At 43.1% G+C, this 60,948-nt stretch overlaps 2 protein-coding genes across 2 annotated transcripts; one reads left to right on the top strand and one right to left on the bottom strand.

Moving 5' to 3' along the window:
• Positions 1-4,062: 4,062 nt before the first annotated feature.
• Positions 4,063-6,693, bottom strand: LOC147894722 (putative receptor protein kinase ZmPK1). The gene has a single exon (XM_087385360.1). The coding sequence runs from the start codon at positions 6,691-6,693 to the stop codon at positions 4,063-4,065; it is 2,631 nt and encodes an 876-aa protein (XP_087241486.1).
• Positions 6,694-44,518: 37,825 nt separating this feature from the next.
• On the top strand, positions 44,519-60,379 carry LOC147894723 (uncharacterized). The gene is made up of 4 exons (XM_087385426.1): positions 44,519-44,710; positions 44,792-44,954; positions 45,287-45,597; positions 60,316-60,379. Exons 1-4 carry the CDS (start codon positions 44,580-44,582, stop codon positions 60,353-60,355), a joined length of 645 nt encoding a protein of 214 aa, XP_087241552.1. The 5' UTR covers positions 44,519-44,579; the 3' UTR covers positions 60,356-60,379.
• The last annotated feature ends 569 nt before the right edge of the window (positions 60,380-60,948 follow it).

Raw genomic sequence — 60,948 nt, forward strand, 5'->3', positions numbered from 1 at the left:
GCGGAGCTTGCCAGGCTTGAGGGAGGTCAACCGCCAAGGGGCCCGCCCCACACCGCTCACAAGCATGAGTGGAAGAAAGCAATGAAGTCAGCGAGGGAGGACCCCAGTGTGCAACATGTGGAGGCACGAAGTATCCAGATGGAGGAATATGGAAGCACACATTTTGGAGCAGGGAGTGTTGAATCATGGGAGTCCCAATTTGTAAGTATCGATCTCAAATTATATTGCTTATGTAGTTTATTAGGAGGTTGTTTCTTTGTACTAATCCCTCCACAAAGTGTGTCGTCTTGCAGCTTGAGATCATGGGCAGATACCCTACTCCTGTGGAGACAGCCTACCACTGCCACCATCGCAGAGGAGATACATGGAGGCACTTCTATGATGACGGGTTGATTACTGAGGAGCAGTATACCCGGGTTACTGGAGCGGCCCCCGAGGTATTTGAAAGTAATTAAATAATGCCAAAATTATAAGTAAAGATTTGATTTTTCATACATTGATATATGTTGTCCCTTGTTTACAGGCCCGTGCACAAGACGACGAGGAAGACGAGGAAGGAGGCGCAGAAGGGAGTGCAGAAGGGAGCACAGAAGGGAGCGTGGAAGGCAGCGAGGATTAGTCGTAGAAGTAGTGCTAGCTACTCTTTTTTGTACTTAAAGCCACTGGCTTGGCTTCGTGCCTCTTATATATACACTCCTCTTATTTTTTGTACTTGAAGCCACATGACATGGCTTAGCTTCCTTATTTTTTGTACTTGAAGCCACATGACGTGGCTTAGCTTCATGCTATATGTATATACAAGCACTTTTTGAGCTTTCAATTTTATTGTGTTTTGGAGTTGTAATGTTTTATTTGGAATTGTAATTAAAATGCGATTGGCTATAAGAATTGAATTACAAAATGTGGATATGGGATTCTTGTAACTATATAGCATACACAACATACACAGCATTCTGTAATTTTTTTTTTTTTTTTTTTAAGGGCGTCTATATACGCGTATGTCTGTTCGACAAGCGTCTATTTTTGCATCTATAAACACATTTATAAGCGCGTCTATTTAGGCATCTACATGCGCATCTATACGCGCGTGTGTCTGATATATAGACGCGCTGGTAGATGCGGGTCTCCAGATGCAAAAATAGACACGCTCGTAAGTTTTTTATTTAGTTCAGTAAACGCGTCTGTGTGCGCGTCTATGGGTGCTTTGTCTTGTTGTGAGTCAAGTGCCATGTGGCAGCTAAGTTCATCTTACACAGTCAACCCTAATTGCCATGTCATTAGCCATGTGGTAGAATGCCAAGTCAGCAAAGTGCCACCTAAGCACATAACCCCTTGTTCAACACAGTTTGAATTTTGCATGTGAATCCTTGTGCCACATCATGAAGAGCCATTTCTCGATCAAAACTTTGACAAGCCATAGCTTCCAATACATGAAGAATTTGCACACACTCCGAAAAGGAAAAGTGACCGCCTTTTTGAGCTCTACGCTCCTGTTAGATTAGAATCATTTGTATGCAATTAGACACTGCCAATATTGAAAGAAATCAATTGGTAAGACCTTTGCAATAAATGACAAATCAAAGCATGAATGTACACATCATTGTCATAAGCATGCCAAAAGCAAAATGCATGAGATGACCATAGCACAGAACATGGCATCCACACATAAAGCATTAAGACACATGGAAGAACAAAGCATCATGCATCAAGCTACATCAAGGAAAGAAGAGAACGCCATCGACATCAAGTATTGAGAAGCAAAAACCTTGCCACCTTTAGCCCACATGTTTGTAAATCAAGCCTGGCGACCTAGCCATGCAAGCACCCAGGGGAGGATTTGATCTTGTAATACCTAGTGATGGAATGTAAACTCACATCTGACCACCTTGCGGTAGCCAATGGATCATGGCACCAAGGGGAGGTGCTGAGATATGCTGCCATGAGCACATATTAGAGGCTAAGGTATGGTATAGGAATGTATTAAAGTAGCCACCCTAGGATGTGGACTACAAGATGTGAGGATGTGGATCGAGGACATCCATAAGGAGAGATGTGAATCAAAGGATCCCACAAGTGTTGACTATTCTAAGGGCTCTCTCTATATAAGAAGCCTATCATGTATTATTGATCACATATAGATTGTAATAGATTGAGTGTTTGCTACCCTATGTCTCTCTTGTGGTGCTTTGATCCTCCTTGATCCCTCACTTTTTTCTTTAAAGTGTATAGGACGATGCCATCTTTATTATATTCTTCTACAAGGCGCACAAAGAGGCACTTGTGAGCATTCACAAATGTGAGCTACAAAGGTCAGCAAGTTAACATGCACTTAGAAGACGAGAAGGGAGTACATTAAAAGAAATTTGTAAATGGCCATGCTCACTGCTGCATGATCTTCATTCCTAGGGCCGTCTGCAATGATGAGTTGATCCGCTACCCCTCCATTCATGTCGACTTTGATCACAACAAATGAGATAGTTCCCATTACCTTATTAATTTGCTTGAGGGATCTGCAATTCTTTGTTGCATAAGGCACGTACTTAGCAAGCTTGTGGTCATTGAGTAAACCTCAAATGCCTCACCCTTCAGCAAAGTCGTCATGGCATCAAGGTGAATAGAGTATTGACAAGTACCTCCTTCACCTAGTATATTTCTCTTCAAGACAGCATGCCCTTCTATCCTATAGAAGGAATCTACCTCAAGCTTGTCTTTTAATTCATCAACGTATGAATGAGACACTACAAATGTGATAGTATCACAACTATGCCTATCAATAAAATCAGCCCTTACGACAACATTGTAGTCTGAATCTTTGGCTTTGCATGTCCCATATTTAACCAAGAGTTTCGAGCCTATAGTTAATACAATCCGTGAGCTACCATATGTATAGTACTGGCAGCGACTTAGGGTCATCTAAACCACGGCTTTGTAGAGAAACTATGGCTTGGATGTTTTCTCCATCATTTGCCACATGCATGCTCTTCACAAACCCTTCCTTTGGTAATGAAGACGACTTCACCTCATCTTCATGACTCTTCACTGGTGTAGAAGACACTTTGCTTACTGCAAATAGTCATGAAGTTGCAATAAGTTCATTGGTCTTTCATAAATTTTTGTGGCATTAATTATCATAGAAAATATAAATTTTTGGTTATTGTACAATCTTTAATCCTAAAGTGTTCTTCATGCTATTGTAGAGATATTGTATCTTATAAGTTCTCTTATTCTTTAAAAGGAGTGGCAATGCCATTCATATATTTAAAGTATGTTTCAATGCAAGGCAAATAACAAAAGCAAATAAACAACCAAGTATGCATTGGAGAACTAATTTCAATGAAACAAAATTCCATGGACTAGTTGAAGCATGGCAGATTAAGTTCACAGTTTTCATCTTGCATGAAACAAAACCAGCATAACGAAATGTCAAATTAGGCATACCTCAAAAATAGGGCCTTGGCAATGTTTTGCAAACACAATGCAGTCATATTCTCCACAAAAGTGTTATGCTAATCATAAACGAAGAAATTGCAAGAAACGAAGCAACAATGCTTTCACGTCCTAGAGAGACAGATGAAAATTGTTGTAGATACACAAGTTAAAAAGTTAATGGAAAAAAAGAAAAGTTGCAGGAGCCAAAGCACAAAGTTTCACTTCATAAAATGACAGATAAAAGTCGAAATTAGAGATGCACGACCAAAACAGCAACGAAGACACAAAAATTTGGAACTTGCAAAGAGAAATATCGCCGTTCTTAAAAATTGCAACGCAAACATGCACAAATGCCCAATCATTAGAAATAGAAAATGGACAAACAAACGTGCTTAGATTGTTCAGCTGTCTGAGAACTAAGACGATCGAGAAACTTTACTCCGGATCACCTTGGATTTTCCAATTTCAACGGGATGTTCCGTGGGAGAATTGATTTGTGCTCCTTACGCTCAGAGCAAAGGCGTGCTCCCGACTCTTGTTGCCGGACGCGACCTCTGTGCTCGTCGACGCCTTGCTTGCATCTTGTCCCCGACGCGAGCCACCATCTTCGAGCTTGCGACGCCATGGAGGCTATCAATTCTTTGATTGAAGCGGTCGGAAGGAATTGTAGTACCTAGGGGAGTGGCGGCGGGCGGTGGAAGGCATATGATTTCGGAAGAGGAGAGGGGAGGAAGTCCAGGGAGAGGAGGAAGCAGAGGTGGTGGCTGAGGAGGAGGAAGTGGAGAAGGTGGCGAAGGAGGGCGGGCGAGCTGGCGAGGCGGTGTCGTAGAAGAAAGGTGGCGGAGAAAGCTCTTTAGGAACTTGGATCGTCTTCTCCAGCATTTGCACTACACTCCCCATACTCGGCCTCTTCTCCATCTCCCTTTGTATGCAACATAGCGCCACCCTCACCACCATCTTCGCCTCCTCCTCCTCCATCTCTTCTTCCACCACCCTCCCCTCCTCTCCCATCACCTCCACCTCGTACGCCCTCACCGGCATGCACCACCCTCCCCCTTCCTCCTCCACGTAGTTCTTCCTCCCGCTCACTATCTCCAACACTAGCATCCCATAGCTGAACACATCCGCCTTCTCTGTTATCGGCTGATTCCACACCCACTCCGGCGCTAAATACCCCCTCGTCCCCCTCACCGTCGTCATCTTCACCGCCTCCTCCCTGCTGTATAAATACGCTAGCCCGAAGTCCGCCACCTTCGCTTCCTTGTAGCCCTTGTGGAGGAGTATGTTCTGTGGCTTTATGTCGCAGTGCAGTATGCAGTCGTGGCACTCCTCGTGCAAGTACCTGATCCCTCGAGCTACGCCCTTGCAGATCTCGAATCTCGTCTTCCAGTCGAGCCTGATGGAGTTCGTAGGAGCGTGGAATAAAATGGCATCCAAGGACCCGTTCTCCATGTACTCGTACACCAGCATCCTGTGATCGCCCTCTGCACAAAACCCGCATAAGCGAACCAAATTCATGTGATGCACCTTGCCTATGGTCGCGATCTCTGCACGGAACTGTTTTTCACGCTGAGAGACCCCTTCCAATCGCTTCACTGCAACCACTTGCCCATCTGGAAGCTGCCCTTTGTAAACTGTTCCGAAAGCTCCTGAACCTAGAACTTCGTGAAAGTTGTATGTTGCAGCTTTCAGTTCCTGGTACGAGAACATGACAGGAGCCCCAGAGACACCTTCCAAATCTTCGTGAAGCTTAGTGTAACGCTGTTGGTCAGCTCTTCTGAGGACCAAGATGATGATAACCAGGCCAAAGCACAGGAACTGTCCCCCAACAACGAAGGACAAGGAAAGAATTACAATTCGATTGTTGGTTAAGGTATTTGATCCGAAACCAGTCTCGTTAAAGATCCATGGCTGCAAAACGACGTTGCTAGTCCAGTGTGTTACTGATTCAGATCTTAAAGCCGATTGATCCATTGCTGATATCTTCAAAAAGGAACGGAACTTTTGTGATACCATACTGTAGCCGTTGAACACGTCCGATTTTAGCCAGCAATGTCCGTCTCCAGTTTGCCAGTAGACAGCTGCCTTACACTTGCAATCAGCCGAACACAAATCCTTACAGTGTGCCTCTGATACGCCTGATTCATCATGATAATCATTCCAAGGGAAGTCTGTGGAATCGAGCTTTATGTAGCTGCTGCTGTCGCAAGTAGTCTGAACAGGGGAGTTTGGACGGCAGCCTCCCGACAAATCGGTGGAATCAACAATAGAAAATCCAGGAGGACAGATGCAAGTAGGCTCCGGAGTATACAAACAAATGCCGTACTCGCCACACAATTTTTTTATGCGAGTGCACTGATTATCAAACGCAATCCACACCCTGATCCATGCACTTGAACCTTCGTCCCAGCTATACATTCGTAGATTACCGTCCATGTCAAGTGTGAGCCTGCGTGTGGTTTTCGACAGAAAATCAGCCGCTATGTAGTTGCCAAACATAATATTTTCCGAGGCGTAGAATGTCAGGTTCCCATCAGAATGGAACTCTACAAAGCTTGCGCTGGTATCCATGGAGTCGCTTGTTGTCCCCTTTCCTGATAGCTGCCAATATTCCGAGTCCTCCAAGTCCACAAGCTGGACTGCTTGAGGCGTCTTAAATTTCAGGGCATATCTGCCTGACGCATAAGTATTAGACCTCTTGCGGGACACGAGCTGCGCAGTTCCTTCGAGGCGTTGCCCATCCAGAAGTGTATCAGTGGGGCTGTCGAAGCTCTGCCAAAGAGGGCGACCAGAGCTGTCGACCAAGACCAGATTCCCAGAGTCCAGGAGGTCAGCTCTCACGACGTCCTTATGCTGGATGGTGCGAGAGCTCCAGATCTGAGTTGGGTTGAGGGAAGGGTCAAACAGAAGCAGATTGCCGGTGGCGGTAAGGTTGAGGGAAGCCTTGCGGGAGACCGGTTTGTCTCTGTTGGCGAGCCAAACGATGGTCTGATCGAGATTGGTGAACCAAATGGCAAGGTAGAAGGCATCCTTCGGATGAGCATGAGAAGGGCGCTGATCAGGGAGGGTGCGAAAGCCAAAGGAGAAAGAGGCGCTGGAGGATAGCAAGGGCTGGCTTTGGAGAGGTGCAAGGGAAGCTCCGAGCGAGAGAGAAAATGTTGCATGTGCAGCAGAGGGAAAGAAGATGGAAGCTATGGCTATCGCTGAGCAAATGAGAAGAGCAATTGGCTGCACAGAATTACAGGGACGAAGGGATTGATTCATGTCTCAAAGGGCTTCCTTGTTTTGGAGGCAGAATCTCTTGCTTAGAAGCACAGACTAGGCTTTGGCTATGGCTGAGCAAATGAGCAGACCATCTGGCACAGAATTAGACAGGAAGAAGACGTGGGATTTGAGGTGACTATAGCTTGTCTCAGCTTTCCCAAACTCCTTGCTTATTAGAGCACTTGCTCAAAGCAAAAATTGAAGAGCAGGAGGAAAAGCAGAGTGAGGCTGTGGCTGGAGAGAGATCTGTTGGCTGGATTGACCACGTCTATGCAATTGAGCAAAGAAGTATTTCAATCGTCTATGCATAGATCAGCAAGACTTCTTTAAAGGCCTTTCTCTTTGCCCTTTCCAAGTCGAGGTGAGGTCCCACATGTAAATTCAAAGGCCTTTCTCTTTGCCCTTGCCAGGTCTAGGTGAGGTCCCACATGTAAATTGCACGCTCAGAGTATCTAGCCCTCCTACGAGGGCACCTAACTCACTCACTAAAGTGATCTCTCACTCTAAGGGCCTTATGTCATGGAAGGGAAATAAGTAAGAAAAAACTATAACTATTTCTGTTATGATGTTATGATGTGCAAATGCACTATTTCTATGCATATGCACTATTTCTGTTATGCTGTGCAAATGCACCATGGGAATGTATAACTATTTCTATTATGCTATGCAAATGTTTAATGCACCATGGGAAATAAGTGGGAAATAGGATGGGACCATGGATTTGCACAGTGGGAATGTATAACTATTTCTGTTATGCTATGCAAATGTTTAATGCACCATGGGAAATAGCACTCAGTGCTCTAGACCTCAAAGTGCTATTTCCCACACGCTTGAGAAGCATTGAGGCAACATTTCCTTTAAAGCATGTCTCATTTTCCCTTGGATCCTTATGTCATGCACCAAGGGAAAAACATCCAAAGTATGCTTTTAAAGAATCCAAAATAGCCATCCTTATTTCCCCGTTTTTCTCCTCCATGACATAAGCCCTTAAGTCCCCTAATGTGCAAGGGGGCTTCCCCAAACTTTCAAGAAAGGATTTGAACCTAAAACCTTCTTTTTCCCAAGCTTTAGCCTACAAAGTAATATAATATGCCCATAGCCCAGCTTGGGTGTCTTCTATCAATAAAGTTTGGTACCCCACCCCAGGAAGTGTAGGCACTGGAGGTGCAAAATTCCGAGGCAGTCAATAGAGCGAGCGAGAAAAAGCGAGCAAGCCCAAAAAAGCAAGCAACAATTAGTTGAAGTGATTAGAAAATCAAGCAAGCAAAGAAAGAATCGAAGTTTTTAATAAAATAATTGCTTGAAGTATCTTGAAATTGAGTAGTCTAAAGTTAAGGACTATTATAACATGACCCCATTTGGGTTTGGCAATTATCCTAAGGGGCCACTCATAAACATGTAACATACCACTTTTGTGCATTGAGGGGTATTTTTTAGTGGGGGGACTTACATGTTGTTTGTGTGCATGAGGGATTTATAAAATAGCAACTTAATGTAATTTATATATGTAGATATTTTAAAATGTAAACACATACATGGGTTCAACCATTTACATGACAAAATGTAAATTGCAAGAATAGGGGTAATTTTTAATACATGCTTGCTTGCACATGCTTTATGGGTTTATGAAGAGTGATCCCTAGAGTGCAATTAAAAGGTAGAGGATTTTAAATTTTGGTTTTTTTTTTGCCAAAATAGAGAGTGTCTTCTCGCTCCCCATTATGGGAAACCTTGCTTTAAACTTGGTGCAAAAAATTGGACAGAATTTCACAAAATTTATATTCTAATGCACACAATTTTTTTAGATGGTGCAAAAAGGCATGATCAATATTGATCTAAATCATGCCTTGTCATTTGATTTGATATGTAACATTATGCCATTTATATTTGACAATAAAAAGATGTAGGGATGTTAAAAACTCATCTTTTGGGCCAAAAAAATCATATGTTCACATCTTACAAAAATACAGGGATGTGAAAATGTCCTCTTTTGGGCCAAAACACGGAGCTCGTTAACGTGCTCCCTATTTTGGCCCAAAAGAGGACATTTTCACATCCTTGTATCTTTTGATTTACAAGTCCAAATAGGGTCATGTTACATATCAAATCAAATGGCAAGGCGTACTTTAGATGATTATCATGTCTTTGTGCACGATCTAGTAAAATTTAATGCACCAAAATATGAATTTGTGGTTAATTTGTTGCATTGGTTTAATACAAACAATGAATTGGAAATTGAACATACAAACTATCTCCTGGATGATGTGAAATTAGTGTTAGTGGCTCACAAAGTTATATGCATATTTAACCTTCTAGCATTGAGGAAACATATGGACTTTTGAATAAGTTATTATTTTTTGCTACTGAAATGGGGGATTTATAAATCTTTTATTGTTTTTTATTGCTCGCTTTTTTTGGCTCGCTCGCTTTTTGTCGCTCGCCTTTTGGTAATCCTCCAAAATTCCATAGCCTACTAATATAGATTGGGGCATTGCAGAGGCTACTGACCTGGGCTAGGTGTTGGCTATTGAGGATATGCAAGGGTGTTGGGATCCTATGGCTCCTAAGTCATGTCAATTATTTCTTGCCCTTGGCTAATGGGTGATTTCAACCTATGCTTGCATCGGAGCCGTTCAGCACTATTGGCTACTTTCTTTTGAGTTTCCTATGCGAGCTATTCCAATTCATGTTGTTGCTGGAGGAGGTCTTGGCACTACTTTTGCACTGCATAGACTTCTTCCCTAAGCCATTGTGCCTCTACCTCTTCTTGTAGTTTCTTTGTGGCTTCTTTGTCTTGCTACCTCTTAGCAGTAGCTACTTCCTCTTGGCTCTGCTCCTCCCTTCTGCATTTGGAAGAGGGCTTAGTTGGCATAGATCTTATCGAGGAGGATGTGAGCAAATCGACTTCTCATGCCGCATTACCATACCCTTCCAAAATAGGGTCGTTGAACACGTGATGATGATGGGCATGAGGAACATGGGGTTGCCGAGTTTCTCGCCATGTGTGTAGATGCTAATGATTCCCTGATAGAGAAAGTCTGACGAGATTATTTCTTTGGGTTTGTGGAGGTGGGCGAGGAAGCTGGAAGGCACCACAATATGATGCTCCGTAAGCCAGATATGTGCAAGAAGAGTGATAGCCTGAGCTGCTTTCACACCCTTCAAATGCTCTCAAATCATTCCCACTACTAGTCAAAGGCTGAGTTTGAGGGGCAGCCTTTCAAAACCCAGTGAGCCTCACCCTTTCCTTTGAGTGCAGCACATTCTTGTGTTACTGTACCTTTTTTAGGAACAAGTTCTTGTGTAACGGTAGCATCTACTCGTGTAGCTAATTCCTAAAATGGTCGTGGCCGTATTTGCTTATGAGGTCCCATCAATAGGTTCTTGTGTGTCTACCTGATTTTTAGAGGCAAGTTCTTGTACTACTATATCCTTTATTGTGGACGATGTAGGGGGTTGCATGGCACCAACAGGAGGCGTGCCTACCTTAGGCACCCATATGAGGTTGTGGCCTTGGTAAAATCCCTAGGCCACCAACTCAATATGTAATATGTTACTACCCTCGTCCAAAATCTATGTTGTGGGAGGACAAGGTCCATATACAATATGCATGGATTTCCTTTAAAAATGTCAAATATGCAAGGGAAAAATATGAAAATTTCATGTCCCCCCACCCTCAAAATATAAGGTATGTACCTTGAAAAATATGCAAGATTTTAAGATTTGTACATATTTTTCATAATATGTGAGGCCCAAGGGGGGGGCCTTTTGGATGAGGGGGGGTAGAACAAAAAATACACTAAAATATGAAAACCCATCTCCTTTCAAATTTATGTAACTTTTTCATGTGTTACCCAAATTTTAAGGTGTAAAGACATATTTGAAGCTCTTTTATTGTAGAACACAACCATTTTAATTTCAATAATTTCTACTCATGGCATATTGTTAATTTTATCTCATACTCAAGATTTTGATGGGTTTTATTACTAAAGGGAGTTGGTGCCCTAGGGTAAAATCTTTGAGCCTCTAGCAACAATTGCTTGGAAATCCACTTGTACCAGCTTTTGTTGATTTTTTGTCAGCTTGCATCTTCGAGAATGGACTTCCTTCGGTTGTGCGGTTTTAATCTTAATGGATGTAGGATGGGAGTCGAGCAGCAAAGTTGCATTCTTACCTTGGCTTAACATAGTCTTAGAAGTTAAAACCGGGGTTGTATCCTTCGGGAGCAAGTTGGAATTCTTGCCTTTGTGTGTACTCGGTGTGGTTGGGGTAGGTCAATTGCCCTTTGTAGCATTATGTTTGAATTGAAAATGGTATTAGATGAGGAAGCTTTTGTTGGGGCCTTGGGATCATGGGATCTTTTTGCTGGCCTTCTTTACTACAGGAAATGTTGGACTGGAAGTCACCTCATCGATTTTAATAACAAAGGTGCAACCATCGTGTTGCTTAGAGTTGCTATGCATTCCCGTAAATCAATTTGGCAGTTAACTTCATGTCCTTCCAAGGATAACCTGTTCATCCATAGCACCTGATGGTATAACATAGAATTTACTGGCCACACTGACTGACACAAAAATTTCAATGCAACCTATAGCGAGCAAGATTTTTACATTTACTACATGTACCATGATAGGCATAGGTTCAAGTGTTGGCTTGAATGTCAGGAGTCGGGTATACATCTCATATGAAATCAAGTTGTGGATGGCACCACCATCGATGAAGGCATTGGTTGAACATATAGTTTCCCTCCATAATTGATAATCTACTTGCACCCTTGCGAGGGAAATGTAATATCTTCCATGGGGTTAACCCTTCTAAGGATGCTTTACAAATTGCTATAAGCCCTATTGGCTTGATGTAGCCTAGCTTCTTCTATCGCTTGCCACTTCATTCGAGCGAATTCCTTTTTAAGTTCTTTTCCTCAATGGATAGCCTGTAACATTTGAAGTGTTAGTGGGCCGTAGTAGCGCTGAAACTTGCTATGATTAATGTAACCATCCATTTCAATACCATCAAGGCTCACAATTCTGCAAGACCATTGAGGTATGATTTCTACAACGCGATACGGACCCATTCCTCAATATTTTAGCTTATGTTTGGTGCTTCTTATGCTATATAGCAGCATGAGATCACCTTCTTTCAAGTCCTTGTTTTGAAGGTTATAGTCGAACCATCTTTTGCATTGTAGCTTCTCAAGTTTTATGCCGTAGGTTGCCCTCAATCTCATTTTGTCAAGCTTTTCAAGCTCAATTAACCTTTCAGGGATTTCCTTGTCAGATATTCGATCCCTAACTACAACTCTGAGTCTTGGAACAATAAACTCCATGAATATACTGCCTTACCCCAAACGCTAGGCTAAATGGTGTGTACTTTGTGGCAACCTTGCAGGCCGTTCGATATGCCCATAGTGCTACAGTGACTTTGTGCTCCCAGTCATGCGATTGGCCTCAATCATACATGCCATAATGTAGCACAAGAACTGATTTGAGCTATTGGCTTAACCATTTTCTCGGGGGTAATAGGGTGTGCATTTTCAATGCATAATGAGAAACTCACTCATTAATATATGAATTGTGTCATTTACGAAGTGTGTCTCTCTATCACTCACAATTTCAAGGGGAAGGCTGTAGTGGAATATTACATTCTCATGTGGGAACCTAGTGGTTGCTACTCTCGCATCCACTTTCCTTGTGGCCCTGGCCTCTACCCACTTTGTGAAGTAGTCCATGGCCACTATAATGTAATGGGCCTAGGTTGCTTTTGCAGCTAGGCTAATTGGACCTACAAAGTCTATCCACCACTTTTCAAAGGGCTGGTCCATGAGAACTCTAATCAAAAGCATATACCCTACCTGTGAGGCATGGAACTCATATCACTTAACAAATTCGGATGCATCTACGAAGAGTGTCGGTCACCATAATCTTGCTTGTAATACCTTATGGGCCATAAGCTCTCCCACCAAGAGACCACCTACAATGCATGAATGAGCTTCATCCAAAATTTCCACAATTAATCCTCTCAGTCACGATGCATAATGTCATCTTTCCCCATCCCGATAAAGTTGTCCAGCTACTATTAATTGATATGGGGCTGCATCGTTGATTAATTTTCAGGCCCATCACTGTTGTTGAGGGAACCCATTAGCTAAATAAGTGTCTGATCTCCTTCACCCATTCTAGAACCAAGTCAATCAAAAATAATAGGGCATCTAGAAGATCATCTTCCACTCTTTTGCAGGTTCTCCATTGAGAATTTGGGACATATGATCATCCATGAAATGTGTACATCCCTTCCTGATAGCCACAGTGAAATCAAACTCTAAGAGGAATACAATCCATCACATGATGCAACCAGTCATGCATGGTTTATTAACCAAATCAGGAGAGCCTAGTGATCCATGAAGAAGATGAACTTGTTTGCTAACAAGTAATGCTAAACTTTTTGACAACATACACCATGGCAAGTCTTTCACATTCAGTTGCAGTGTAATTCATTTTGACATCATTTAGTTAGCAAGGCTAGCAAGGTATATTGGTTAGTCCAAGATAAACTCACCTACCTATGCCAATACATACCCTATCATGAATTTTACAGCATCAATATGGACATGGAAGATTAAGTCCCAATTGGGTGCTTGCAGAATCAAGGCTAATGACAAGACTAGCTTAAGGGTCTCATAAGATAGTTGGCATTCCTTTGTCCAATGAAATATGGTCAGCAATGAAATCTGATCACAATTTGTACAAGGGGCGGTCTCAGCATAATTGTAAATAAACATGTGGTGGTAATAGACCCTTTGCATTAGTGGGTGGGGGTAATTCCATGATAAGTTTAATGTTTTTATAGTCCATGGAAATTTCATTCTTGGACACTACGTGCCCAAGTATAACCCCATGTTTCACCCAAAATTGGCACTTGAAGGGGTTGAGGGAGATTTCATAGAGACATCATCTCTCGAATACGAGTCTCAAATACTTGAGATGATCATGCCATTTGGAATGAACACACATGTCAACCAGAAAAACCTCCAAAAAATCTTTTAGGTATTCCATGCCATGATCATCAGCCTTTAGAATATCATGGGAGCATTAGTAAGTCCAAAGATATTACTTTTGAGGCATAAACTCCCCATTCCATGGTGAATGCAGTTTTATGTTGATCCTGTGGTGCTATAGACACCTGCTTGTATCTTGAGAACCCATCTAAAAAGATGTAAGCCTCTTTTCCTATGACTCTTTCCAAATTGAAGGGTAGCGGATAGTGGTCTTTACAAGTCGCGGCGTTTACTTCTTAAGATCAGTGCATACTCTAGCCTTGCCATTCTTTTTCAACACTATGACAATGGGGAATACCTAGTCTGTATGCTCAATCTCGTAAATGAACCTTGCATCAATCTACTTCTGTATCTCTTCTCAGACAATTATCTCATACTTTGGGCTCATCGAATAAGGCCATTGCCGCATCGGCCTGATAGCATCCATCATAGGGATGATATGCTATACCACTTTAGGTAGCACACCCTTCATGTCCTTATATTTCTAGAAAAAACACTCATGCAGCAAGGCAAGCAAGGCATGTTCTTGCTTAGGGGTTAGATCATCAACTATGTAGACCATTTAGGATCTTCGCCTTCATTAGCAAGGTCCACCTCCTTGACCTTAGTAGGGCCATCATACCCATATTGGTCTACTTTCTCATATGACCTTTTGGCTTACTTTAGGAATTTCTTGTGGTCCTATACCATGTAAGCTTTGAAATGCTTTGGGACTTGTTGCAGATCTGTTTCTTCCTCCTCCCCATCTTCTATGACTTCTGGGATGGGATTTTTTTCCTTGGAGGAAGCCTTAGTATCCTTGGTTCTCAAGGCCTTGTTCTTTCAGGGTGATTTCTCTTCTGTGGAAGGATTAACCTCGGTAAGAGGAGTTGCCTCTGCCTTAAGAGACCCAAGGGGGGCCTTAATTTTATCCAACCTAGCTCCCCAATTGAATGAGAACTCATAGTGTGCAACAATAGCACCCACATACCTCAGCCAGTGAAGAATTGTCATCACCTTCCACACTCCCTGATCATCAACTAGTGCCCTCAAGACATTTATCATATTTAGGAGAACTATCATTCCTAGCACCTTGGGATCATAAGCTACCATTTTCATTCCTATCTTCTTGACCACATCTTGTTCGGATAACTATAGTCAAGGGCTTGCTCTATGGTGCATGTGTGCATCTAGGGGAGTCACATGTGTGTGTGTGTGTGTGTGTGTGTGTGTGTGTGTGTGTGTGTGTGTGTGTGTGTGTGTGTGTGTGTGTGTGTGTGTGTGTGTGTGTGTGTGTGTGTGTGTGTGTGTGTGTGTGTGTGTGTGTGTGTGTGTGTGTGTGTGTTGTAGAGGCACATCTAGTGCTATGATGTGTCTAGTGTGTGATGTAAGTGATGATGTAAGCCAAAGGCCCCCACATGGGAGGTTCCTTTGATTTAGGCCAGTCCCACTGATGTAGGGGTTGATTGCCACTGATATAGGGGAGGTGCCTACACCATCCTCTCTTTTTATAAAATGGAGGTCATTCCTTCATTCTAATACATGGATTTTGCCTCACTTGTGCTCTCACTCTTTGTGCCATAATGCATCTCTTCTATCCCACATTCTTCTACATTTGGTATCAGAGCTGGTAGGCTTTGTAGAACTCATTTTGGTAGTGCCACCTCATCATCTTCTCCAACCCCTCTTTTTGAGCTTTCTTCCTCCTTCCTTCTTAGAATTTGCTTAGCTCTGTTCTCCCTATTCCTTGCAACTTTTGCCAAGCCCTTCTAGCTGGAGTTTCTACACTATGGGGTGCTTCCTTGGCCTGGAGCATTCTCCCAGAGATGGTGTATTCCACCCGCACTGATCCAAGCAAGCTGAAATGTCAAAATGTGCAATTTCACCTTTCTGCTCAACCATTTCCTGAGTCCTTCCAGCACAAGTTGGTCCATGCCTAGAGACTTTTGTTGATGAATTTTGAAGGCCAATTCTTGCTGGAGCAAGGAGAAATCATAGAAAAGACAGTCAAAGAAGGCACAACTCTCCCAGACAAAAAGACACACTATTTCAGCAATGCTTTGTGGTGAACTTACTTTGATATCCAAGCTTTAGTTTTGCACAAAAAGCCCTCTCAAACTCTTCTTCAGTTGTGTGAATTGTGCCCTCCAAGTTGAGCTAGTCTACTGCAATGCATTTTTGATAGTTTTGGACATTTGATGCTAGAGTAAATGCTAGAGTGATGCTTGAGAATTGAAGTAATGCCAAAGTACAGATCAGAGAATGTTTTTTTCAGTTTGAAATTTAGTTGGGACTGATCTCTTGTCAAAATGCCAAGCTCTGAAGGTTCTTCTAATGCTAATCACTTGAAAAAGACTACAAGAAGGACAAAATTCAAAGTGAAGAAGACCCTAGCTAAGAAACTTTGGGAGGAGCCAACAGGGTATGAATATGCTAAACAATTAGGATTCTCTAAATTTATCTCTAGCAATCTACATTTGTATGGTGAGGGAGATCTCTTTGTTCCACAAAATTAGTCATTTTGTAATAGAGTAGACACTGCCTGACAAAGGTAAGACCCTCTCATGGCTACTTATAAAATTGACAAGTTCAATGGCCAAGGATTCCATACTTTGCAGATGAAGATAAAGTTTATGCTTATGAAGGAAAATCTATGGGACTTAGTCAAGGAAGGAACTCAAATCTCTCAAGAAGGTGAATCAACTACAACAAAAGGTAAAGGAAAAGCCACTGACTCTACTTCTACACCTGTAGATGCAAAGAGAATTGAGAAAGCCTATGCCATTATTGCATTAGGTTTGAGTGATGACTATGTACACCACATTTCAGATTTGGAATCCCCTTTTGAAACATGGCACAAGTTAGACATAGTGTTTGGTGCTAGCTCTCATACTTCCAAATTAAATCTGAAAATTAAGTTTTTTGAACTTAAAATGGAGGGAGATAATGTCGCTGCCCATGTCAACACTATGAGAAGTATTATGACACAACTAGCTTCAATTAATTCCCCTATCACTGAGGATGATACTATGGCAGTGTTTTTAAAGAGCATGCCTCCAGAGTTTGACTGTGGTTACTACTTTGAAGAATCTTCCTCAACCCTCATTAGAAGGCATCATTAGTGCCTTACAAGAAGAGGAAAGAAAGAACACTTCAAGAATGGGCAAAATGCATACACAAGCACTTGCAGTGAGGTTTTCAAAGAGCAAGTACAAGGCTTGTAAACATTGTGGGAAATCACCTTGAGAAGGATTGTTATAGAATCAACCCTTGCTCATATTGTGGAAAGAATAATCACTTTGAAAAGTTTTGCAATGAGAAGAAGAGGACTATGTCAAATCTGGTTGAAGAGAGAACTCCATCAACAAAAGAAGCATCCAACTTTGTAGTAGAAGACAAGGACTATGCCTTTTGAGCAACTTGTCTTTGAATTTTTGTTTATCATCACTTGGTCAAATTTTGAGGTTCTCTGCCTAGAGTATGTGTTTGCTCTATCTCAGTTTTGTAAACCTTGACCCTTGGGCACCTTTGCTAGCATGAGATCCTAGACATAGATTTATCCTTGACCACCATGAGACGGCCATGTGTGACCACCATGAGATGGCATGAGAAACTATGAGACTAGATGTATCCTTGACATTGCAAGAGGAAAACCCTTGAGGGGGGGTATGTTGGGATAACTATGGTCAAGGGCTTGCTCTATGGTGCATGTGTGAGTCACATGTGTGTGTGTGTGTGTGTGTGTGTGTGTGTGTGTGTGTGTGTGTGTGTGTGTGTGTGTGTGTGTGTGTGTGTGTGTGTGTGTGTGTGTGTGTGTGTGTGTGTGTGTGTGTGTGTGTGTGTGTGTTGTAGAGGCACATCTAGTGCTATGATGTGTCTAGTGTGAAACCTAAGAGATGATGTAAGCCAAAGGCCCCCACATGTGAGGTTCCTTTAATTTAGGCCAATCCCACTGATGTAGGGCCTGATTGCCACTGATATAGGGGAGGTGCCTACACCATCCTCTCTTTCTATAAAATGGAGGTCATTCCTTCATTCTAATACATGGATTTTGCCTCACTTGTGCTCTCACTCTTTGTGCCATAATGCATCTCTTCTATTCCACATTCTTCTACACATCTATGGTCACTAGGACATGCATCCAATTAAATGAGAGAATTCAAGTTCTAGCAACGGAGCATATCAGTGTTCGTCTCAGTCCTCCCCCATGTATTTCTTGTTATAGGCTTGGAACACATTGATGAATGTGGTCCTTTGAGTAGTGTCTGACATGGCCGTAAATAGATTGCCGGTCATAGGGTGGGCTTTCTAGGTTTGTAGGTCAACCCTCACAATTTTCTCATCCTTGCACAAATAAATTCTATGAAAGGCTAGTCATGAACTAGGCCTGTGGCACACATAAAGGGTCTTCCTAGGATGACATCATAGCCATCTGGATACCCGTGGAAGTCCATCACCACAAACCAAACCCGATAGGTGAGAGAAAAGTCTTGATTGTTATGTCCTTTAGGATTCCTACTACTTTTACAATTAGGTCGGTGCTCTCCATTTTAGGCTTTCCCCATCTCGCCCAGCACTACTTTGTGACAATGTTGACTGGCAAAAGTTTGGAATCACAACATCCGTGTCGTCACTCTCAAAGTATTGACCTAGCTTGTTGCCTGATATTTTTTGGAAATTTGGCTCGGGCTTTGACTACCTCAGTGGCCACTTCTTTTGGGGTGACCATTTATCCATTCATCCATTCATCCAATTAAAGAGGTCTCTCCAAAGGATGGGGCTCCCTCTTAACAAGGTGGCTATGGGCATTTTCACCTCTGTGGACAAGAATGTGGCAAGTCCGTCGGCCACATCCCAAGGTTGGCCCTCGATTGGCCAATCGATTCTTGACCTTCTAACTATGGTTCTTCAAACCCATCAAAGAATTTGGGGTCCTCATCTATAGCCTGATGCCAAGTAGGGTCTTCATCAAACATCTTATTACGTAGGAGAGACTTTCTTGACAATGTGCTATTTGTGACTATCTCATCACCTTATCAAGGGTAGGCAGGGGCTTTAAAGCTCCTTTTGGGGTATGATGGTTGGGATGGATGGTGTCCATGCTCTTGATGGTGGTCCTAAGCCACTACTCAAATATTTCTTGACATTCTCAAACTAGTTGTTATGCCTCTGCAAGGCATTGTTGCTCACTGATAGGATCGAGGTATTCATTTTGTCCCACTAGGCTTACATTCCATCTACATGGCTATACTTTGCTTTCTCTACCCTTCTCCTCAGACCATGGTGCAGTAGGATCTATGGCCAATCGGATAGGTCCTGATGACAATGTCGAGGTGGATACCGTTGCAGTCTCTTCATCCAAGCCTCTTTGGATGATGAATCAATCTGAGCCCTTTCCTACCTTAACTGCTCTTTCCCTATTATCTTGTTTATGGAGCTCCTTACTCATGGCCTTATCTTGGACCCTCATAATCACATTCAATGATACTGAGGACACTTGGCCTCTCTCAATACTCTGCAGGATAATGCTGGCTTTAGGGTCAGGGGCCAATTTGGGAGTCCTCCTCATGGGACAATCCTTGTAAAGACCACACAACTAGAGCATAAGGGGGCATTTGAATTGGTTACAATTGTCCTTGTATGGGCAGTCCTTAAGAAAGTGAGGTCCCTTGCATAAGGGGGTGTTTGCATTGGTTACAATTGTCCCAGGTACAGGTTGGTCATCCTTGTATGGGCAGTCCTTAAGAAAGCGAGGTCCCTTGCATTTGTAACAGGCTATGGTCTGATTGGCAACAACTGGCTTATGCAAACACTCACTTATGCACTATGGATCTTGGCAAGTATAGCATTGGATAGCTGGTCTATGATTCACAGCATTCATGTCCCTAGCTCGTTGTGTTGTGGGAGCTGTCTGATACATCAGAATATATTTCTTATATTGCATGACATAATGAATGCAGTTCATAGCGGGAATTTAGGTGTTTGATCCTAGCAATGCATTCCCATAGGGTTTAGTGGTCCTTTTTCTTAACCTCATACAACTAGCTGATCAGACTCCACTTCAGCCCCGATGGGAAAAAAATCACACTATAAAGTCCTTCCTTAATGTCTCCTAGTTGATCTTTTTCTCATATCCTAAAACCTTGTACCACTTGCTTGCCTTACCATCAAGCGGCTTAACTCGAATTCATTCACTTTATCCAAGTCACCGATGTCTCCAAAGGTAGACCTCACAGATTTGCTTGAACCTTTCAATGTGGGAGAATAGATCTTCTCCTAAAAACTTGGTGATAAGCTTAGAGATAGTGACCAAACGACTCCGTGAAGCATTAGTGTCTCTTTCCCATGACAATTATGGTATGGAAACCCTTCCTAGTGCTTGCACTAGGATCCTCATTACCTCATCGGTGAGTATTGTTTGCAGTACAAGTGGAGGTGCTTGAGGGGTTGGCACGGTTCCATAGTTGGGTGGTCCTTGCAATGGATTATAAAGGTTTTTTGGCCAAATAGGAATTGTTTGCTAGTCTTGGACTTGTGGGACCTGGAGCCACTATGCATGGTGGGCTCAGGTCTACTGTCCTCACTAATATGGGCCTTGGCAAAGGCATGTTCACATTAGGCACATGCCTATAAGATGTGGCCATGGGGAAGGGAGTGCCTTCTAAAGCTCCCCCAAGTTGTGTACAGATTAGGGTGAGGGGCCCTTGGATGTGGTAAGGCATTCTCACCAAAGTCCATTTGATCATTCCTCTGCCCATCGGGACGTGGCCAGAACCTAGGTAACTAGTGCTCAGATGTCCTCATAAAGGATGGTTGGCACCCTCATAGAACTGAACACACAACCTTGTAGGTTCCTCAACTGAGATAGACAAGGGATTGCTTTGAGCATTAACTGATACGGAAGTCGGTGGGGGGTCTTGCTGCTCTTTAATCACTCTAGCTAGCCTGGTGAAGGGATTGACTAAGTCAGGGTCAGACAAGCTGAATCGTCTCATGAAATTGGAAAACGACTCCCTCAAATGTGAGGATGTAATGGAAGGGGTGGTTGATTGGGGACTTATAGAGCTAGGATTGGGAGCCATGGAGGTACCAGGATTCGGGTTCAAGTTAACATCAAAACTCATGGCATCCTCCAAACTTGAGGACTCCGTGTGCACGAGACTATGTACCGAATATGAACTTAAGGTCAAGATCTCGGATGGAACTAATAGTGTGGCTGATGGACTCATTAGGATTTTTTTTGAGGTGCTATCCTCTGGCTCGGGTTCAAAACCTATCACCCTCCCAGACCTCAGGTGCATGTGTGGTGCACCCACTTAGCTTGGCAACCTAGTCAGAATCAGTCTCTATATCATTCTGGCCCTTAAAGCAGCAATCGATGTGTTAGCCTGAAAAAAGCAACTTAGTGATTCATTGTGTTGTCAATCTCGCTGTGTTATCAATATAATAGTAGTGCTACATTAGCAATAAAGCAGCAACTCTTAACACAACAAGTCCTTAGAGCAGCGACTAGGTAACACAACGGGTGATTAAAGAAATGACTGATATAGTAGTGAGACAACTAGTAAACCAACCAAGACTGGTAAATCAGTGACACAAGTGGTAAAGCAATGATGACTGATGTAGCAGTGACTAGCAAAGCAACAAGACTAAACATAGTGGGTCATATATAGCACTGCGACTACTAACGCATTAGGTTCTGAGTTACTGCATTAACTTTTAAGTGGGGGTTGACCTCTAAAGTGATAGTTGTGAGTTCATGAAATGCCACATGGTATTAGGTGAGGTGGGTGGGGATGGGTGGCCAAGTGGCAATCTACATATCAGTCCATTGTGTGATAAAGCAATGATGATTGACTGAGTCAATGCATTATCCTTAATGCAGCGACTCACAATCTGGCTTTATTGCCAACTAGTTTTTTGTGCTCTCGAAGGATTTTTGAGTTTTTGTGCAGGGTTTGTGAGACAAATAGATGCTATACTACCTATTCTACCTGCTCAAACCAAAAAAGCACAAAAAATAACAACTTAAAAGTATCAAATAAGATTTCTGAAGGGGGTGGCTGAGAACTCGCTCCTCCTTCAACTCAATCTGATCCAAACTCATTTTTTAGTGTTTGGGAGTGATATTTGACCCCACACACTCTTTAGCAATCATCCCAACTAGCTATTCGTACAATGTTGTGCAAAAAACACTAAAAAACAAGCTCAAATGCATGAAAAACAATCTAGGGGCAGAAATGATAGTTTCTACTTTTCCTGCTCCAAACTCACACTTTTCTCTTTGAATCCCATCCTATACTCCACTAACAACACTTCTAGCTAAGCTAGAAGCATTGTGCAATGGGATGGTAGTGATAGAGAGCTTGTGCAATACGAAATCGTACCTCAAATCCCCCAGCAACGGCAACCAAAATGTGGTCCCGTGGTGACTCATGTGCCATGGGTATCTTGGAAGAATTCCATTGAATCCTCTACTCGCAAGAGACTCCTTGTGAGAGCTTTGTATGCACAAGCCTCATGCTTGTGTCACCCAAGCATCTACTAGATTGTGTGCAAGTGGTTCCATGAGGAAGGAAGGAAAGAGTAGGGAGAGAATGGGAGAGGAAAGAAGGGAGTGAGGGCAATAGGAAGGAGAGGAAGAGGGAAGGGGATAGTGGCAATCACAAGACAACTTCGCAAGAGGAAACAAGAAGAGGGAGAGGGGAAGAAGAGAGAGAGGGGAGGGAGAAGAGAGAGGGAGAGGGGAGTGGAAGGGAAGAGAGTGACCAGCTAGGAACGGAATGGAAATATGGAGAGCATAATGAAAGGAAAAATGGAAAGGAAAGAAAGTACAAGTGCAAGGCAATAACCAAAATACTCACAATGTATTGATAGCTTAATGTTGACTGATGTGATAGACAATAGACAAGTACAACACTATATAGTGTGCCACTAGACTCTAGAAAGTCACAATGTCTATGGGATATCTCCCAATATGACATGTGGCATGTCTAGGACTCACAAGACTATAAAACCACACCTAGACCACCTAGAACATTCATTTTAGACTCACTTTGGCTTCATATTCCAACACTACCAAAATTTCATCTTGATCAATAAAAATAGGAATCAATTCTATGTGCTTCTGACCTATCCATTTGAAACCCCCATCCATCTCAATTCTGTTAGATCCAGCTTCTATCTACCCCCCATGCATCCTAGAGTATCATTGTTCCATAAGGTTCTTCTTTCCTAGATGGGGAGCATATCAAATCAATTGAGATTGAACATCATCTTCAACTTATTATTTGCTATCCAAGACTAAGACTGTCTATCCCACAGCTCCTCTTCAACCCACTAACCTCATGGCAGTTGTTGTCCCCAACGCTCTGCTTGTGCAACTAGGTGCTCGGAGTGACGAGGCTCATAAGGAGGATCAGGCAGACCTAGAAAGTGAGTATTCCTATTATAAAACTTCTACAAAAATTGATTTGCTTCTTTCCACCAAGGAGGGCGAGGAGGAAGGTACATGCTGGTGAAGGAGTGGGCACATAGCTCCAACCAAAAACAAAGGGAACACCTTTGCCACTTTCTTGCCTGAGCGAGCAGCGAGCAATAGCCTCCACAATGTCTTGAGCCAACTCTTTATACTTTGCATGCCAATCTTCTTCAACAAGTACTAGTTCCTCGACCACACCCTTTCCCTTGTCCGCATCACCGCTCCCACCTACTGAAGTGCTGGAATCCATCGGGCCAGACATCAACTGCACCAAAGAACCACTTTGTGGTATTGACCCCACATCAGCACCCACATCACCATGCACATTTGATCGGCATTAGAGCTGAACAACAGCCCAACACATCCTCTTGCTAGCTTGCAATCTATCAATCCCACTTAGTATGCACTGTCTCCTTGCAAAGCCTCGAGGAGTGAAACCATCTGCTCCATGTTGATGCTAACCGTGCCAAGGAAAGATCGCAAATATTCAGCTAGCGCATCAGACATACATCGCCAGCTCTTCATGAACGCATGCAATGTACTCTGCATGCAACTATTGTGTGGCCTCTCAGTGAGCCTCTGCCACCTACACTTGGGCTTCTAGAACCGCAACCTAGAACTGCAACCCGCTCCTCCAACTGCTGCATCCTTGCACTCTGGCTTTGTAGTGCCTCGCTCTCACTCCGCATCTAAAAAACGTTGGTCTCTAGTGCATATATACGGGAGAGATCGGTCCCCATAGAACTCTGCAACGCCAGACACGCTAAGAGCTGCACACAAAATTGTAGCTATACATGCGTTAATTGTAGCTACAAAGTTATTCTACTTGATGGTGTTGAAGAGACCACCAAAGGCTCAAAAACCGCAGTGACCTCCTTTATTGCTAACACTCACCCCACCTCTGTCATGTCTACCGTCACAGTGGAAGTAGCCACCATTGTGCCTATTGTGCACTAGAGCTATGCCAACCATCTTCGAGTGAGGGAACCACTGCCCAGAGAGTCTCCCGATGAGGTACCCACCACAGTCGTCATCATCACAAGCACCACTGAAATGGTCACCTGCTCGGAAGTCACTGGTGGAGGAATTGGGGCCACCACACTGAGCTGACACAATGATACCCCAACACTTTGCAAATTCACAGGCACCCCTATTGATGTCGCAACTGCATGGGACGGAGTAAGGGGGCAATAGTAGGAGGAACTGTCACTAGCACACCCTATGTGCCACGAGGACCTTGACACCACTATTTCTTATTCTCTTGACTAGATGGGCCTTCATCCATGACCTGTGGAAGACCTTCTAGCTCCAAGGTGAGGATCAGTGCCATCATCCATCAAGGAGCAGTTGAGGTAAGTTGTAAAGGATACAAAATTTCCAAAATTTGGTCGATCTTTGAATTCACAGCCTGCTATTTCTCCACCGCCATTGCCACCCTCTGTGCTTCTGCATGGATCCTATCCTTCAAAATTCATGCCCAAGGCACTAGTCTCTGCTCCACTATTGTGATCATCCCATGAGTCTTGGGAGTAATTTTATACATTTTGGCTTGCAAAAAAACTGAATCAAGTATCCACCGATAGAAATCATGAACTTGAGGATCCCTACAAGCACTCAACTTGTACTCAAGCTAGGTTGCCAAACTCTGCCACCATCTCCGCAACCAAACACAAAGGTTGCGCCCCACTAGCTCCCCATCCATAGGCAGGAATAGCCACTTATGGATCAATTGAGTTGTAAGTAGCTAATGATCACCCAAAAACTCCATAGCCGATCCGACCACCAACTGTTGACATAGTGCAAAGGCCGCCGAGTGGATGTTCACCTTCAACCAGTTGATGCTGCTAAAGCTCCTAATCCTCAACCTTTGCAACCCTGCGTCGATTGATGGAGAATCAATATAGACCAGTGGCTGTAGGAAGGGATGAAACTCTAAGTGCGCCATCACCATAGGAAGTAGTAGAAGCTGTGAACCGAATGCAAGGAGAGCAAGGAAGGTGAGGGACATTGAAGCAACTAATAGAGTGATGAAGAAGATGATGAAGGTTATGAGTGCATGCAAAATAGTGACAAAATACTACATTCTTGATTGACAATACCCCTCCTTGACGACAGGGCATTGCATGGCAGCTAGGACAAGACCTCGTAGCTCTCTTCTGTCATCATGCATCTTATCACGTAGCCACATGTCCTGCAGTGATTGCTCCACTGCCTCCACCTCAATCTAGGGACTCTGTGACTCATTAGATTGTGGAAATGGACATTGAAGACTCTTGTCATGATGATAAGGACACAGTCAAAACCCATTGACTGGATGTGGGATAATGCGCCTCTACAGATTCGCGTGAGATAGAACAAGCTTGACCCCCACTCATGAAAGATCCAAAAAGGTCCTAACCACTCCAACTTCAATTTCCTCGGCATTCGCCCTAAGCGACTGTTGAACAACTCAATTGCCCACACTCAAAAAGCTTCTTTTTCAAAGCCAAATCCACCCTCCACTTTTGCCTTACTTGAACCTCCATGGTAAGATTATAGCTTTCCATCCATATGTCATCTAGCTAATCTAGCATATCCAGGCGAAACACCATAGACTCTACAGAAGAAGCATGTTCTCTACCACAATCCGCAAGCTCATAACCACATGCTCGATCAGTGTGGTAGCCTCCATCTCGAACGCCAGCTTGAAAGGAGTCGGTTCGGTCACCACCTTGAATGACGTGCGGTAGGCGATAGTGCAGCATTGTCACATGTGCTAGAACAAAACTCAAAGGTGCACCTGTAAAGAAAGGCAGCACGGTGCTAAAGTGGCCAGTACAGGAGCAAGTGCGACATCAAGTCCTAGAATGGGTGGTGGAAGAGCCCCCTTTGATGAAGATAGTGGAGCAAGAAATGGCGACTAACATGCCATGCAAGGTGTTGTTTGCAGATCCGATTGCGCACAATCAGAGCCGGAGATTGTCTAGAAAAAGTTCAAGCTTCATCTACCTAGCAATGGTCCAAATGTGGTCAAAGCAACTCCAATTTTAGTGGCAAATCAACCTAAGAGGTGGGCAAATCTCCACTGCAAAAGCCTGACATGGAATCCCTTCTAGAGGCACATTTGGTACCCAAGTCCCATCGACAATTGCAAAAATCCCTCAACAGGGAGTTCGAGTTGGAAGAGGTCCATGTATGCCAAACTAATTCTTCGCCTGTGCCGGCAATCCCTCTCATGGATATGCTAATTCCTATCATTATGGCAAAGGCACAAGGCCGCAAGTTCGAGCAAGTTCTGGTTGACAGGGTTTCCAGAATCAACATCGTCACTCTGAAAACATGCTAGGAGATGGGATGTATGTCGTTGGAACTGGCACCATTCCTAGTTTGCATGGCAGATTAGCACAACAAGTTCGTGCATTAGGGATCTTGCGAGCGGTCATCTTAGAGGTGGCCGAAATCTCGTTCATAGACTCCTTTATGGTGCTAAATATGGAGGCTCTGACCCCGGAATACATTGTGCTATTGGGCAGGCCCTGGCTGTGCCAAGCAAAGGTCAAACAAAATTAGGAGCACAATGCCATTTCTGTGCAATGAGGCAAGAAGAAGGTTTGGGTCGCAATGGGTCTAGCGGCTCCCTTGTCAGATGCAATGCAACTGATGCTAGCAAAAATGGTGAATATGGCAGATGGCCTGGATGGTGATGAAGAAGAGGCATTCCTCAAGGCCAATTTGGACTTGATACCGCTATTTGTGGTCAATGTGGAAGAAATTACGGAGCACTATCTTCACCAAAATCCTTTTGTTGACTCCATCAGCACAGTCCAAGATGAGGTTGCCGAGCCAAAATGGATCTACAGGATCTTTTGGAGCAGGAGTAGGAGGACCGGATGGGTTGAATCACAAGGGTGTAGGAAGATGTGCTCGACATAGTCTTTTTGGGGAAAGATGGCACATCAAAACCAGTGAAGATCAGCACTCTTCTAGCAGCAAAATTCTAGACTGCACTGGTGACGTTGTTGACTGACTTCTCTTATGTGTTCGCACCTAGGACTATGCCGATATGAAGGACTTGGATCCAAAGTTCTACCAACATCGGGTGAACTTGAAGCCGGATTCGTCTTCAACCAAGACAAAGAGGTTTCGAATGAATCTGCATGTGGCTAAACAAGTGCGGGAGGAGTTGGAGTGCCTATTAAGGATGGGATTCATAGCACCAATTGAGAATCCAGAGTGGATCTCACCAATTGTCATTGTGCTCAAGAAGAATAAAAAGATGTGGATCTGTGTGGACTACCGCAAGCTGAATGTTGCAACTGTACTGAATCCCTTCCCTTTACCCTACATGGACTCAATGCTAGATGAAGTGGTGGGGCATGAGGTGTACTCATTTCTGGATGGGTACAGTGGATACAACCAAATCTGGATGGCTCCAGAAGATCAATCAAAGACAATGTTCATAACGCCTTGGGGAGTGTATGTGTGCACAGTGATGTGGTTCGGACTTCAGAATGCTCCATTCACTTTTTAGCAAGCCATGTAGTAAATTTTTGGCCCATATTTGACAGGTTCATGAGGTTCTTTTTGGAGAACCTCAGTGTGTTTGAGACATTCTTGGAGCATTTACGGAAGTGCTTCTAGCATTTCCGGGAAGTGTCTCTCAGTCTGAATCCCATGAAATGTGCATTCGCAATGAGGAGCGGCCGGACTCCTGGGTCATTTCATCTCAGCAAAAGGAATTATGGTTGATTCCAACAAAGTGGCCATGTAAGCACTTGCACCAACGACACCAAAAAAGTGTCTACAGTTCTTGGGTTAGATTCGCTGGCATGGCCGGCATTTGCAGTTCCTGGCTCACATGGCAATACCTCTAAATGCGCTAGCTCATGTGGAGCCGAAGGCGTTTCTGTGGATGGATGAGTGCGACAGGGCATACAGGCAACTCAAGATTCACTTCTCATGCACACTGGTGTTGATGTCCCCCGACTGGGAGAAAAGTTTTCATATGTTTGTCGATGATTAGATGAGACATTAGCATTGTACTGATGTAGGAGGATGTCGATAGATGGTACTACCTGATCTATTATGCGAGCGAACAGCTTTCAGCAGTTGAGAAGAACTATTTCGTCAATGAATGGGAAGGGTTGGGAATGAGATCCCATTCTGTTAAGAAATTTTGGCATTACCTGTTTGGATGACCCTTTGTGTTTCATGTTGACCACTCCACATTGTTGTACCTAGTGAAGCAGCAGAATCTCATGGGTCAACTGGCACCTTGGGTGTTGTTGCAGGAATATGGTTTCGACGTCATCCATCGACCAAGATCCCAACATGCAGTGGTCGATTACGTGTCCTGATTGGAGTACAAGGAGATGCCGACTAGAATGGAAGATGAGTTTCTCGATGCTAAGCTAGCAGCAATCTTCCAAGCGGATCCAATCCAAGTTGAGCCCGAGGTGGTTTCGGGAGGCCTGTGGTCATGGTATGATGAGATATTATCATTCCTAACCATCAGGGTGATGCCTAAGTACCTGAATCAAGATCAAAGGAAGAAATTGGCATTGCAAAGACAATCCTTTGAAGCGGTGCTAGTCAACTCTACAATAGGCATTTGATGGAGGCCCTGCTACAATGCGTTTTGCCTCATGAGCAACATGCGGTTCTGATGGAGGCACATTGTGGTATTTTGGATGGGCATTTTGTCGGTCCGATCACAACAAAGAAGATTCTACAAGCGGTCCTATGGTGGCCAACCATGCAAAAAGATGCCCGATGGTTCACAAAGAGCTGCGATCTCTGTCAGAGGTTGGTTCCAACCCACAGACCGGATGCCCCTACACCCCATTTTGCCACTTTAACCATTTCAAAAATGGGGGATGGACTTCATGGGTCCATTTGGGCCAGCTGCGGCTCGCACGAGGAACTGCTATGTGCTTGTGGCAACTGACTATTGTACCAAGTGGGTGGAGGCATGGGCATTGCAAGATAACACCACAAATTTGATCACAAAATGCCTCTATCAAGATGTGTTTACATGGTTTGGCTATCTGATCGAGCTGGTTAGTGACAGGGGTACTCACTTCATCAACAAGTTCATTAAGCAGATGAATTCCTTTTACATGGTGATTCACAAGAAGTCATCTTCCTATTACCCAAAGGCCAATGGATTGGAGGAATCGACAAATCATACATTCAAGCAGATCATCTCGCTTGCTGGTCAATGAGCACCACACAAATTGGGCTGTAGATATGCTCTCCCCATAAGCTAAAAAGTTAATGGAGAAAAATAAAAGTTGCAGGAGCCAAAGCACAAAGTTTCACTTCATAAAATGGCAGATAAAAGTCAAAATTAGAGATGCACGACCAAAACAGCAATGCAGACATAAAAATTTGGAACTTGCAAAGAGAAATATCGTCGTTCTTAAAAATTACAACGCAAACATGCACAAATGCCCAATCATTAGAAATAGAAAATGGACAAACAAACGTGCTTAGATTGTTCAACTGTCTGAGAACTAAGACAATCGAGAAACTTTACTCCGAATCACTTTGTTTTTATACTGTGCAAAAACAGGAAGGGCATGCGAACAGTAGCACTACAAATGAAACAGATGAATCATAACTACTCATTTCATCCAACTGAAGTAGCGTTGCCACCCAAAATATTCAACTAAATTGACCCCATGGAGAAACCAAAGTGAAACACAAGTCACAAAACAATACACCTTCACACCAGTGTTCACAGAAAAACAGACAAAACAGGGTTAGAAACACGAGAAAGGGAAAACAAAGATATAACAGTAGAACCGCAAGATGTGCTACATTCCATCATAGCAAAAAAAATTCAGATGCCTGTGACGACTGACAATGAGTAGAAATAAGACATCAATACAAAAGAAGAAGACCATACACTCTTTTACCAAAAGCTTATGGAGTCACAAGTTCAAATCACTCTTGACCAGTTATTGAACTTGGTTCCAACCTTCAAACATTAGATTTGCAAGGAATTGCTAACACAAGAGTCAAATACATGCAAAGACTATAAAGCAAGTGATGATGAAGAAGAGACTCTAGACATTTATACATCTACAATTGAAGATGTGGACTATCAAGTGCCACTCATTGATGTCATATACAAAAGGCAAAAAATTCCAGAAGTTTTAGTTGATGGAGGTTCAGGTATGGATATCCTATCAAAGGATATATTTAAAAAAATTTGTTGTAATGAGTTGGTTCCACCACCATTCCAAGTGAGGATGGCTGACCAAAGAAGAATCCAACCTCTTAGAATCTTGAGAGGTCAAGAAATTACAATCATGGATATGACCTTCACAGTTACATTTGTGGTACTCAGAATGGAGGAAAAGGATTATGCTTACAACATGCTCTTGGGTAGACCATGGTTGAGAGCTACCAAAGTTAAGCAGTGCACTCTGAACACACACATACAAAGCAGTGCTAATGCAGTGAGACCCATAAAGCACATGTAGAGTACTTTATGGGTCTTACTGCTTTAGCACTGCTTTGTATATGTGCTTATCAATGCTTAGCTGATTTCCAAGCACACCATCAAATCATCCTGCACAATCTGGACCATGGAGGTGTTGGGCATCTCCCCCATCGCATTTTGCCGCTCCGATCATTGGCGATCCCACTCTTGAGGTTTCGAGCATTCATTCTACCTATGCCCCTCTGCCAAATAGAAAAAGATTCAATCTGTGACCTTCGCCACTGCGTTCACGACCGTGATCACCGCCACCGCTACCTCTTGGCATAGTAGATTGTGGAAAGACAAGAACTCAGATGACAGTGATCAAGATTCAGAGGATGACAGTTCTGAAGATACTTTTGAGGAGGCTAGCAGTGAGGAGTCCAACTCGGAGGCGGACAAGAAAACCCAAAAATCCTCTAAAGGAGGAAAGGTCACTCCAGGGGCTTTTGGTGATGGCTTGATCCGCAAAGCCTTAAAAGGACTATGGTGCATGCACTGTCACAATTTGAGGCATTCAGCAATGGAGTGCACGCTCAATGAGAAATGGTGTGCAATATGCATGACCAACACCCAAAACACAGCGAGGTGCCACTATAATGGGCATAGACAACATGCAAGGGATCAACTGCAGTGGCCAGCTCCTGGGGAGCGGGATCCTTCTCCTGGGGAGTAGGATCTGGGACATCCGCTTTGGCTTTCGGGGACTTGCAATGCTTGGCCACTTGGCTATGAAGGGACTCTCCTGCTCGCACCGCTTGCTCCACAACCACTAGGAGCACCATCTTGACCTGATCCACTGTAGCCAATGCCATCCGCAACTTGCTAGGACAACCCTCAAATGAATTAGTCATTCAGCGGGCCATTATGGCTGAGGAACACATTGCAGAAGCTGTCAAAAGTGGGCCAAATTATCCTCCACATCCTAATTTCCCTGCTCCAACCATCGCAGTCCTTCCAAAGTTTGCGGTATCATTTTCTCATTATGAAATCTTCTCAATAACACAGTGCGGATGAGATCATATGTGGCAAATGGTCCACCACATACTCTGTAAGCCACCTCACCGCTTTACCCACACCAAGGTAGATTAAAACACTGCTTCCTGTTGGAGTGGCACCATGGGTTGCGGGTTGTTGATCGCATACACTTTCTCGAATTGTCTGACATGAGCATCGGGGTCATCGTCTTTCTTCCTCGAAAACTTAGTGTACTTGACCTGGGCCACCATCTATCTCCCTCTTGTAGGTGGAACCACTTGTCCACTCACTCCCGGTGTTGCTACACCCCCTACTGGGAGGGGTGTAATGGTGCGAAGTCTGAATAAATTGTGTATGGTTGCCGAAACCACTATCGAAGAGGATGACACACTCAACACCTAGCGCCCATCCAATGAGACCCGCACATGCAGGCATGGGTGCATGCGAGGTGGTGAGTGTGAATGCAAGGGCGTACCCTAGCATCAGTCAAACCCTTCAAGAGAAGCCGAGGAGTGATCGTCTTCATGACCAAGATCGCTCCTCCTCCAAGGTATCCGTGTTATTGGTGTCAAGGGATCAGAAGGACCCTATGATCGTGTTCGTATGCATGCCTACTATGTGGATAGCATGTGCAAAATCTACTCCCACGACCACCACATGGCATTGGTCAAGGTAGCCACCACCCATGCATCACCAGAAGCAAGGTGTTACAGCTCTATTTGCATCAAATGGATTGCGGCTTGAAATTCCTGAATGTGACGTCTCACTGTCGCAATCTCCTCTTGAACCTCTACATGACTGTGTACCATAAACTCCCATGCGATGTTCCTCTGCAATTGTAGTAGGGCGAGGATGACATGGGAACTGAAGACACCCTACAGAAGATGGACCACACACTAGATTGTGACTTTTCTTGCATGTGTAGTAAGAATGTGCATTGTGATCACCAATGTGTAGCGTCAATATACCACACAAATGCTATAGGATACACAAGAGAAATACACAGTACATCATCTATGGAAAACACAGAGAACAAGGAAGAGATAGATCACTGTAACACTATGTAATGCATATCTCTGATATTAAGAATGGAAGTTGGAATGCTAGTAATAGCATGCATACAAGACAATGGTTGGGAACCATTGAGAATTGTCGGCAGTTGCGTCTAGCCTACCCAAACACACCCCTCGCGATCCTTGTTTTGCTAACCCGCAAAGTTGTTGCTAACTTGCATGGTTATGCAATAACAAGGACCCACAGTGTCTCAAAAAATCTGGTAAGGCTCTATGGGCAAACTATCCTCAGTTGGTGTCTTCCCTTTTGCCATATTTTCTACTGCCTCTTTTAGTTCTCCTAAAGAAAGAGGTCTGTCAAGCAAGTAGAGTCAAAAGAAGGAACCACCCTTTATCGTGCTAGGTTACATTTTTCTCTAGCTTTTATCTTCTCTTTGTCTCTAGCTTTTGGTTCAAAAACAATCCCCTTGAAATGTTCCATGAAAATATCAGTAATTTCTTTCGTATTAGTAATTGATCTACCATCATTGACCCTTTCTTGTGCATTTTTTCCCCATATGTATTTAAGCACTCTTTCCCCCACTCCTCTTTCCAAGAAAAGATGAGTATGACTATGATTTGAAAAATGGAGAGACTTGTATGACTTGCATTTACATATCAAAAGCATTACATAAGTCTTTAGATAAATAAAGTCTATCTATCTTAGAGCACGTCTGTGCAACTCTCCTATCTCATTGTTTGACCAAGTGAAGGAAGTTTCCTTTGAAATGTCAATAGGATCTACTTCTTCCTTTAATCCTTCCCATGCATCCTTTTCACTACCTCTTATAACATTGCCTAAACCTTGCCATCTCTCACTTCTAGTCTCAACCATGTTGAAATCCCCCATTTAAATAAGAAAATTCTAGCCCAATTTCATGTGCCCCTCAATACTACAATTGTTCTAACAATGCTTTTTTCAAATGTTTATAGCAATTCCTAAAGCTGCACCACCTTTTCCATCCACATAGTTTAGTAATAAACCAAGCCCTTTGGTTTATCTGCTTGTTCCAATTGCCATCTTAGCTAATTTCTTCCAACTTTTAGTTCCTGTAGAGCTAGAAAGTTTGGTTTGTATCTAAATTTTTTAACCATCTTCTCAAAATAATAGGATTGAGACTATTAGTCATCCCCTAAATGTTGAAGCTCAAGAAGATGACTTTTTCCTCATTATTGTCCTGCATCATTGGGTGTTGTTCTTTTTCCTTTTCTTTTTGATAATGGGAGTCATCGTGAAGCCACTATTCCTTTTTTCTCTAGGATCTATAGTTGCTGTAAATTTCACTCTAGCATGTTCCCTTGGGGAGATTTTCCAACACTGGGTGTCTTCTTCTCGTTGTTTGCTTTCTTACTTTTAACCACTATAAAGGGGGACTCCTTATTTTCCATATTGCTTGTATCAGTAGTTTTAAGCTTCTCCTTAAAACATTGGAAACTAGGGACTAGATCAACCTCCTCCTCTTCCTTTGAATTGTCTAAACCTTCCTCAAGGAGTACATCAAAGGAATTCTGATGAACTATGATGCCCTTTCCTTTGTCAACTCTAGTTTTCTACTCCACCACCCTTTTCATTTGAGTCAATACATGTTGCAAGGGCTTTGGAAGGCTCTCCTCTATTGGTTCTCCCTCTTCTTCTTCCATTGCAATCTCATTTTTCATCTCACTCACCCAAGACAAGCAATCTCTTTTGAAATGCCCTCCCAACCCACAAAGGAAGCAAGAATTAGGGATATACTTATGAAATTATTTATGTTATTAGTTCATTACCTTGTTCGTTTAGAAATTTGATTGCTTCAAGAAGGTCAACAACCAAGTCCATCAGAACACAGGCTTGGGAGCTACCTCATAGATTAAAAACTTCTCTATTTCTAAACCAAGGAGCTTGCCAAGAGGGGCATAGAGTGTCTCCATCTAAGGGAAGGGGGAGAGAGAGACAAAGAGAGAGAGAGAGAGAGAGAGATTAGAAAATTCCACCCAAATTGAGGATTTTGTAGGCGGGGGGTTATCCAAGCCCTCGGGCACCAAGTAAGAATACCTATAAAAATTTTAAGTATGAGATGAACTTAACTATATGACATGAGTAAAAGCTAGTCAAATCAGCATAATTGTGTTCTACACTAAAACAGCTTCAAATACGTCTTTACACCTTGAAATTTGGGTAACCCATGAAAAAGTTACATGCTTTTGAGAGGAGTTGGGTTTTTTTATTTTAGTGTATTTTTTGTTTCAAACCCCCTCATCCAAAAGACCCCCCCTTTTTGGATGAGGGTGGTAGCATGATACATATTGAGTTGGCACCCCAGGATCTAAGCAAAAAGAGGGATCCCAAAGATGAACAGAGAAAAGGCTGATTTCTCATAGTCCAAGTTCCATTCCTCACACTACACTTTCAATATCCACCTTTTCAAAAAGAAAAGTATGAAAGAATTCCTAATAATGAAATGGATGTTTGACACTACTGTGAGGCCTTTCTTCATCCAATTTTGCCTCACCCATCCCTTGAAAAAGATTGCTAGAGGATGCAGACCATGAATGTAGCCAATGATTGCATTAGCACTAAGCCACCTTTTCATTTCATTCAAAATACCATAGTGATGCTACCTGAAATAGTTCCCATATCTGGTTGACTAGTTGCCTTGCTTATATCATTGGGTTCATAGTCTTCTTGGCCATTTGCATTCTTTGCAAAAGCCACATTACTGAAGGTTTCCCTTGTGCTAGAGCTGAGCGGATCCCAAGCGAACACCTTTGGGCTTTGAAGAAGCTTTTGGAGCCTTCTTGGATTGCTCCAGCATAGGAAGGGTTCTACACATCATGGACGCACTTATCCCCACTATTGTTTGTTGAGGTCGGCTGCAGCTTCCCAAATCTAGGCTTTGCAACTTTCCTTTGGACAAAAGTGCAACTATCATCTTTCTTGGACCAAATAATTCATCCAAGCTCAAACACTTGGCTTGTTGTTGTAGGTCCATTCCCAGCTCCTAAGCTGCTGCCTCCAATCTTGTTGAAAGAAGTATTCTAATTGCATTTGCTTCCAGGGAGCCATCATTTTCTGCTAAGTGTAGAGTGAATCCTGGGAAAGAGACATTGCTTAGGAATCACCATCCTAGTAATTATCACCAGGACCCCTTGATTTCTCCACCGCTTGAGGAGACCATCTCGCTTCAACCATGGGGTCTACATGAATACAATTTGGTACAAGGCATGTAATTTTGTGTAAAGTGTAGATAAATTTTAATATGTGAAATTACAAATTATCAAGAAATAGCTAATTCTCAAGACATTGAAATATATAATTTGAAAGGTGTAGATAAAATTTGGAATGTACAATTACAAAATTCTCAAGAAATAGCTAATTCTCAAGACATTGAAAGATACAATTTGAAAAGTGTAGATAAAATTTGAAATGTACAATAACCAAATTCTCAACAAATAGCTAATTCTTAAGATGTTGAAATATACAACTACAAGATTCTCAACAAAGAATAAAATCATCTCTTCCATCGGTTGCATTGCTTCATCCTCATTAACCTTAAGTACATGTAATTTTGTTAAGATATCATCCATACTAGCATGTGAGTTAGGATCCTCCTTCATTAGTTCATTTTGGCATTCATTTAAAAGCTTTATTGCAACCTTGTTCTTGAACGTGTTTTTGACCATCATAGCCACAATCAACAATGAGTCAGCCACTTCTGTAAGCAACCAACCCACAAAATAGCTATTTGAACTTGCTAACCACAAGCCCTTTTCTCTTGGGCATGCACCTCAAGTTGCATAAAGCTTTTTTGGAAACTATGGAAACATCCCCAAGGGAGCGTAAGTTGAATCTTGCTCATGAGGATTATTTGTCCAATGTAAAAAAGTTTCCCTAAATTATTATTCCTATGTGCATGTATTTATTGTCAGACATGAATGAAGCATGTAGTTTCCTCCCAGTTTCCTATGTTCAAATCTATATGTATGTACTTTCTTGTGTGCACCTATTGAAAATTGCTATAGTGACATGCAAAGATTATTGTAAAAATAATCGTGCACATTGCTTTCTAAGAGGATGTCTCCTGTTATGGTAAGTTTCTTCTATTAGATACCAATTTCTTACAAGTTGTGGCATAAGTTTTGAGGGTGGAGGGGGACACATGAGCCTGTCATGGATACTTCCTCATTAAAACATGGATTGAGAGACCATAACTCCTCATCGTGTGAAAATCCCATTGCTTGACACACAACTCTTTGCATCACTATCATCTCTAAATCTATCTTTATCAAAGAATAAGCATGTGCATCTTTCTATGTACTTTCCTTTCTAGTATATGACATTGTCAATTTTATGTTGATACACCCATTTGACATTCAATGCACCTTTCTTTCCATCCCCTTGTCGAACTACTTGTCAACTATCAGCGTATCTAATGGGAAGCTCACATCGCAAGTACATCTGGCTCTAAACTACATCCCAATGATCTCCACTCTCCTACCCCATCTACAGTAGCAGCTAGATTAAGGGAAACCTTTTCCAATATCATGAAAAGGTTTGGGTTGATAGACCTAGCAGAATTGCTAAACCCATTTGTTGGACCTATACGAAGGGTGAACATACCACTCCCTAGGAGCTCCCTAGAGGACCTCCAATCCAACCCGTTGAACCTAACCCAACCCAAGTCATAATGAAAATGCCCAACCTTGTGCCATCAAATCCATGGAACCCTTCATCAGGACCACCAATGTATGGGACAGGGCCCACCCTTCCACAACCTCCTCCTATATCGCAAACAATCCTTATAGAGAAGCTATGAGAATCATTAACAATAGAAGACTTCATCGATCCTGGTGCCATCCATAACTTGATATCCTACGAGATGTGTACCCAACTGCTAACATTTAAGGTAACCCTGAAACCTACTCCTATCATGGTACGTGCAGTGAATGGAAATATCTCGCCCATGATAGGTTGTGTGGAATTGCCCATATCCATAAATAATCATAGCATCGCTAGTACATGTTATGTTATGCCTACAGGTGCTATGCATGAATAGTTAATCCTTGGGAGAACTTGGTGATGGGCAGTAACTACCAAATTGATTGGTGGAAATGTACAACAACATTAGCAAACGATGGTTGCACCTCAGTCATTTCAATCGGTACAAGGACATTGGACCCGATGCTTCCTGTGATCCATAAAGCTAACAAGGTGCCAATCTAAATCCACAAGAAGGTTCCAAGTCCCTTACGCACAGCGAAAGCTTCCTCATCCACCTCTGCTAATACCACCATAGCAGCCATAGCCTCACATGATGACTCCCTTGCAACACCGAAAGGAAAGATCAACGGATCAACAGTAGCTTTGATGACCCCACCCATGGCTCCTACAACAAAAGAGAAAGGACAAAGTCATCTCACCAACGAAACTACATGCTACTAAGCCAAAGAAATCTCTATCAAGGAGATGCAAGACAAGAAGTAAAAAATGGAAGTACCATTCCAAGTGGATTCCTAAGCGGTTGCTATGGGCTCTAGGCTTCTATGATGATAACAACTACATTTGGGTGCCTAAGGTCCTATCTACAACAACTCCTTCCCCTCATAAGTCTCCTACTAATGCCAAGTGGCCTTTGGTGTCATTCTTAAGTAGGACAGCAATAGTGCCACAAGAACCTCTACCTCCAAGAACGAGGTAGTCCCACAAGAACCTATTGATGGGACCTCAGGGAAAAATATTGTTAAGGTGAAACCATAGGCAACTCCTTTCTACCCCCGAGTGCTTATGTTACCAGGAAAAACTTCGCCAATGACTGTAGCAGTGCCACAAGGACATGTTCTAAGCGAACCACTAAAGAGAGCCTCTGCTTCCACCTCAACATCCGCAATGAACATGGTAGCCACACAAGAACCTCTTGCTAAAAATGGAGCAGCCCCACAAGAACCTACCATCGCTCCAATGCCGCAGATACCCAATTTGGGCACCAACATTCCCACATGTGCTACAGGGAATTGAGAGTTCTGCAAGTTTATGCAGAACGTCAAGCAATACTGCTATAGATCGATGATGGTGCCTGACCTACGCAATTCAACGCCAACAAGTTGATAACATTGTTCATGCGTAATTGAAAGGTGCATCTCTCCACTCCAAATCATAGGACTCTTGACTTCATTGTCATGCATTGAGTCTAGGTGAGGATAAGCAGTCTGCATAATAGGTGAAGATAGGAAGCTACAAAGTTCAGTTCATCCTTAGGTGAAAATAGTGAGTCCAATTAGGTGACTAGGTTCCATGAATCTGCACAAATTTCATTCTTAGGGTCCTAGCTCACAAGCGCACATTTTGAGTCGACACAATTGTAAGATCCATATTCCACAGTCGCAGTGTCCACATTACTCCACATGCACTCACAATCACCTTGGTGAAGTCGAGGGAGGTCAGCATCTCAGTTAATTTCTGGAACATGTCACACACAGTCAAGTTGTTGCTTTAAGGCTAATGTAGTGACTGCCTTAGTCACTACGATACCCTAGTGCAACCATGTGTGGCTGCTGAATGCATCTACACATGCATCCTCACTTTGTTTCACTATCCGCACAATTGAAGACACCTTCAACTACTTCTTTCTCACCATCTCTGCCCCCACACTCCAGCATGACATTACATGACTTAGAAACACTTCTCGGTTGCAATAACGTCTAGGCTCATCCCCTAATAGCTATGGCATATTTTCACAAGGACATAGTCCTCTAGGATGATGCCAACATTCTTACACTCTACTAACATCCCATTGTATATAATTTCATGGTGTGGATTAGAGTCATCCAAGACTCCTCAATTTTTTCCAATGAGAGTCCCATGCTCGGCCTACTAAAACCCAATGACCTACTGGACCTAGCTTGCAACCCTAAAATCTTAGAAAGAAGCCTACAATGGTCACAAGTGTATGGTCGAGGGTATGCAAACATTGCATTCATTGCCTTTTTGGTTGTAATAGCAATTGATATCCCCCTATAGCTTATCCAACAGCCCTACATGAAGTAGATATTGACACGGCCTGGCTCTATCTAGCATTGTTCCCCAGCCACCATCGCCTTCTAACCCTGACGCAACATCTAGTCACGACCCCACCTCCATAGTCACAGGCACCATAGACCCATCATAGCCATCCACATCACAGCACACCACAGCACCACCCACATGTAGTAGCAGTCGCTCGAACCGAAGGGTCGAAGACATGGGTACCAACACTTGGTACAAATTTCTTAAGCCCATGCTCTTCTTGGATGTCAAAGGTCCATATGAGGAGGAAGCTCAAGAAGAGGTGAGTGAGGCCAAGCAAACATATTGTTCCATAAGCATCGACCCCACATACATGCCTCTATACCGCAGATGGAGTTAGCCAAAATTTGAATAGATGTGCGCCTCTGATCCCAGCATTTCATATAACTTCCCGAAGTCTAATTTTTTGGAAGTGAGATCATCCTATGACTAGCTGCTTATATGGAAGAATTTAATACTACCTTCACCTCGGTCCCAGATCCAGTAGTCGTGGCCATAATGCATTTTTATCCATTGCTAATCATTTTGCTAAGGGACATTCCTATGCTCGAGCTACTAGTAGAGGAGAATCATCAATGGCTCCGCTCAAAATTTATATTTGATTTGAATAACAAACCTCTATTTCCTCATATAATGCGGCTATACATTCGTGTCGGGAATCTTCATGGTCACCACATCCAAAGCTTTGAAGATATGTTTGAGACACAGTTTTGGAAACATCTCCACCCATTCTGCCGAATCTCCCACTGACTCTTCGATAGGCATTGCATCATGAACAATGCCCTTAAATCAGACATTATGCACTAAACACAATCTAGGGCCGAACAGGAAGGGGGGCATGTTAACCACAGCGGCAGTTAATAGTTCATGCAAGCGCCGTGTGATTATAATGACAAGTGAAAAAGTAGGAGAGGGTGAGGAAGGCGATATGCTATCCATCTTGGAGCCGTATGGGCCCAAGTTCTTGTAAATAGAGAGTGAGAGAGGTGAAAAATAGTACAAGGGTTAGCCCTCCCTTCAAAAGGTGGATTGTATAAAAGGCCAGAAGTTTGACTTTGGCCTTCATTGTGTACTTGCAAACTTTTGAAATATAAGCTCTCTCATTCTCTTCATTCTCTTGTGAGTGAAACTTCTTGTTTACTATTGTGTGTTGCCTTGTGATTGCCACTCCCCTCCCTTCACTCTCCTCTCTTCCCTCCAATTCCACATTCCCTCCTCTCTTCCCCCTTCTCTTTATCCCTCTTTCCCTCATCTCTCTCATGGAATCACACTTACACTATTTTGTTGACAATTGAGTGACACACATGCTAGGCTCATGCATGCAAAGCTCTCACAACAAGGAGTTGCTCAAGAAAGGAGTCTCCGACGGCATTCTTCCAAGATCCCTACAACACATGGAGTCCACTGGCTACACAGTTTTTTGAGAGTCGACTTTCACAAAGCTTATGACAAGTTAGATTGGGACTTTTAATTCAATCTCTCCAACATATGGGGTTGGATGAATCTTATGTCTCTTACATCATAGTCCACCTTACCAATGCAAATGCCAAGGCTCTAACATACCATTGCACAAAACATACAAATCCATGCCAAATGCAGACTATCAAGCGGCAGTTCAAAAGGTGAATGTAGAGCAACGACTCTTGCATGACGACATCATATTGCGAAAACAATTGGAACCAAATAGGCCCATCCACCTATTTCTCATTGGTGGCACTAGAACACGCAAGACATTTACATTGTAGCTCATAGTTCAAGGCATTATCCGATGATATGCACAGCTAGTCGACAACAATGCTAAACAGTCAATAGCTTTGTGGATGGCCTACGCAAGCAAGGTTTCCTACCACCTTGGTGGGACAACAATCCACTCTGCACTGCACTTGCCACTAATCATACAATGCACAACAAACCTAGCAACCGAGAGGCTCAACAAAATCAGCATGCAATATAAAAACCTAAAACTAGTCGTTTTTTGACGAGGCATCTCACGACTTCAATCCATCAAACACACACACTCAAAAGAGTTTGGTGGTCTTTATGTAATTATCTGTGTGGCAACTTGTGCCAAGCAAGCTCTGTCTCACAACGATACTTGGATCTTCAAGCAACCAAAGCACTCAACTAGCCTCATTGAGCAAGCATGTAGGCAATACAAAATCTGCAACTCTACAACCTGAAAACAACAATGCGCAAAGGGGGTCCGAAATTCATTGCCACATTAAGCAGACTAAGAATTGGACAACAAATAGATGATGACCTCGCCTACTTGAACACAACATTCTAAAAGAAGCCAACAAATGATATTAACAGTGCGCATATATTCTTCACAAAAGTAGAAGCACAACTAATCTTTAACCTATTAACCATGGACAACAAAAAGAACGAGGAGGACACATGGCAGCTTGGATGAGAAGAGCCTGCCACATGTTAGAAAGGAGGACTCTCTTCGTGGATTCCATTGAAGGGGGGGCAAAGAGACGCTAGGCTTTGCAAGGAGAGGAGATGGAAGATCCGGTTGCTTCCTCTTCCATGGCCCCCTCCAGCTCCATTTTCATCCTTCGTTGCAGTTGCGGAAAGGGATCTCCCCGCCCCCTTCCTTGGCTTCCCTCCACGCTTCAAACCTCCAGCTTCTTCCACCCCCTCTATACCTTGCCCACAACCGCCCGCTGTCACTCCATCTGCCTTCTTTGTTCTTCCAATTCGCATCGCTTTCTCAATGCTTGTCTAAGCTATTCCCGTGTGCACAAAACCAAGACTCCTTGATGCAAATTCTGCCACCGTATGCGAAAGGAGCCTCATCGACTCACTCAGACAATGCTAGATGGCAGATGGAGGAACATCGGCCGAAGTGAAAAGAGACAAGAATGATTTTGATGGGCCATAAAGGGACTGATAGTCAGTCTTGAAGAAAGAAGGTGTTGATACATTGTCGAATTCCATTGCCGTAGGAGCGAGTATCATGAACGAGCACGAGGCACAGTGGAAGCCTCAACCCGAGACAAGTGAAAAGGGAAAAGATATTGAGCTATCAGATCACGTTGATCGAGAGCTGGGAAGGCAGGTGGGGAGGGATGCGAAGCGGAAGGTGAAGGTGATTGTTCTGGAAGTGCGGATGATGAAGACAGCGCTAAGAGAAGGGGACGACGACGGTGCAACATTATTCTGCCAATGCAAGGAGTGGTTTGTAGCAAGATTGAATACGTTCAGAACTTTGGGAATGATGGTAGCAGTGTTCGGATTGAGGTTGTGTGCATTCAAATACAATGTTCCAAAAGTTGCAGATGGAACACCACCAGGGGATTGCTTGGGGCCTCATCTCCGCAGGAGATTCACCCTGATGGTGATGATAAGTATCTTGATTTTGAAGGGTGGCATATTCGGTCGACTAGATCAAGGAACCGGATCAGATAGTGCTGTTGGCCACGCTTTGGCGGTGTTGATCCTCCTTCGAGTGGTCAGGATTCACTCTCTCAGTGGAGTATATCTTGGGCTTCCGGTCGAGGAAAGGAAACTTGAAAGCATTAGAATCGGGGGTAGCATTGCGGCGTGATATAGGTAGGTGTAGGGGCATGTGATGTGGGTAAAAAGGCAAAGCTCCGACGGCAGGGCTAGGCAAGGGCTTACTTCGACAGCCATGACCTTTCACTTCTATACAAAACAACACAACAGTTGCTCACTAAGACAACAACCAGAACTGAGATCGCAGTCGCCGCATTCAAAAATGGAACATACGAGAGGCTACACACAGTTGCAATATACAAATCACCAAGAACGCATGTCACAGAACTCACCGTGCACATTCAACTACTAAGACCAAAACTTGCTAACGGTAATCTTGTCATCGCGGCAGGGGACTTCAACATTGACGACAACCGCCCGTCACACGATATGCACCTCCTCTCGAAAATGCCCTCCAAGAACTCCCATCCCACTAAACCATCAACAAACCAACAACAATCTACGTTGACTCCAACGTCAATATCACGAGTACAAACCACTGCTATTGGTCCAACCACTCAGCCACCTAAATTCTCTTGCCTAGACAATAGACAAGGGACACACACAATAGCCCAAATAAGTCACCTATAGACTCTTCGCGCGAAGGCCATATGAATTTTTCATCTTGTTAATCAAACATTAGACGAGACATGCCCATAGCTGAGACCAGTTTGTGTTGGTTCGATTTCCTTGGGTGTTGGCCTTCGTAGGAATTTCGCTTGAAGATACACGAGGAATTTCGCCAAGCAGCTTCGTAAAGATTTCGTGGACTCAGATCTCAGCCTGTGCATGCTCGCCTACTTTGCGGGATTCTCAGCTTCACACCACAGCGTGTTGCATCACCAATTCGAAACAGGCAACCACAATCTTTCTTTAATCAATCTTCCTCTCAGCGCGGATGCTTTGTTTTACTTTTTTCATGCCGTCTGAACCGTTTGCAAGTGCTTCGGCTTCCAGCTTTTCTAGTTTAACTGTAGCTTGCAGATTTTGGCATGCTCTGCATCGCTAGCCTTAATTTGTCAATTGCTCGTTCGTTTTGTGACGTCCCAGCTCCATCTTCAGGTCCTTAGGATGGCGTTGCCCTCAAGCTTTAAGGCGCGGATTCAGGAAATGGAGGACACGCGACAACGACTGCTAGAACGATTGCAGGCTTGCGCACTTCTCATCCTTTTAAAGGCTTTTCATTGCCTTGTGGATGTGCCTTCGCATAAAGGCGCAGTGTTATGAACGAACGAGCTCAGCGGTGTTCTTAGCCTTTTCGTCTCGCATTTCAGGCCGAAAAGGAACTGCACAAGAACAAGAACTTGCTGCTTTCGAAACAGCGTGCACAAATGGTGAAAATTCAGCAACGCTGCTTGCTGTTGAAGCAGAAAGATGCTGAGCTGTCCATGAAAATATTGGAGAAAGAAGAAGATTTACGAAATGATAACGAGAAGCTTCACGAACTCTGCGACAAACGACGGTCCGTCCCTCGGCATTGGACGCCCCTGACTTCCTTACGCACTCTTTGACTCCAAAATTCACACTAACAGCTCCATTTCAGGAATTTACAATTAGACTTGGATAATCTTGAACGCCAGCGACAAGAAAAGCTGAAATATTATGAGCAAAATAAGATCACGATGGGCGCGCACCAGTGCAGAATACAACACCATATGCTGACGCTAAAGACAGAAGTTGAGGATCTCAATAATCTTGTCCAAAAGGTAGTCACATGCAATGGAAAAAACAGCTACGACGGTTTTCAATTGTTGTCATACTGACTGTGCTAGTTCAGTATTTGGGGAGCTTGATTGCTTTTTCGAATTCATTTGACATCACTCGATCTGCTTCCTGAAAATATCCTGCGACAGGTGAAATTAGATGCACATTATGAATAATGCGAATGCTCGCATTCTGACTAATAGAGAGAAGTCCGTCACCCATTCTTTTATCATGGACTACGTTTGTTCCATTAGAATACCGAGAGTGCAAGAAATTTAGTACTTCAGGATGAGGACTTGCCTAATTCTTTTTTGTAGTTTAATTCAATGGACAGCTGGAAACCCGTTTGAAAGAGCTGCAAGACACAGACCAGGTCACACAGGAGATAGATGCCGAGATTAGGACGGAAGAGAGAAAAAGAGATGAACTGTTAGCTGAGATACTAACTGTTGAAACACAAATCAGAGAAAATGGCTCGATGAAAACAGAGATGGAACATAAGGTACACAGTACACTCATGGATGTCGAGGAGAAAAAAGCTGTTCTCGAGAAACAGAGATTAGAAATCATGGAATTGCAAATTGAGAACCAAAGCCTTGAAAATAGAGTTCTTGAGATCATTCAGTTACGAGATCAGAGAAAAAGGTATGGATATGCAAAAATGGTTTGCTTCATGCTTTACACAGTAGTTGCATGATATACTGTTGCACTATTCCTATGTGTAGACTGATGTGTCACTGATTGTCTGCACTTTTATGTGTACCTCTGTCTTATCATATTCATGTTTGATCCTCATTTCTTGTCATGCTATTGGCATGGATCCCCAAGTTAGATTATACAACTCTGCACAGGAGCCTGTCCCATGGTAACAATCCAATGCAAAATTTGTGTACCGTAATTGAGCTTAGGAAGACGATTCAGGGATAATTATAATTATATTAATGACATGACAGCAATCCGGTTAAGTATTCATGGGTAGTTCTAAATGTCACTCAAGAGGACAGAATATATGCTGAAACATTTCGCAAACTGGGAAAAAGGATTCTCATAATAATTTTGAAGGACATCCGTCCCTATTGATTTTGAAACCCTTATGTCATCTCTGGGGATGAAATTTCACCATGCACATTTTGATCGTATCCCATCTCTCTCTCTCTCTCTCTCTCTCTCTCTCTCTCTCTCTCTCTCTCTGTGCAAGCAGACTTGTTCAATATCGCTCTGTGTGTGTGTGTGTGTGTGTGTGTGTTCGATCCTCAGATCGACTTCGATCAGCCTTCCTGGCTGCTTGGCATTGTTGGTCTCTCTCTCTCTCTCTCTCTCTCTCTGTTATTTCCCAAAGAGACGAATTCATATCCTTTTTGAAATTTTGTCAATTTGTATTTCATTTATGATTGCCTGACTTCCGTGTATGATCGTATATTTTATAGCATGTGATTGCAATACTAACATGGCAATATTTTACTTGTATATCTAGATACTATTATTTTCGTAAGTTGTGTAATGAGCCTAGTTCATACGGGAAGACCTCATTGAGGTTAATCTGATACCACCCTTCAGGGAAAAATACGACAGTAACCTTCGGGGTAAGTATGATAGTACACTCTAGGAGGGGAAGTTATGATTTGATAGTACACTCTAAAAGGGAACTTATGATTTGATGGTACTATGGGGGGAAGTTAACCACACCCCACCTGAGTCCCTTCATAGACAAACTATGCTATGGCATGACCGTCTCTACAAGCTATGCCATGACACTTGATGCCTAGGGTATGGGCTAACAGCAAATGATCGGGAAATACAAAGATAAGTCGGCAGACCCAAACAGGTCCACAGGATAGGATGGGAGGGTCCACGAAACAAGATCATTAGAACTCTTCATGCCAACTCATAGATCTTGACGAGATAAACGTATTGAGCTAATTAGCTCATAAAATAAACTAGTAGATAGTTAAACAAGTAAGATATTGGATGTTAGAGTTAAATTTAGGGTTAAATGCTAAATAAAGATATCGTAAGCTAATTCTGGGCAAAAAGCAGAAACCAACTAACAAAACCAAGTTTTCAAGGTTGTGAGTCATTCTCAGGCTGCTCCAATATTGATTTCCCTTGTTCCACCTGTTGCCAGTGATTCTCTTGTATCCGTGATGCATCTTGGAGATTGGGATTCACTTTCCAGTGCCATTCTCTACCTGCCACTCTGCTCCACCTCCTATTTGCACATGTCTACCTCTTGCTAAGTTGTGATTTGCTTTTGGCCTGATTTCTGGAGTTTACGGCCTGCCCAGAGTTTGCCCCTATCTTTCTGTGCTTGCATCTCACGTGCTCTGTGCCAGATTCACATGTTTCCTTGATGTATACCTGCTAGTCAGCCATAGAAACTCATGGCAACTGTTATGGAGCTGTTCTGACGTCTGCTGCTGTGGGACGAATCTCCTATTCTATACCTGCATTGCTTGCAGTTCTTTCTTGATTCTCTTGTTTCATGCTTGGGCAAAGTTCTTGAGAGTTGGACCCTGTTCTATGGTTGGAGCTTTCTCAATTGGCGAATTGCAGCATGGTTTCTAGAACATGTTTGAAGGATGTTATAGAAGAAATCTCAGTTTATGAAGTTTTCGGCAAGATTATGGTGGTCACGATTTTCTACTGATAAGCCTAATTTGCCCTGAGTGGGTATAGGTTTGAATCTTTGTAATTCGGCTAATTATCTCCAGTTTCTAATAGAGGTTGTGTTCCCAATCTGACCAACTGTTGACGTGATGTGCCCCTTGGTTGTAGTTTTTGTATCTTCCATCGTAATCAAAATTCCCTTGGGGGCTTTTTTGAGCCTGACCAGCCCCATAGTACATTCGGCATTCAAAGCAGGTGCCTTAGAAGTACCTTCTTTCATTGTCCTTCGAAGCATTGCTACTCTACAAGCTATGTGTGTATCTGATTCGACCCCTCTATCCTATGCACTAATTAATATGTTAGGACTACCAGTATTTACTTGGTAGTATTGTGATGTGAATGTGGAGAATAAAACTGGAAAGAAATGGAAAGCTATGAGAAGAGAGAGGTGTGAGAATCCTATCCTGCGCGTAATCCAGAATCCACAGATTACCCTTCGTACAGCCTGGTTGATGTCATGTAGGAAGCCTTCACGTGCTACCCAAGAGAGTGACCACTCAAGGTCAGGAAATACAGCAAGCTCAACCATGAGAGAGAAACAGGACAGCTTAACCTGGATTCATATCAGGCTCAGTATGAGACATAGGTTGCTCACTATGAACAAGATATGCATGAATGCCAGCAGAAAATGACCCAAAGCATAGCACATTTGGGGGAATTTGCATGATGGAACAGCAGATGAATGCAAATACCCAAAATGGCAAGGAAGATGTAATGCATTTGACCAACAAGTTGAAGAGCACAACTCATGGGCAGAGGTAGCAAAAAAGAGAGGCATACAACAGGACAAAACAGATGCCCATCCCCTCTCCATAGCCCAGGATATATGCTCTATCATGCAGGAGGAACAGGAGAGGGCTCCTACTGTTCTTGTTATGCTTCTCCAAGTTAGATGTGTTCTTGAAGAAGGTAAAATATCACTTACTGCTCCTAACAGATAAGAAGCATTTTGTGGCTGACCTTCTTGCAAGACTTCTTGAATTTCTTTCATAATGGAGGCATCTTATGCAGAGAAGCAGGGGTTAATGGATGCTTAATTGCCAATGTGCGCACACACACACGCCACACACTTGCGCACGCCTCTGATCACATTCAGCCTCAAGCTGTTGGCTACCACGGGAGCTTTGGCTAAATCTTCATGGGGGGACCCTTTGGAAGCCTTTGGGATACAGGGGCTTAGTTGTGATGAACCTTATTTGATCCAGTTTGATTGGAAGAAATGGCGTGGCTTGCATGAAACAACGCATGCAGATGATTGGCAGTGAAGTGGAACAGTCAAATCGTAGAGGTTTCGATTGTTTGAGAGCGGAGGCTGTTCTAAAGCGTTTTGATGCATCTTTATAACCAGGTTCAGCACACAGAGCTCTCTCTCTCTCTCATCGTTTTAGAGCAATTGATCCATATAAGGTCCGTAGTAGTCGTTTTGTCTTGTCCTCTTGTAAGGCCAAGAAACCTGGTAGAGTCGTTGGAGTTCGTCCCTCCCGGTCCTTACTACAAGTCAGTGTCTATCTATTCTTATATTTCATGTGAAACTTTTCCTAGCTTAAGTTGCAAACGTAGGTCAAACCACTGCAGCAACAGTATTTTGTGTGCATGCAGTAAAATTCGTCTTGAATTCTAACAGTGGTATCAGGGCAAGTCTGTCGTGAGGTCCTATGAGTGATTTGTGTCATAAATCCTGAGGCATCGAGTGAGTTTGAGAGGTCTTTGAAGAACATGAAAGCGCGCTGGTTCAACAACTTTGTACGAGATTCCGATGAATTTTGGTCCTGAGACTTTGCATCGATGGAGTTTCCTATGCTGGAGCCTTTCATGATGGTTCTACGGAAAGGACATTCATTTTACTACAAGGAATAACTGTGCAGAGATGACAAGTCTCATTTCGTGGAAGATTCTTCATCGACAATAGATTTTGCAGCTTTTGAGATTGCAGATAGTGGAGACACTTCATAGCTTACATGCAACACTTGGCCTGAAGATCACAGTTTCTAAGATTGCGGGGAAGGAGACAACCTTTTCTATAGAAGGGGCGAAGGCAGAAATTTTCTAAAGAGGAGAAAGCAAGGTGGAGCTTCCAACTAGCTGTACATGCAGAGAATTGATGTGTACTAGCTTACATGCAACATTTGGCCTGGAGATGTGGGGAAGGAGACCTCCTTTTCTTTTGAGGGGGTGAAGGCTGAAATTTTGTAAAGAGAGGAAAGCAAGGCGGAGCTTCCAACTAGCTATACATGCAGAGAGTCGATGTGCTTTTCAACTTCTGGGCCACGTTTTTTGCCCGAGATCTGCCATCTCTCCTCAATAATCTTCTTTGTCGTCGCCAATTTTAATTGCAGTGGGATCTACAAAGATGGCAATTCTCATGGTGGTCTAGAAGCGTGATCCTTTTTCTTCACCGAAGGTCTTCTCATCGTGAATATACGGAGTAGTGCTCATCAAAGGTGGTCCAATGGAGTCTTGGAAGAGTGAGTCGACAAGTTTGCAGGAGATGTGGAAGACATTTCAGATTCGAATCTCGATCACAGTTTTTGTTGGGTCTAGCCCCGTGTGGGTGACCATATTTAGTCTGATGTTTCTTGTAATCTTGGCACATCCCTGTGTGGGGTGGGGATCTTCTAGTTTGGTTTTGCTGCATCTACAGTGTACGAGGATTTGGCTGCAGCTGGTTTGGATTATTGGGCAATGTGAGAATGAGAACTTTTATGGTGCGTTGTTATGTGGTTTGGATCCGGAGAGTAATCACTGTTTTTAGAGCAACTGTTGTGCATCGTTGTGTGGTTTGTCTCCGGAGAATGATTACTGTTTTTAGAGCACTTGTTGTAAGTTCATTTGCTTCAATGGTTCTTTTTTACTGGCAGCATATGGTCTTGTGTCAAGCGCTCTTCTTTCTGGTTGTTTTAGCCACTCTCCCCATTCGGATTCATGGGGAATGTTGATATAAAAGATCATTATTAGTTGATAGTGATCAGCAGGCCCATAGATCCTGAAGAATCTCAAGAGGACTTTAATACAATCATATCTATCTATCTATCTATGTAAGAGCATTATTTGTTGATAGTGATCAGGAGCCCCATAGATCCTAAAGGGTCTCAAGAGGACTTTAATACAATCCTCTCTCTCTCTCTCTCTCTCTCTCTCTCTCTCTCTCTCTCTCTTGCTGCCCCCCCCCTCTCTCTCTCTCTCTCTCTCTCTCTCTCTCTCTCTCTCTCTCTCTCTCGGCATCTTGCTGCCCTGTGCAGGATTTCCCTCTATCGCGATCTCCCAGGGGCTTTCCTGCATTGTGCCTGTGTGCCACCCCTCTTGGGGGCTGTTCTGTGTGCCTCGGCTGTACCAGGGCCCCCCTAGGGGCTTCTGCTGCTTTGCGGCTGTTCTAGGCCCCCTCTAGGGGCTACTGCTGCTTCGCGACGAGTCACTGCAGGTCGCTGCAGGTCACCAAGCCCACCTGGGCTATGCCTTCCACCCGACTCCCCGATGGGGCTGCGCAGTAACCCTACAGGACATCTGCATCTATCCCTAGCCCTAGAGCTGCTGTACCAACCTCTGTACCTGCATAAACGGCCACCCCACAGACAAGAAGATCGAAAAAATCAAGATTCTCACCTGGTGGTACCTCCCGAATCCACAAGGACCTGCAAAACGACCTTGGAGCTGTGAAAAACCTGCCAAGAAGAAATACCAGGGTACATAAAGAAATTACCACAACATGTGAGAAATTTTGACGTACCTCAAGGTGGCCAAATGGACAACTCACGTGAGAAAGAAAACAGAGGGAAGAAGGAGAGAAAGTACAGCTCTATATGGATGAGTATTTAGAAGATTAGTAATCAGAAAGACAATGACCAGCACATTAAATCATGCCTTACCATCATGAAAGAAGTTTCGAAAATGCAGGATGCAGATATTGAGAACTTGCAGAAAACGACAAGGGAAAACAATGAAGAGACCATGCGTAGATTGTGTGCCTCCATGGAAGAGGAGATGAGCAAGTGGAAAACTGAAATGCAAGTACAACTGGAATTCATATAGGCAAAATGCAGAAAGAAATGACCCCGATGATAGATATTAAGACCAGCCAACATGCCCTGAGGATAAAGGAGTTGGAAGATAAAGTGATTAGCCTACAAGCAGAAAATAAGGTCCTAAAGGCATGCACCCAAATGGGAGATGGTGAAATCCAGGCTATTGAGGGAGAATGATTGACTTGGAAATCCAAGTACTTTTCCTTTCTTCCCTGATGTTAAGGTAATGTACTGCAACACTTTTCTTACTTCAAACTGAGAATCTTCAAACTAGAATCATACGGTAAGAAAGATTTGCACATCTTGTCTTTTTTGGTGAAGGCAACAGTGAAACATGGGAATTATTGGGAGCATAGTTGCACGAAACGGCCGTTTCGTGGCTGGAAACGGAAACGGCGAAACGGAAACGGCGTTTCGTAAAACCTGTTTTTGCCCTAAATCCCAAAAGTCGTGATTTTGCCGCCTGGCTCCATTTTTCGCCGCCTCCTGCCGATTGCACTCCTCGTGTGCATCCTTGCTGCTCTCTCCACCTTCTCTAAGCTCTCTCCATCCCTCCATCCTTTGCTCTTGGACTCTCCATCCCGTTTTCCTCGGACCTCCATCCTTCTCTCTCCATCCTCTTCATCCTTTGCTCCATCTTCTCCATCCTGCAAAAGCTGCAGCTTGACAGCCTGCTCTCCATCCCTCCATCCTTCTTCTCTCCATTCTCTCTTTAATCTTACCTGTAACCTCTCCATCCTCCTTCACTTCTACCTCTGATCCTCCAGGCTCCTTCCACCTCTCCATCCTCTTTTACCTCTGAGCTCTCCATCCTCCTTCTACCTCTCCATACTTTCTCACTTGTGACCTCTCCATCCTCCTTCTCACCTCTCCATCCTCCTCAATGCCGAGAGATGCTTATTGGGTCCATGTCTCCCTCCTAGATAGTTATAAAGGAGGCAGTGGCTCCAAGAAGTATGAATGATGCATTGATGCTTGAAGGCTGAAGCTTCAAGTATAGATAATTGTATTATGTATGATTTGCAAATTGCACTCTATTGATAATTATATTATGTATAAAAAATAAAATTTTATACATAAATTGTATCATATTGCCGTTTCTTCCGTTTCCGTTTCGGCGGGTCCGGAAACTCCGTTTCTTCCGTTTCCGTTTCTTTCGTTTCCGTTTCGGCTGGTAACTATGATTGGGAGAGTATTAGAGGCAAAGTAGTTATTAAATTTGTTCGTACTTGCTCCTTTGTCATCATTCATCCACATGATTCTCAACAATAGACTTATGTAAGAATTCAACTTGATTATAGACTTGAACTCAAAATCAAAATTCTAGAGTGTAGTATGAAGAGAGCATACAACCTTCTTAAGGTCAATGGATGACTCCACCTCAGTTTGAGAACATTTATTGAATACTCCATCAAGCACCTGATATGCAAAAACCAGTTTGTTGCTCCTAGCTTGTTACGTCGAATCACGGGCACTGACACATCGATTATCCTCCGAGCCGATCTCAGTGGTCGTAAGCTTTTTTTCGGCACTGACACATCGATTATCCTCCCAGCCGATCTCAGTGGTCGTAAGCTTTTTTTCTTAAAATTTTCGTTCAAGCTCTTGCTTACTCAATCTCCACCAAGCCCCAAAATTCCCTAGATGGATCTAGTATGCCACATGTCTTCATTCTAGGGTCCCTCCTTAATGCATCATTTACCCCTCTCTTGGGATATCATTGAAACCATTTGCCCCTAGGCACATTTCATGCATTTAGGTCCCTTAGCCTTAGATCCACCTAGTCTAGTGCCATGTCACCCTCACCAAGGACCTTGACCTTTATTCCTTTTTTATCATTTACATGAAGCCCAAACAAATATAATACAAACATTGATTCTTTAAAGGAAAATGTCAACTGACCCTTCCGAGGTCATGTTACCTCGACTTGAGCGTAACATTCCTTCCCTCTTCAGGCATCAGTGTCCTCGATGATAAAGTCTGGGAACACTTTCCGTAACTGGTATACGGATTCCCAAGTAGCTTCTGATAGAGGTAGACCATGCCATGCAACCAACACCATGGGTATCTTCCAATTGCATACTTGCATTGTTCCTTGGTCCAAGATTCTTGTTGGTTTGCATCTTTCATTATCCTCTATCTCCTGAAACAAAACAACACCTTCGATTAGTGAGTCGCCTGTATGCAAAAATTTCTTTAAACGAGAAACATGAAACACTGGGTGCACCTTACAACCCTGTGGCAATTCTAATTTATAGGCTACCTTGCCTATTCTTTTTAGAATTAACCATGGCCCACAATATCGAGGTGATAACTTAGCACACTCTCCTGCAATCAAAGACTTAGAGTGCGAAGGAACTCTGAGAAAAACTTTTTCTCCTTCCTTAAATTCTCTAGCGGATCGGTTTTCATCCGCATACGCCTTAGCTCTATCCATAGCTTGGCAGATGTTAGCTCTCGCAAGTGCTAGCATCTCCCGCATCTGAAACACAAAATTCACAGCACTAGGCACTTTCTAAGGTATTCCAACTATAGTTGGATTCGCTGGTCTATAACCATAGTTCAGCTCAAACGGACTGAACCCTGTAGAGGAATGTTTTCTATCATTGTAGGCAAATTACAACAATGGCAACCACTTGTCCCATGTATATTGCCTCAATGACACATACACTCTAAGCATATCCTCTAAAATTTGGTTGATTCTTTCCGTCTGACCATCCGTTTCTGGATGATCCCCACTACTCATTCCCAACTCAGTCCTTAGCGTCTCAAACACCACAGTCCAAAAATGACCGGTAAATTTGACATCTCTGTTTGACACTATGGATTTGGGTAATCCATGCAAACGAAATATATGTCTAATAAACAAATCCGCCACTTGCGGGGTACTAACAAACTCTCTAGTTGGAATGAAGTGAGCCATCTTGGTAAGATGATCAACCACCACAAGGATAGAATCATATCCACCTTGTGTCGTAGGAAGACCTACAATAAAGTCCATGGAAATGCTCTCCCACCTACCCAGTGGTATCTCCAAGGGCTATAAAAGTCCGGGTGGCTTCACCCGCTCTGCCTTACTTACCTGACACAAAAAACAACGTGTCACATATTCATGAATATGCTTTTTCATCTTTGGCCAAAAGAAATCTCGTCTCACAAGATCATATGTCTTCTCGACTCCTGGATGTCCCGCACATGGGCTATCATGGTGTTGTTGAATGACTCTCTGCCTGAGATCATTCTGATTAGGTACTACTACCTTGCCATTTCTTTTTAGCATACCATCCCTTATGGCATATCTTGCATAAGTTTGGCCTTTTCTGGATGCCAGGTCATCCTTTTCCCCGGGTTTGAATACATGAGCCTTAGGCCAAAGGCTCTGGACGAGAACTCGTCCACCTTTTGAGTTTCTCTAATATCGGTCATTAGAGCACTCTTTAATACTGTGAAACTCATATTATGCATAATGCGTGACAACGCATTAGCAACTTTATTATCGTTCCCTCTTCGGTACTGAATCGTCAAGTTAAACTCCTACATGAGTTCTGCCCACCTAGCTTGGTGGCCTCTCAAGTCAGGTTGTTTACAAAAATGTTTCAGAGTATCGTGATCAACATTAACATAAAACTCTGACCCATACAAATAATGTCTCCATGTTTTCAGAGCATGGACAACAGCATACAACTCTAATTCATGAGTTGGCCAATTTTGTTGAGAGGGAGAAAGCTTCTTGCTTTCAAAGGCTACTGGCCTTCCCTCTTGGAGGAGAACTGCTCCTACCGCAATGCCACTTCCATCGGTTTCAAGGAAAAACGGTTTCTGGGGATCAACTATTTTTAACACCGGTCCTGAGACCACAGCTTGTTTTATGGTGTTAAAACTTTCCTATTGATTCTATCCCCATATAAAAGGTACTTTATCTGAGGTCAGATCAATCAATGGCGATACTATTTCGGAATATCCTTTGATATGCCTTCGATAAAATTGGACAAATCCCAAGAATGATCGCAAAGCGGTCAGACTCCGAGGGATTGGCCAAGTCAGTATTGCAGCCACTTTCTTTGGATCCATTTCTTACCCCTCAGGAGTAATTATGAATCCTAAATATTCAAGTCTTACCATACACAGTATAGTTTTCTTTTTATTTACATAATAAAGACTGGCTTTCCTCAAAGTACTGAACACTATTCTTAAGTGTTCATGATGCTCAGCAATACTTTTACTGAATACCAGAATATCGTCAATAAAGTGTACTACAAACTTTCTGATATACGGGCATAGTAAATCGTTCATAAGCATGATGAATGTAGCTGGAGCATTGGTAAGTCCAAAGGGCATTACCAAAAACTCATAATGTCCAAACCTGCTTCTAAAAGCGGTTTTATGCACATCCTCGGCTCTAATACGGATCTGATGGTATCCACATTTAAGATCTATCTTATTGAAAATTATGGCCCCATGTAATGCATCTAGCAAATCATCGATCCAAGCCATCGGATATCTGTGCTTAATAGTGATATTATTCAATGCTCTGTAATCTATACAGAGGCGAGAAGTATCATCTTTCTTCTTCTTTAATATCACTGGCGAAGCAAATGGTGAGAAACTTGGTTGAATCTGCCCCAACTTGAGGTATTCTTCCAGTTGTCTTCGTACCTCCACTTCTTCGGTAAAACTCAACCTATAGGGAGGTCTATTTACAGGTTTTGCCCCCGGGATTAGTTCAATCTTATGCTGAACGTTCCGCTCTGGAAGTAACCCATAAGGTAGCTCATCCCTAAAACAATCAGAGAACTCCTCTGCTATTTAATCAGCCAGCTTGGCCATCTCTCCATTTTGAGCAACATCAATGCTAGCCGAAGAATCATCAATCGGCTCTACCGATGCTGTACAAAGAAACAAAAACTCTTCTTGAGCTTTTCGAATTTCCATCATGGAAACCAACGGTCCTTGATGTATATCCTTTTCACCTCGTAAGACATACAGCACATCATTCATCTTGAATTGATAAATGTGCTTTTTTCAATCTATGGCTAGATTCTTCCTAGAATGCCAAGCCTTACCCAAGGCTATGTCTGCATGAGCAAGCTTAGTCATTTCAAAATCAAGCTTCTCAGCATAGTCTTGAATTCGAAGCTCCAACTGGGTAACCCTTTGGTCCATACTTCAGTTGAACTTCCATCTGCCATCCTGACTATATATGCATAGTCAGATAGGCTAGTCTTTAGTTTCAGCCTCTTTACAAGCTTGGAGTTAATTACATTGTGCGTTGACGCTGAGTCAAACAACACAATGACCTCATGATTAGCTACTTGTCCTTTCATCTTAATTAACTCCGTATCATTAAAGGCTGTATACCCCGTTGTTGCGGGCTTTGACAAGATATTATCAGATGCACTAGTTACTAACTTAGCAATAGACACACATAACAAAAAAGGTACTGACCTTTGAGAAGATCCCGCCAGCTGAATCTGTATCTGTATCTGTTCTGCTCTGGGACTTCCCTCCATTTCCACGTCGCATTCTGAGACCACCATCTCAACCATCCGACGATCTTTGTTTCATGGACAATCTTTCCACTAATGAGGCTGAAGGCAACCAAAACACAAGCCTTCTCTCCTCGCTTTTTCCCTTTGCTCTGGGTTCAAAGAAGACTTCGACCAAGCTCGGGCTGCCATTGGTATTACTTTTCTTTTCATTCCAATGGTGGTACTTGATTTAGGAGTCTCAATTGGTTTTGCTTGCTTGGCTTGACCACTAGGCTGTGAGGCACTCCCTTTGCTAATCCATTTCTTCTTAAACCCAGTTTTCTTCGGGTACCCATACTGAGTCCCAACTTGCACAAACCCACTTGGTCTGTTCCCTTTTGCATCCTCATAGTTCAGGGCTATGGCAATTGCTTCATCTAGCGTGTTCGCATACTTAGCCCGAACTTCCATCTTGATTTGATCATTCAATCCAAAGATAAAATCTTTTACTTGGATTGACTGAGGTAGAGGTTCATTAACCTTCATTACACTTTCTCTGAACTTATCAGTGTATTTTGCCACTGATAAATTTCTCTGACGAAGGTTTCGATACTGATCCCAAGCTCGGGATGCTTTGTTAGGAGGTATGGTCATCTCTTTCCATGCAGCTGCCAAACAGTGTGCTTTGGGATAGCATTATAAGCCTGTATGGTATTTACTGTCACAGATGTTTCATGATTTTCAGCCAGTATCTTGTCTTGAGATTTGTGACCGTTTCAAAGACTGGGTTCTTCAACCAGATGATTGTGTTTGCCATGCACTAAGCACCCATCCATGGGCAGCATGGGCGTACCATTAGCTGAAACCACAGTTGCATCTTTATATAAGGTCTTAATGCCTCCCCTTGGGTTACTATCCATGCCAATTGCATCTGGTGTATGGCACGCTTCTCTTGATGGTGGCGCCGAAGATTGGAGTACATTTGGGCTTCCAAACTCTCTTCGGCAGAAATTCTTCTTGTGGCGAGCTTTGCTTGGAGTTCTCCCATTCAGACTGCTTTTGATTCGATGTCACATTGACCGTGCTACTTGTCGACAATGTCCGTCCTCATGGGAGTCTATGCCCCATATCTTTTGGCACTGGTCTATGACACACTCCTCTCGATGGCGGTGCCAAAGATTGCAGCACATTTGGGCTTCCAAACTTCCGCTTCGGCAAAAATTCTTCTTGTGGCGAGTTTTACTTGGAGTTCTCCATTCGGACTGCTTTTGACTCGATGTCACCATGCTACTTGTCAACGATGTCTGTCGTCATGGGAGTCTATGCCCCATATCTTTTGGCAATGCCCAGAATCTTATGATTTCTTGCTCTTGCTATTCCAAAGGCTGCAGGCTTGTTTCCCTAGTGCTCGTTTTGACAAGTGATTTTGGCTCTTTGGTTTTCATCCCAGTAAGGCAAGGATACAATCTACTTTTTTATTGGGTTCGTTATTGGGCCGTATGGACTCCATGGAAGGACCGTAACCATTGAGTCTATGGTGATTCCTCTTTGCCTAAATATCAGTTCTTTCGGCATCTTTAAGGCAATCTCTTTATGATTGTCTACATGCGTGGGATACAGGTTATCCTACCTTCTTGTCATATAATGATATCTTTTGATGCTTGTAACTGGCTGTCCCTTTTCTTGGATTTAACCCCAAAAAATGTGTGCGCGCGCGCACCGTACAGTAGCAGGCAGGTAGCGTAGGGCAACAGCATGGTCAGAAAATGCTGGCACTGCTGTGGTAGTAAGACCCACAGATGGCAGACAACTCACATCCTACCTAGCCCAATAGTAAAGTTTATTAACCATGGGTTTGGGCCTTATCCCATACTAAAGGTTTAAGTCATTCTAGGGGTCCTCACTTTAAAGTTGAAGACCTAGGCCTCATGCCCTCTTGTGAATTGTGCCATGGTTAGGGCATGAACCATATCACCTTCTAGTCTTTTTCCCTAACATTGTCCCCTGCTCTAAGGTCCCACTCTTCTTTTGTAAGGCACTTCCAAGGGGGGGCATCGACACTGTATTATAGGTGGCACAACATTTTCTGTTGATCCATCCTTCCACTTGATTAAATACTCTTGAATTACTGTATCATGAGTTTGTTTTTCCTTTACATCAAGAACTTTACCAGTTCATGTGGGAGAGTTGGGGGTTCAATCCACTCAATGAGAATCTCTTCTACATTTATCTGCAGAGGTAATTTGTAAACAAGCTTACCAGTCCACAATATCTAATAAAGAAATAGGTTAGCTGGGGATAAGAGTGTAAAAACAGAGAGGATACAAAGGTGGTGTGTTTGTTTTAAGAGACAATTCAGCAATAGACATGAATGTATATGTATAGAGAACTGAATGAAGGGATATGCGGGAGGGCAATCAGAAGTTGTACGTTTGTAATTATGTCAGCAGTAAAGGCTTTAAGGTAGAATCTGAATTACAAGTTGCAAACTTCTAAAATTAGCACAGCAAAAATAGACCATTACTCAAGTGCCTGAAGAAGAGGGGATGCTGGTATGCTGAGACAGATGTGATGAAGTGGCTGCATGTTGCAGAAATACATGAGAAGAAGTGCTGCAATGGAACAGTCAAATTAAAGCTAGGTATATAATAATTTTTGTCATTACTGTAATGAATTTAAATCTGCAGAACATGATCGCAGCATCTCCTGCTGATCAAGGTTGATGGAAACATGTGGATTGCTTATATAAGTACAATGCAATGTGAGTCAGTTCTTTGTGCCAGCAACAACTCTATATGATATAAAATCTGTTGTTAAAGGCTTTCCAATGTACTTGACACCTCTCTCCAACCCCCCATTGGCATCCCTGTTACCCCCTCATCTCCTCCCCTGTGACCCGACCTTGCATGAGGCTAAATCCTTCTCCCCTGTTTAGGGCTCCTCATCCTCGTACAGAACTCTTTCCCATCCCTATTAATCTCCTCTCTACATGTTACTACGTTCTCTGTCCCCTTCTTCAATTGTTTTGTTTGAGGTGTCTGGCCATATCTATTATCCTTAGGATCCGAAGCACGCCTTGCACTTTATTTAAACTACAGGCATGTCTGCATCAGTGCAAAAGTATAAAGCTATTGAATATGCCAGAAAGCTGTGAACTTCTGTATTTATGGTCCGTTTTTGAAGCCATGATAATTATTGTCTGCTGACAGGGATGCAAACTTCATGAAGAAGCAATTCATTGAAAAGTAAAAGCTCCAGTAAGGAACTAGATTGCTTGGCCAGCTGGGCTCTTGATGAATACTTCTCTCGTTTGCTATCTTGTTGAGGTTCACATGAGTCACGTTGTCAGAAATGATGCAGAAGATTGATGTTCAATTGCATGCAACCTTTTCTAGAGATTTCGTTATCATCCAGTCCTGCTTGCGCTTGATGTTGTTCATGTCGACAGTAAAACGTAGTTTTTCTTTTTTTCGGAGGAAGACAAATTCCTATTCTTTGCACTGTAAGCAAATCTATTGTCATTCCACTTCGAGCGAACGACGGGGAGATGTATTTCAGAAATGTATAAATAATAAATCATAACCAAATTGAGACAGAAGCATGCAACTGTGACAGGAATAATCCAAACCCAAAGCTGCATTGCATGTACGACAAAAGTTCCAGCACCATTTGCAACTTCATTGGATCCCTTTTTTCGAAGGCACAAATGTTTATTTTTTGGGTCAAATTATGTTCCTACGCTTTAGAAAATAGTACTTCCGCGCTCTAGCCGGATGGCCCTCGAGCGTGTTGTAACCTAATGGACCTACTGTGTTGTGGCTCCTTATGTAGTACTGCTCTAA

The sequence above is a fragment of the Dipteris shenzhenensis genome, chromosome 14, assembly GCF_047967505.1.
Source record: "Dipteris shenzhenensis isolate YYH24624 ecotype China chromosome 14, Dip_SZ_1.0, whole genome shotgun sequence".
NCBI classification, from domain to species: Eukaryota; Viridiplantae; Streptophyta; class Polypodiopsida; order Gleicheniales; family Dipteridaceae; genus Dipteris; species Dipteris shenzhenensis.

What these genes read in the sequence shown, in the direction of transcription:
- LOC147894723 (XM_087385426.1), top strand. Translation starts at nt 44,580, where the DNA reads ATGGTGAAAATTCAGCAACGCTGCTTGCTGTTGAAGCAGAAAGATGCT. An exon ending in GAACTCTGCGACAAACGACG is followed by an intron (nt 44,711 to 44,791) that starts GTCCGTCCCTCG and finishes GCTCCATTTCAG; the next exon opens with GAATTTACAATTAGACTTGG. An exon ending in TCAATAATCTTGTCCAAAAG is followed by an intron (nt 44,955 to 45,286) that starts GTAGTCACATGC and finishes TTCAATGGACAG; the next exon opens with CTGGAAACCCGTTTGAAAGA.
- LOC147894722 (XM_087385360.1), bottom strand. Translation starts at nt 6,693, where the DNA reads ATGAATCAATCCCTTCGTCCCTGTAATTCTGTGCAGCCAATTGCTCTT.